Here is a 72,089-nt window from a genome sequence, read left to right on the forward strand (position 1 = left end):
AGGAAACAACATCTCCACTTTGCTGATCCTCAACACTGGGGCCCCACAAGGGTGCGTTCTCAGCCCTCTCCTGTACTCCCTGTTCACCCATGACTGCGTGACCATGCACGCCTGCAACTCAATCAAGTTTGCAAACGACACAACAGTAGTAGGCTTGATCCCCAACAACAACGAGACAGCCTATAGGGAGGAGGTGAGGGCACTTGGAGTGTAGTGTCAGGAAAACAACCTCACACTCAATGTCAACAAAACAAAGGAGATGATTGTGGACTTCAGAGGGCGCACCCCCCTATCCACATCGACAGGACAGCAATAGACAAGGTGGAAAGTTTAAAGTTCCTCGGCGTACAGATCACAGACAAACTGAAATGGTCCACCCACACAGACAGCGTGGTGAAGAAGGCGCAACAGCACCTCTTCAACCTCAGGAGGCTGAAGAAATTTGGCTTGTCACCTAAAATCCTCACGAACTTTTACAGATGCACAATTGAGAACATCCTGTCGGGCTGTATCACCACCTGGTACGGCAACTGCACCACCCACAACTGCAGGGCTCTCCAGAGGGTGGTGCGGTCTGCAAAACGCATCACCGGAGGTAAACTACCTGCCCTCCAGGACACCTACAGCACCCGTTGTCACAGGAAGGCCAAAAAGATCATCAAGGATAACAACCACCCGAGCCACTGCCTGTTCACCCCGCTATCATCCAGAAGGCGAGGTCAGTACAGGTGCATCAAAGCTGGGACCGAGAGACTGAAAAACAGCTTCTATCTCAAGGCCATCAGACTGTTAAACAGCCATCACTAACACAGAGAGGCTGCTGCCTACAGTACATACAGACTTGAAATCCTTGGCCACTTTAATAAATAGATCACTTGTCACTTTAATAATGCCACTTTAATAATGTTTACATATCTTGCATTACTCACCCCATATTTATATACTGTCTTTTATACCATCTATTGCATCGTGCCTATGCCGCTCGGCCATCGCTCTTCCGTATATTTATATGTATATAGTCTTATTCCACCCTTTAGATTTGCGTGTATTAGGTAGTTGTTGTGGAATTGTTAGATTACTTGTTAGATATTACTGCACTATCGGAACTAGAAGCACAAGCATTTCGCTACACTCGCAATAACATCTGCTAACCATGTGTATGTGACCAATACAATTTGGTTTGATTTGAGCTGAGACAAGGCTACAAATGTTGTTTAAAAGCTTCACAGCATGCTATCTTTCTTCTCTCTTTCTCTCTCCCCCCATTGTTCTCTGTTCCTGTCAATATCTTTTCCATTCTCCCTACATCTCTCTGTTTCTCTCTCTCCAGATCTCTTTTACTTCATGTCCTATGACTATGTATTTATCTCCAATATTTTTTTTGCTTTATTAAATGTTTCTGTTAAATTGTTTTGGCTGTGAAATGCAGTGTTACCCTACTAATGTGATACACAGTTATTTGATCATACAAGTTGGATGATTATTTGATCAGTTTGCCTGTCTATTACAGTCCTCTCCTCTTTCTTTCCCTCTCATCTTTGCTTTCTTCATAACATTTCTGTTTAGTCTCTCTCTCCCATGTCCTCTCTCCTATTCTCTCTGACTCTTTCAATATTTTTTCCTTCTTCTTTTCCTCTCCCTCTTCGTTTATCTCCCCTCTCTCTTCATCTACTCTCTATCTTTCTCTCTCTCTCTCTCTCTCTCTCTCTCTCTCTCTCTCTCTCGTGTTAACACTATATCTCTGCCCACTCCCTCTCCCCCTCTTATCCACTCTGCCTCTTATTATCTTTCCCTCCCTCCCTCCCTCCCTCCCTCCCTCCCTCCCTCCCTCCATCTATCAGCGTCTCTTCCTCTCCCTTCCTCCCTCTATCAGTATCTCACCCCAAGGGAGGGAATAGGGCATCAGTAACCAGAGCCCTTTGACTCCGCAGTTGTGCCCATGGGGGTGTGTGTGTGCTGGCACATTGGATTTGTATGTGTGTGAGAGAGAGAAAGGAAGTGAGGGAAAGAGAGGGAGGGAAAATATTACTGTGTCGTATGCCTGCACAGCGGCAGCGTGTGTTACTGTTAGAGAGCGAGAGAGGCACTGTATAATGTTCTCTCTCTCTACAGAGAAGGCTCTTCTGTGACAGAGAGAGAGATAAGAGGGAACTGAAGCAGCTTGCTGAAAGGTAAAACGCGCTCCATGGTTCAGTCATGATATTGAGGAAATAGAGTAGTCTGGAGTTTATAATGGGCACTGAATGGAAAGATTATACTGTTTGAATCTTCCCATCTTGTGTACTGTGTTTGTGTACTGTGTTTGTGTACTGTGTTTGCACTATGATTTGTTGAAACCTTATCTATTATAGTTTTTCAAGTGGCAGACGTGACTAGAAGAGAGTATTGACTATTGAGAGTATTGAGGAGTACTGTGTACAGAGTATTAAGTAGTACTGTGTATAGAGTTTTGAGTAGTACTGTGTACAGAGTATTGAGTACTGTGTATATAGAGTACTGCGGTACAGCAAATCTGAGAAGTATGGTAAGAGCTAGGTAGTTGAAAGCGGTGGAAGCGTACTTCGAACGCGTGTCTGTTGTGTGTGTCTAGACGATTCTGTTTGAGAGGACACAGAAGCAACAGAGTGTTCGGGAAATGGCCAGCTGTCCTAACAATATCTGTGGACCTACCGCTTCTGGTCATCTGAGCTATACAGATTGTCATGATATATGCACTTTGTCAGTTGTTCAGAGAAAGCACTGGTCTGTTGACATGAATTGAGGTAGAGATTAGAGTCATATGTTACACTCATGTATTAGTGTATGGATGGTTTAAAATATAAAAGGGTAACAAGGTCACCTGTTTTTATGGAGTTCATCCCATTTTTTTATACTTTATTAATTTGTGGACTAAGAATTTGTATTGCACTGTGCAATGACCTGCTTACAATACATTTAATGTATAATTTAAGCCAAATAACTACAGATAGTAGCAGGGTGTCTTGATAGGGTGAAATTCTCTCATGTGGAATACCTTGGGCAACATAGCAAAGACACGTAGAGGATTTGATGTTCTAGTAACCAGATAGAAGCAAGACATGCTATCCCTTCATAGCAAGCTCTAGGTATATCAGGAGATTGCTTGCAAGTCAGAAATAGTTCTCTCAGTTTACATAGAGCTCGCTACTGTAGTGCTAGAGCTCATTAGCAAAGGAGGTGAAGTGGATTGTCCGTTAGAAAGGACATGCAGCCTTTGAACTAAATGCAAAAGCAGTGGACTGAGCAAATGTTACGGTGTTGAGCTTATTGGTCATCTCCGTTACCATTCCAGCTGAAACCTCTGCATGTACTGTAATGTACAGTGCATTCGGAAAGTATTCAGACCCCTTCCCTTTTTCCACATTTTGTTACGTTACAGCCTTATTGTAAAATTTAATAAATCGTTTTTTTCCTCATCAATCTACACACAATACACCATAATGACAAAGTGAAAACAGGTTTTTAGAAAATGTTGAAAATGTATAAAAAAGAAAAACAGAAATACCTTATTTACATAAGTATTCATGATTTGGAAAGGCACACACCTGTCCATGTAAGGTCTCAGAGTTGACAGTGCATGTCAGTGCAAAAACCAAGCCATGAGGTCGATGGAATTGTCCATAGAGCTCCGAGACAGGATTGTGTCGAGGAACAGATCTGGGGAAGGGTACCAAAACATTTCTGCAGCATTGAAGGTCCCCAAGAACACAGTGCCCTCCATCATTCTTAAATGGAAAAAGTTTGGAACCACCAAGACTGGCCGCCCAGGCAAACTGAGCAATCGGGGGAGAAGGGCCTTGGTCAGGGACGCTATGGTCACTCTGACAGAGCATTTTTCACATTTTGTTACATTGCAGCCTTGTTCTAAAATGGGTTGAATTGTTTTTTGCTCAGTCTGACAGAGCTCTGACAGAGCTCCAGAGTTCCTCAATGGAAATGGGAGAACCTTCCAGAAGGACAACCATCTCCGCAGCACTCCAGCAAGTAGGCCTTTATGGTAGAATTGCCAAATGGAAGCCACTCCTCAGTAAAAGGCACATGACAGCCCACTTTGAGTTTTTAAAAGGCACCCAAAGGACCCTCAGACAATGAGGAACAAGATTCTCTGGTCTGATGAAACCAAGACAGAACTCTTTGGCCTGAATGCCAAGTGTCACATCTGGAGGAAACCTGACACCATCCCTACTGTGAAGCATGGTGGTAGCAGCATCATGCTGTGGGGATGTTTTTCAGCAGCAGGGACTGGGAGACTAGTCAGGATCGAGGGAAAGATGAACGGAGCAAAGTACAGAGAGATCCTTGATGAAAATCTGCTCCAGAGCGCTCAGGACCTCATACTGGGGTGAAGGTTCACCTTCCAACAGGATAACGACTCTAAGCACACAGTCAAAACAAAGCAGGAGTGGCTTCGGGACAAGTCTCTAAATGTCATTGAGTGGCCCAGCCGGATCCCGGACTTGAGCCCGATGGAACATCTCTGGAGAGACCTGAAAATAGCTGTGCAGCGACACTCCTGACAGAGCTTGAGAGGATCTGCACAGAAGAATGGTAGAAACTCCCCAAATACAGGTGTGCCAACCTTGTAGTGTCATACCCAAGAAGACTCGATACTGTAATCGCTGCCAAAGGTCCTTCAACAAAGTACTGAGTAAAGGGTCTGAATACTTATGTAAATGTGATATTTCCATTTTTTATTTTTAGTACATTTGCAAAACTTTCTAAAAACCAGTTTTTGCTTTGTAATTATGGGGTATTGTGATTAGATTGATGAGGGGAAAACAACTATTTAATCCATTTTAAAGGCTGTAATGTAACAAAATGTGCAAAAAGTCAAGGTGGCTGAATACTTTCCGAATGCACTTTATATGCTATAGTGGATGCATATTGCGTAAATGTCTTAAGCCTTCTCCCCACTTAGTATGGAAGCAATAAAGGGAAAATGTGACCACACACAAACGTGTGTGTTAATATTTACCCAGGGTTTTTCATTTCCTGTGTGGCTGAGCTGGGAGTTACAGACAACAATAGGCCTCATCTAACTGGGATTAGAGGGTTGCTATTTTCCGTGCTGTGGCCATGGCAAGACCTCTGGTACTACTGAGGCTTATAGGGTCTTCTAGTTGTTTTTTTTGTTACGGGCATGACTTTTCGATTCTTAGGGTTTAATCGATTTTTATGAATGAAATATAGTTGCTTTTGCCTAGGAAGTTGGCTAGATGAGTGACACTGAGTATACAAGACATTAGGAACACCTTCCTAATATAGAGTTGCACCCCCCGCCCCCTTTTTTCCTCAGAACAGCCTCAATTCATCAGGTCATGGATTCTACAAGGTGTTGAAAGTGTTCCACAAGGATGCTGGCCCATGTTGACTCCAATGCTTCCCATAGTTGTGTCAAGATGGCTGGATGACCTTTGGGTGGTGGACCATCCTTGATACACACGGGAAACTGTTGAGAGTGAAAAACCTAGAAGTGTTGCTGTTCTTGACACAAACTTGTTCCCCTGGCACCTACTACCATACCCTGTTCAAAGGCCCTTACATTTCTGTGTCTTGCCCATTCACCCTCTGAGTGGCACACATACACAATCCATGTCTCAATTGTCTCAAGGCTTAAAAATCCTTATTAACCTGTCTCCTCCCCTTCATCTACACTGATTGATGTTGATTTAACAGGTGACATCAATAAGGGATCATAGCTTTCACCTGGATTCACCTGGTCAGTCTGTCATGGAGAGAGCAAGTGGAATATCCAGAAGCATAATAGGGTTAGAGAGCGAGAGAGAGAGAGACAGGTTTGTGTGTACAGGTTTCATGCACACTTGAGTATTTGCCTGTGTCAAAAAACATGGTGAAATAGCAGGGTCTGTACACTTTGTAAAGCTGTTACAAGAACAGCAAGTAGAGATCTGAGTTGACGGATGAACAAAGAAACAAATGCCTTGATCAGCGCTCAGAGCAGTGTAGGGTCTAAAGTAAGGAGGTCTACCAAAATCTCTGTCTGGTCTCAATGGTTGAAAGGCATTTTCAAGCATTCTTTCCCCCCAAGCACTCTTTCACTCACTAACTCACATGCTTGCTCGCTCACTCTCTCTCTCTCTCCCCTTCTCACTTTCTATCATTATTTCTCTCTTGTCTACCGCAAGGTCTCCCCTTCTCTTTCACCCAAATGCTCTTGCTCTCCCGCCTTCTCCTCCAAGCTTTTTCTCCCCTCTCAGCTTTGTGTGCCCACTCCCTCTATCCAATGTCTCTCCTCCCCATGCCTCATACCCCCCCCCCCCCCCCCCCACCCATCCTCTCATGCATTATCTTAATCTCTGTGTCTTTTGTCATCTCGTTATAGTCATGTTTATTTGGGGGAAAGGGGGAGGGGAGGTACATGCTTGTGTCCCATGGCGGCATGACTGTGGTTAGTCTAAATTTTACTGGAGCCCCTGTACATAAGGACCTGACAGACAGGCAGGCAGACGGAAACAGAGAGAGGGAGAGAAGAGCATGCTTTCTCACTGGCTACTTACTTATTCACAGCAACATGGCTTCTAAATCTAGCCTGTGCTCTTGGTGGAATGTTGAAAAGTTTGCGCTGTCTGTCTCTGACTCAATTACACAGTGGTTAAGAGGAGAGAAGAAGATGCTTAGAATATATAAGATGTAATATATTATAAGATCCTTGAGAGAGTCAGACAGAGCTGGAGTGGAGATTGTGTGTGTCAGTTGTCTGAACTGCTGTCTTAGAATATTCTCAGCTCAATAATCTCAGGGTTTAATTGGTTACCTCACTATGTTAAAAGTGGATGAGTTACTCACTTCTTCCCCCTCTCTCCTCCCGCTCTTCCTCTCTTCCCTCTCTTTTTGCATTAGCAACTGGAAATTAGGTCAGTTCTGTCTTGGAAGTCGTCCTGATAAAACCTATTATTGGATGACAGACAGAAAGTAACCTCTAACCTCTGACTCAAACAGTCAGAATTAGTCTTTGGTCCCACTGACTCAGAATACCCAGCCACTTTCTTTATTTGCCTTTTGCCTTCCTGCTGCTGAGACCTGGCCCAAAATAGCGCCAGACAAAGTTACAGCCAATGACCAACATTGAATATCCAATAGTAGGCCTACAATAAGCAAAAAAGGGTCAGAAAGTAGTTTGAGTGGAAATTCCGCCCCAATAGCCTAGATCTCTGGATCTTGGCATACAGCACTCCCAAGTCTCAGGAAGGCAGTAGTGATGCACTTATCTATCCGCTTCATCTAGTTAGGCTCGTGCTTGGCACAATTTTGAGCAAGATGTCTGTGTCCTGAAAAAGTATTTTGTGGTTCATTGGAATCCATTTATACTGTGCCATGATGGCATTGGCAACATCTTAAAGTGGTATTTTGCAGTCATATGTGGCATTCCCATTCATTGGAATCCAATCATCTTTCCATCACAGTAGTGTTCTACTAGGTTGTTAAGGTCACAACTGCACTGAGGAAGGTACTTTTCTCTAGTTCTGCTTTCTATGCCCATGACTTGGCCTCTCTGTCTCATGCTGGCTGTAGGGAGGGCCACATGGGCAGCTGTACTTGTGTAATACCAGTCAGTAGTCCCTGAGGGTTGGATGGGGGACGGGCAGGCACCTCTGTAAGTAGTAGCTAGTCTAGCTGATGGACAAGGCAAATGTAACCAGATGGCCCTAGCAGCACACTGGCTAAAGGAACTAATGAAGGTCCTCAGGCTGCTGCTGCCCTGGACACGTGTGTGTGTGTGTGTGTGTGTGTGTGTGTGTGTGTGTGTGTGTGTGTGTGTGTGTGTGTGTGTGTGTGTGTGTGTGTGTGTGTGTGTGTGTGTGTGTGTGTGTGTGTGTGTGTGTGTGTGAGCGTGTGTGTGAACGTGCGTGCCCCATCCATGTTAACATGTGTACGTGCGTATACAATATTAGTGTAAATAGGCTACATACACACAACACAAGCATGTTTGCGGGTGTGGAAGGTTAAGCGACTCTGACGGTGTCCTGCAAATTGCATCCTGTTGACTCATGAGTTGTGTGTCTGTGTGTGTGCTAGGCTACTGTGTTCAACACCAATCTCGAGGGGCTTCAGTCCATGTCTGTCTGCATCCTTTCCTTCCTGTGGCTTACTCCATCACTTTATCCAGTTTACCACCATTATTACAACCAATTAATTAACAGTGGCTTCCTACCCTGTGGGATGAATCTCTATTCAAAAACTAGAGATGTGTACCAAAAGCCCTATGGGCCCTGGTGAAAAGTACTGCATTAGAAAGGGAACAGAGCCCTATGGGACCTGGTGAAAAGTACTGCATTAAAAAGGGAACTGGGCCCTATGGGCCCTGGTGAAAAGTACTGCATTAAAAAGAGAACTGGGCCCTATGGGCCCTGGTGAAAAGTACTGCATTAGAAAGGGAACAGAGCCCTATGGGACCTCTTGAAAAGTACTGCATTAAAAAGGGAACTGGGCCCTATGGGCCCTGGTGAAAAGTACTGCATTAAAAAGGGAACTGGGCCCTATGGGCCCTGGTGAAAAGTACTGCATTAAAAAGGGAACTGGGCCCTATGGACCCTGGTGAAAAGTACTGCATTAAAAAGGGAACTGGGCCCTATGGGCCCTGGTGAAAAGTACTGCATTAAAAAGAGAACTGGGCCCTATGGGCCCTGGTGAAAAGTACTGCATTAGAAAGGGAACAGAGCCCTATGGGACATGGTGAAAAGTACTGCATTAGAAAGGGAACAGAGCCCTATGGGCCCTGGTGAAAAGTATTGCACTATAAAGGGAATAGGGCGCCATTTGGGACGTAGCCTAGAACTATTGTGTTTTCCTGCTCATCTGGGTTACGTTCAATGGGACGCAATGTTAGAGAACATTCACATAGAAATATACCATGTGGACAGACATGCTTCTCTGCCATGTAGGACAGGGAATCGTGTCAGTCTCTATGCAAGTTGTTTCTATCTGCTCCCGAACATGACCCTGGTAAACAGGTCACATGGTCATGATGTCATCACTTCCTGTTACGTAAAACACACACATACATACATACATACATACATACATACAGTGGGGAGAACAAGTATTTGATACACTGCCGATTTTGCAGGTTTTCCTACTTACAAAGCATGTAGAGGTCTGTAATTTTTATCATAGGTACACTTCAACTGTGAGAGACGGAATCTAAAACAAAAATCCAGAAAATCACATTGTATGATTTTTAAGTAATTCATTTGCATTTTATTGCATGACATAAGTATTTCATCACCTACCAACTAGTAAGAATTCGGGCTCTCACAGACCTGTTAGTTTTTCTTTAAGAAGCCTCCTGTTCTCCACTCATTACCTGTATTAACTGCACCTGTTTGAACTCGTTACCTGTATAAAAGACACCTGACCACACACTCAATCAAACAGACTCCAACCTCTCCACAATGGCCAAGACCAGAGAGCTGTGTAAGGACATCAGGGATAAAATTGTAGACCTGCACAAGGCTGGGATGGGCTACAGGACAATAGGCAAGCAGCTTGGTGAGAAGGCAACAACTGTTGGCGCAATTATTAGAAAATGGAAGAAGTTCAAGATGACGGTCAATCACCCTCGGTCTGGGGCTCCATGCAAGATCTCACCTCGTGGGGCATCAATGATCATGAGGAAGGTGAGGGATCAGCCCAGAACTACACGGCAGGACCTGGTCAATGACCTGAAGAGAGCTGGGACCACAGTCTCAAAGAAAACCATTAGTAACACACTACGCCGTCATGGATTAAAATCCTGCAGCGCACGCAAGGTCCCCCTGCTCAAGCCAGCGCATGTCCAGGCCCGTCTGAAGTTTGCCAATGACCATCTGGATGATCCAGAGGAGGAATGGGAGAAGGTCATGTCGTCTGATGAGACAAAAATAGAGCTTTTTGGTCTAAACTCCACTCGCCGTGTTTGGAGGAAGAAGAAGGATGAGTACAACCCCAAGAACACCATCCCAACCGTGAAGCATGGGGGTGGAAACATCATTCTTTGGGGATGCTTTTCTGCAAAGGGGACAGGACGACTGCACCGTATTGAGGGGAGGATGGATGGGGCCATGTATCGCAAGATCTTGGCTAACAACCTCCTTCCCTCAGTAAGAGCATTGAAGATGGGTCGTGGCTGGGTCTTCCAGCATGACAACGACACGAAACACACAGCGAGGGCAACTATAAGGAGTGGCTCCGTAAGAAGCATCTCAAGGTCCTGGAGTGGCCTAGCCAGTCTCCAGACCTGAACCCAATAGAAAATCTTTGGAGGGAGCTGAAAGTCCGTATTGCCCAGCGACAGCCCCGAAACCTGAAGGATTTGGAGAAGGTCTGTATGGAGGAGTGGGCCAAAATCCCTGCTGCAGTGTGTGCAAACCTGGTCAAGAACTACAGGAAACATATGATCTCTGTAATTGCAAACAAAGGTTTCTGTACCAAATATTAAGTTCTGCTTTTCTGATGTATCAAATACTTATGTCATGCAATAAAATGCAAATGAATTACTTAAAAATCATACAATGTGATTTTCTGGATTTTTGTTTTAGATTCCGTCTCTCACAGTTGAAGTGTACCTATGATAAAAATTACAGACCTCTACATGCTTTGTAAGTAGGAAAACCTGCAAAATTGGCAGTGTATCAAATACTTGTTCTCCCCACTGTACATACATACACACACACACACACACACTTCCACTGGAACTCTGCCATCGATTTTATAATGGCATAATGTTACTGTTCTATACCAGGGTTCTATACCACTCTCTCTCTCTCCCTCAATTGAATTGACATTCAATGAGCTTTTTCGGGAAATGGCAAGCCAATGTCTCCCACATTGCGACAGTGAGTAGAACACATCAAAAGTAACAAGGAGAAATTAAAAAAATATATATTTTCTTCATGTTCAAACCTCTCTCAACTCTTCTCTATCTCTTCCTCTCTGATTCTGACTCTCCCTTTCCCTCCCTCCCTTCTTACTCCCTTTCTAGCACACTCTCTCTGTCCGTGTTTCTCTCTCTGTGTTTTTTTCTTGTCATGTTAGGGCAGGCAGCAGAGTGGAGTGGTTGAAGTGAAGATGTAAACTCAGCTGTGATCTAGGGCTGTTCAACTGGCTGATGGTGTTTAAAGAGCTGCCTGCAGAAGCTCCCTCAGCCCAGCAGTAAACAATCTGACTCTTTCTTTCTCTTTCTCTCTTTTCTCTCTTATTTTACTCTCTTTATCTCTCTTTATCTCTTTCTTTTACTCTCTTTCTTTCTCTCTCTCTCTCACTCTTTCTCCTCACCCTGTCCATCCCGCCACCAGAAACACCAGCGAGGGAGAGTTGTATGTGTGAGAGAGGGAGAGAAAGACAACTCTCTCACACAAACAACTTTCACCCCATCGCTCGTGTTTCTGTCCTTCTCTCTTTCCCTCCCTCGCTTCTCTCTGACTCCCTGTTTAGTTTCATATCACACCTCTTCACATTTTGCTATGTCGAGTTTTCAATCCAGTCATCTGCAGTGTGTCAAAAACAAAGATTAGATTTTGTCTAGTTTAACACAAAATGGCAGAGATGGCTTAGTCAGGGTCAATGGGTCACGGTCTGGCTGCTTTGTATATTGATGTGTGTGCATCACATGGTATTAATGACTTAGAACTGGTACACACGGGCGGGAGTGAGTGAATCTTCTATCTTCATGTGTTCATTAGTGTGTGGAATGAAGAGGAGGCCTCTGTGCTTTCAGGAAACGTCTGTGTAACTGCCAACCAGGGAGGGAGATGTAATGTGGTGCCTTACCCCCGTCCTCCCCTTCCCCTCCTGCTTTTCTCTTCTTCTTTTCTCTCCATCTCTCAGATAAAGATAGAAAGGGATGGGGTGACCGTCCAATAAACAGATTGGAAAGTGTAATGATGTTAATAAATTGTATATAAAGCTCTTGAGGTTTTCGTTAATGTGGAAAGTGCTTTACAATAACATTCTTCAAAGCTGCTTCTTGAGGTGATTCTGTCTGGTATTTCATTCGTAACATGTTGACATTCACCTGTCAACAACTAGTAGACCTTAGTCAAAGGTCAAATGCCACTCACGTCCTGTCAGTGCAATGATGTAATGAGGTCAGAGGTAAAATAAAATGACATTTAACTGTTGGGGCGGCATTCTGCTCCCCTATCCTCCTCTCCAATGTCTGCAGTGTGCACTTGCTCGACTCCATATATTATATTGGTGTAAGGTAAGCTTAAGCTAGTGGGGGTTTACCCTATTTCTTACACCAGACCATTTCAGCAATGAGGGGAAGTGCAGACCAGGAAGAGGGGTAGAGAATAGGACCTCAGCTTATGGTTTTGGGAGGACTCGGGTTGTGTCCCAATATCTGAGATGGCATATTTTCCTAATCTCCTTTCCTTCATGACCAAAAAGATCAAACTTGATCAATATAAATTCATGGAACATTGAGGACAACATACATTCTGTATTATCACATTTTGTGCGGATCGCAATTATGAGAAGTATAGAGGACGACACATTTCTGTCTAGGAATACAGAGAACTTTACACAGATTCATCTCTGGGACATGATGCTGCAGAGTGCAAACCGATGTGTGTCTAGTCTGGCATCGCGCCCCTCTAGTCTGTCAAATGGAAGGGGTACTTTGGAGTCACACCCCTCTAGTCTGTCATATGGAAGGGGTACTCTGGAGTCACGCCCCTCTAGTCTGTCATATGGAAGGTGTACTCTGGAGTCACGCCCCTCTAGTCTGTCATATGGAAGGGGTACTCTGGAGTCACGCCCCTCTAGTCTGTCATATGGAAGGGGTACTCTGGAGTCACGCCCCTCTAGTCTGTCATATGGAAGGGGTACTCTGGAGTCATGCCCCTCTAGTCTGTCATATGGAAGGGGTACTCTGGAGTCACGCCCCTCTAGTCTGTCATATGGAAGGGGTACTCTGGAGTCACGCCCCTCTAGTCTGTCATATGGAAGGTGTACTCTGGAGTCACGCCCCTCTAGTCTGTCATATGGAAGGTGTACTCTGGAGACACGCCCCTCTAGTCTGTCATATGGAAGGGGTACTCTGGAGTCACGCCCCTCTAGTCTGTCATATGGAAGGGGTACTCTGGAGTCACGCCCCTCTAGTCTGTCATATGGAAGGGGTACTCTGGAGTCACGCCTCTCTAGTCTGTCATATGGAAGGGGTACTCTGGAGTCACGCCCCTCTAGTCTGTCATATGGAAGGGGTACTCTGGAGTCATGCCCCTCTAGTCTGTCATATGGAAGGGGTACTCTGGAGTCACGCCCCTCTAGTCTGTCATATGGAAGGTGTACTCTGGAGTCACGCCCCTCTACTCTGTCATATGGAAGGGGTACTCTGGAGTCACGCCCCTCTAGTCTGTCATATGGAAGGGGTACTCTGGAGTCACGCCCCTCTAGTCTGTCATATGGAAGGTGTACTCTGGAGTCACGCCCCTCTACTCTGTCATATGGAAGGGGTAAATCTCTGAAGACAGCATGACAGCATCAGTGGTTCCTCTCCAGCCTTTGAGAGTGAGAGAATCCCCTCCATTAGCACACTTCCCTCTCTCATCCCCCTATCCTGTTCATTCCTCCTCCTAGACAGAGCCCAAGAACTATCTATCTGCTGAGCCACATGACTTGGCAAAAACTGTCTGTGTGGTCAGCATGTGTGTATGGAGGAGAATGTTTTTCGTTACCATCATTATGCAACAGGTATCTTCTGTATGACATATGTATGATATTTAAGTCCTTTATACCCCTATGTATTAATAAAGTACAGTACTCTATATTCAAAAAGTGTGTTAGTATTGATAGATTTTGTACTTACCTGTGTTCTGTCTTTCAGGTGACATCCACCTGCATCCCAGCACCAGACCTGGTGAGATTCATTTAACTCTGTCCTCCTGCCTTCATGTCGTTCTTGTTTTGCTTTGTTTTAACTTAGTTTGGCATTAGTAAGGTGTTCTCCACTCTGTCTTTACATTCTGATACTCACTGCGGTACTGTACTACAAAAGCCCCAAACTAAAATAGTTGATCTCTTTCCCTCATTCTCAGCAGGGCTCCACAAAGTCTCCGTCCCAGAAGAAGAGGAACTCCCTTCCCAGGTACCAAACACATTTTTACTAGTGAAGGACTTGTTCTCTTTCTACGCTGAACAAAAATATAAACGCAACGCGCAACAATTTCAAAGATTTTACTGAGTTCCACTTCATATAAGGAAATCAGTTGATTGAAATTAATTAATTACGCCCTAATCACATGATTGGGAATACAGATATGTATCTGTTGGTCACAGATACCTTAAAAAGGTAGGGGCATTGATCAGAAAACCAGTTAGTCCCTGGTGTGACCACTATTTGCCTCATGCAGCGCGACACATCTCCTTAGCAAAGAGTTGATCAGGCTGTTGATTGTGGCCTATGGAATGTTGTCCCACTCCTCTTCAATGGCTGTGCGAAGGTGCTGGATAACGCGGGAACTAGAACACGGTGTCGTACACGTCAACCCAGAGCATCCCAAACATGCTCAATGGGTGACATGTCTGGTGAGTATGCAGGCCATGGAAGAACTGGGACATTTTCAGCTTCCAGGAATTATGTACAGATCCTTGTGACATGGGCCATGCATTATCATGCTAAAACATGAGGTGATGGCGGTGGCTGAATGACACGACAATGTGTCTCAGGATCTCGTCACGTTATCTCTGTGCATTCAAATTGCCATCGATAAAATGCAATTGTGATCGTTGACCATAGATTATTCCTGCCCATGCCACTTCCCCAGCACCACCATGGGGCACTCTGTTCAAACTGCTCGCCCACACAATGCCATCTGCCCGGTACAATTGAAACCGAGCAAACGTCTCCAGCGTGCCAGTGGCCATCGAATGTGAGCATTTGCCACTGAAGTCGGTTATGAGGCCAAACTGCAGTCAGGTCAAGACCCTGGTGAGGATGACGAGCATGTAGATGAGCTTCCCTGAGACGGTTTCTTACAGTTTGTGCATAAATTCTTCGCTTGTGCAAACCCAGTTTCATCAGCTGTCTGGGTGGCTGGTCTCAGACAATCTACAGTTGTGAGGCCGGTTGGACGTACTGCCAAATTCTCTAAACGACGATGGAGGCGGATTATGGTAGAGAAATGAACATTCAATTCTTTGGCAAGAGCTCTGGTGGACATTCCTGCAATCAGCATGCCAATTGCATGTGCCCTCAAAACTTGAGACACCTGTGGCATTGTGTTGTGACAAAACACATTTTAGAGTGGCCTTTTATTGTCTCCAGCACAAGGTGCACCTGTGTAATGATCATGCTGTTTAATCAGTTTCTTGATATGTCACACCTGTCAGGTGGATGGATTATCTTGGCAAAGCAGAAATGCTACTAACAGGGATGTAAACAAATTTGTGCCCCAAATTTGAGAGAAATTAGCTTTTTGTGCGTACAGAACATTTCTGGGATATTTTATTTCAGCTCATGAAACATGGGACCAACACTTTACATGTTGTGTTTATTATTTTTGTTCAGTGAAGGACTTGTTATATTTCTACTTAGTAGTGAAGGACGTGTTCTCTTTCAGTCAGTAGTGAAGGACTTGGGACAAGATTCAATCCGTTGCAGGTAGTGTATGGAGTGTGAGTGTGGAGTGATTTAGATTTATTAGGATCCACATTAACCAACGCCAATGGAGACAGCTAGTCTTACTGGGGTCTGACACATAACGAAAAATACATTACAGACAAAATACTTTACAATTTGCATGAATGTGAAAACATCAACGTGTGTGTGTGGGTGTGTGTGTGTGTGTGTCTGTGTGTTTGTGTGTGTGTGCACATTTAACAGTTACACATACAGTACCAGTTAAAAGTTTGGACACAAACAACAACAACATTCAAGGGTTTTTCTTTATGTTTACTATTTTCTACATTGTAGAATAATAGTGAAGATATCAAAACTGTTAAATAAATATGGAATCATGTAGTAACCAAAAAAGTGTTAAACAAATCAAAATATGTTTTATATTTGAGATTCTTCAAAGTAACCACCCTTTGCCTTGATGACAGCTTTGCACACTCTTGGCATTCTTTCAACCAGCTTCATGAATGCTTGTCCAACAGTCTTGAAGGAGTTCCCACATATGCTGAGCACTTGTTGGCTGCTTTTCTTTCACTCTGCGGTCCAACAAATCCCAAACCATCTCAATTGGGTTGAGGTTGGGTGATTGTGGAGGCCAGGTCATCTGATGCAGCACTCCACCACTCTCCTTCTTGGTGAAATAGACCTTACACAGCCTGGAGGTGTGTTTTGGGTCATTGTCCTGTTGAAAAACAAATGATAGTCCCAAGCGCAAACCAGATGGGATGGTGTTTCGCTGCAGAATGCTGTGGTAGACATACTGGTTAAATGTGCCTTGAATTCTAAATAAATCACTGACAGTGTCACCAGCAAAGCACCCCCACACCATCACACCTCTTCCTCCATGTTTCATGGTGGGATACACACATGCGAAGATCATCCGTTCACCTACTCTGCATCTCATAAAGACACAGCGGTTGTAACCACAAATCTCACATTTCGACTCATCAGACTAAAGGACAGATTTCCACCGGTCTAATGTCCATTGCTCATGTTTCTAGGCCCAAGAAAGTCTCTTCTTATTATTGGTGTCCTTTAGTAGGGGTTTCTTTGCAGCAGTTAGACCATGAAGGCCTGATTCACCCAGTCTACTTTGAACAGTTGATGTTGAGATGTGTCTGTTACTTGAACTCTGTGAAACATTTATTTGGGGCTGCAATCTGAGGTGCAGTTAGTTGCTGATTTCTGAGGCTGGTAACTCTAATGAACATCCTCTGCAGCAGAGGTAACTGTGGGTCTTCCATTATTTTGGCGGTCCTCATGAGAGCCAGTTTCAACATAGCGCTTGATGGTTTTTGTGACTGCATTTGAAGAAACATTCAAAGTTCTTGACATTTTCTAGATTGACTGACCTTCACGACTTAAAGTAATGATGGACTGTCGTTTTTCTTTGCTTATTTGAGCTGTTCTTGCCATAATATGGACTTGGTCTTTTACCAAATAGGGCTATCTTCTGTATACCAATGCTACCTTGTCACAGCACAACTGATTGGCTCAAACACAATAAGAAGGAAAGAAATACCACAAATTAACTTTTAACAAGGCACACCTGTTAATTAAAATGCATTCCAGGTGACTACCTCATGAATCTGGTTGAGAGAATTTCAAGAGTGTGCAAAGCTGTCATCAAGGCAAAGGGTGGCTACTTTGAAGAATCTCAAATATAAAATATATTTTGATTTGTTTAACACTTTTTTGCTTACTACATGATTCCATATGTGTTATTTAATAGTTTTGATGCCTTCACTATTATTCTACAATGTTTGCTAAGAGCTAGCAGCAAACTGATAGGTCTGCTTTTAGAACCAGTAAAGGTTGCTTTTCCACTCTTGGGTAGCAGAATTACTTTGGCTTCCCACCAGGCCTGAGGACAAAGACTTTCCTCTAGGCTCAGATTAAATATAAGAGTGGCTAGAGAGTCAGTTACCATCCTCAGTAGCTTTCCATCTAAGTTGTCAATGCCAGGTTTGACGTTATTGATCAAAAATAATAATAATTGTTCCACCTCTCCCACACTAGCTTTACATTGCTTTTCTTTCATTATTTGTTTTTTTATGCATGAGTATGATGGATCACTTTTAGTTGTTGGCATTTCCTGCCTAATTTTGCCCACTTTGCCAATGAAGTAATGAAGACCTGGCCAGATGAAAAACACAAAGTGATTGTTTTTGTTTTTATGGTTTCACAGTAAGAAATGTGAATCTTTGAGTGGGTGGTGAAGGAGAAATGAAGAGAGACAGCAGATGATGGAGAGAGTGATAGAGTAATTGACCCTCTTTCTCCCTTTTCCTCCTTCCCCCCTCTCCTCTCCTCCAGGAGTGTGAATCGTGTGATGGAGAGAGTGATGGCGAGGCACTATGACTTTGACCTCACCTACATCACTGAGCGGATCATCTCTGTCTTCTTTCTGCCTCTCCTGGAAGAACAACGTTACCGTGGCAACCTACAGGAAGTGGCTGCTATGCTCAAGTCCAAACATCAAGATAAGTTCCTGGTGAGTTGGGGGGGAAAGGACTACTGTATTTGGAAAAAAGCAATTCACACATCCAAAATGTGAACTGGGTTGGCAACTAAGCAGACTGAAACGGGGAGGGAGGACTACCCTCGTTTAAATGTTCTTGCAAATCTTTTTCAAACTTTTGCGTGCGCTAATGAACATGACCCCGGTGCTGGGAACATCAGTCGATACATATGTATAAAAAGAAGCCCACATACCGTATTGCCACTCCGCAAAGTTAATTTATTGTCTAATCACACCACCGTGAGAGGACTGGTGTGGGTGCAGGCTTTTTCTCCTGCCAAGCAGCAACACTCCTAATTCAATTTATCAACTAATCATTGTCCTAATTTAAGGCTTTGATTTTTGGAATGGGGCGTTTTACTTCTCGGGTGAAGCAAATACCTGCATCCACAACGGCCCTTACAAGGTAAGGTTTCCCACTTCTGTCCATATGGAGATAAAATGGACATTTAAATGGAATACATTTATTGAATGATCCATTTTATTAAACATTATACTCACAAATTGCAATGAAATGGAAATCACATTTCATTTGAAACAGATTTTAATTTCTCCCTTACACTTTTATAATACCAAAAACAAAGGTGTGTGTGTGTGTATGTGTGTTTGTTTGTTTGTTTACTTGTTCTGGCAGAAATGTAATGATCCGTGAACAACAGTGTTTTGTATCGTAACCTGCAAACCATTGAGCTAATGCCATCTTCTTCCATTAGTCTTTTATATAGCTACTAAATGACCATTAGTCAAGCTTACATTCCGTTTGGTATTAACTACGTTACTGTGTGGTGTTATGAAGAAGCAATGCAAACAGTATATTGTTCTTTGTAAATAAACGCTCATTGTTTTGTTTCCTCTAATCACATTTTTGCCACACAACTTGCAGTCAACGTTGAGACAATGTTGTGTGGTGGTTGTGTGCTTGCTGGGTATGACATTGTTGATTTCCTCGTCTTTTTGTCTCAACATCTACCTCTCCCAGCTCTTAAACCTTTCTGAGAAGCGTCATGACATCACACGACTCAACCCCAAGGTAGGTTGACTGCATACACACTAGGGCTGACCCCATTTAGTTAACTGGTCGTTTGTTTGGTCGATAGGCTGTTGGTCGACCAAGATTTTTTTAGTCAAACAGTCGCAAATATATAAATCAGACAGGTGTCACGATGTCTGATTCATGCCTGTGTGAGTGGACTAATCCATTGTGGAGGCTGCGGGGATGGCACACCAGTATCACCAGTAGTACATTTACCGTTAATTGCCATAATCTCTAATCTACAATGTTTGTTTGGTTACGGTAATTTCTGTTAATGCATTCAATATATTATTATTAGTCTTTTACCGTTCTCATTGTCAGAGTGGACACGTTGTTTTCAGACCGCACCACCTAGGCATTTCATTCCATTTACGAGTTGTCAATTTATGAATTGTCTTTTATTTGTAGCGCTCCTGTCAGTGTTGAGTAAGGGCGCGCACCTGATTATGCATAGAAGTAGGCCTAGGCCTGCGCGCAAATATAGGCCTATAAAATGTGCCCATCTGGGGATCTGTTAGCATTTTTATATATATGTACTATATATTTTATTTGAAAGGATTTTCTTTTGCAATTTTGTACAAACAAAAGCACACAAGAAAAAAAAAGGAAAGAAAAACACAGCTGCCAGACATATTAAATGAAGTATTGCTTAGGCAAGACCTGGGACAACAAGAGAAAAACAATGACAGTTACAACAGCAGTAAGGGTTCCTAGTCAGTTTTCAAAGTCAGTCTCTGTCCAGACGGTCCAGAAACAGAACCCAAACCTTGAGAAATCTGTTGGAGGAGTTTCTCCTAAAAAAACAAATATTTTCCAAGTTAATTGTGTTAATCATTTCTGCTGGCCATTTACTGAAGCAAGGGGGGTGGGTGACTTCCATTCTGTGAGGATTTATTTTTTGCAACCATCATTCCAAACATCAGAGCCTGTTGTTCCTCAAACGACGATCTTAGAACAGACTCTGAGCAGCCAAAGAGAGCGAGTTCTGCGTCTGGGTCAATGGCCCTCTCATATACAGTTGAAGTCGGAAGTTTACATTAGGTTAGAGTCATTAAAACTTGTTTTCCAACCACTCCACAAATTTCTTGTTAACAAACTATAGTTTTGGCAAGTCGGTTAGGACATCGACTGTGTGCATGACACAAGTAATTTTTTCAACACTTGTTTACAGACAGAATATTTCACTTATAATTCACTGTATCACAATTCCAGTGGGTCAGAAGTTTACATTCACTAAATTGACTGTGCCTTTAAACAGCTTGGAAAATTCCAGAAATGATGTCATGGCTTTAGAAGCTTCTGATAGATTAATTGACATAATTTGAGTCAATTGGAGGTGTACCTGTGGATGTATTTCAAGGCCTACCTTCAAACTCAGTGCCTCTTTGCTTGACATCATGGGAAAATCAAAAGAAATCAGCCAAGACCTCAGAAAAAGAATTGTAGACCTCCACAGGTCTGGTTCATCCTTGGGAGCAATATCCAAATGCCTGAAAGTACCACGTTCATCTGTTCAAACAATAGTACGCAAGTATAAACACCATGCGACCACGCTGCCATCATACCGCTCAGGGCGGAGACGCGTTTTGTCTCCTAGAGATGAACGTACTTTGGTGCGAAAAGTGCAAATCAATCCCAGAACAGCAGCAAAGGACCTTGTGAAGATGCTAGAGGAAACAGGTACAAAAGTATCTATATCCACAGTAAAACGAGTCCTAAATCGACATAAACTGAAAGACTTGTGTTCCATATTTAGCCACTGCCCAGTTGCCAGTACGTTAATGCTCTGGCATTTGCAGGTCAGTAATAATGCTTGACGATGGTTAGGCCTAAGCCGCCACTTTCCTTGGGCTTTTGCAAGTGGGCTATACGAATACGGTGGTTTTTGTAACCCCAGACAAATTACAAGATTATAGAGTCTAAAGTCTTAAAAAATGATTAGGTAATACAAATTGGGAGATTCTGGCAAAGATAAAGGAACCTGGGGAGAAAAAAACATTTTTATGGCATTAATACGCCACATCATAGAAAGAGACAGTATTCTCCAGCTCTCCATGTTTTGTTTTAGCTTTGCAACCAGTTCACTGAGGTTTAGCTTGAAGATGAGCTTTGGATTTCTAGGTATTTTTAGTCCCAGTTAAGTTAAGTGGTCATGCACCACTTTAAATGGTGTCCTCTCTAGCTCCCTTGTTGTAAAATTATCTGCGATACACATGAGATCACTTTTTCCCCAATTTATTGAATAGCCAGATAGTTTGCCAAATGAATTGATTAAGTCTAGAGGTTTAGGGACAGAGGCTACCGGGTCCAAGAGGTATAAAAGTACATTGTCTGCATATAACGAAATACGACTTTCTATGTTTCCTACTTTAAGACCTTGGATATTAGGATGAGCCCTTATTTTTGTCGCCAGGGGTTCAAGGGTGACAGCGAAGAGCAAAGGACTGAGTGGGCAACCCTTAGACAGATCTATGTAGTTCAAAGGGACTGGATTTGTCGCTGTTGGTCAGAATAGAGGATGTTGGGCAGGCGTAGAGCATTTTGACCCAGGTGATAAATGAGTTGCCAAATCCAAATCTAGTGAGTGCTTCAAACATATATGACCATTCTATTTGGTAAAATGCTTTTTGAGAATCTAGTGATATAACAGCTGCCCTGGAGCCCCTCCCCTGATTTGCATAAAGAATGTTCAGTAGCCTGCGCACATTAGAAAAAGAGAACCTGCCGGGGATAAATCCTGTCTGATCCGGGTGAATAATGGTTGTTACATGTTTGATCAACCTATCAGCAAGCACTTTGGTGATAATGTTTTTATGAAAATGAAGCAATGCTATTGGTCTATAATTTGCAGGATCTGTTGCCTCTGCCTTTTCTCAACAGAACGCAAATAGTGGCTTCATACAATGATTTTGGCAAAATATCATTTTCTGTTGAATCAGTGAACATCCTGAGTAAGAAGGGTGAGAGCTTCACTGAAGGTTTTATAAAATTCACAGCCAAAATCATCTGGGCCTGCAGCCTTTCCAGGTGGGAGAGCTTTTATTGCCTCCATTATTTCCACTGTTGTGAAATTTGAGTTAAATAATTTTTTGGCTCTATCATCAAGTTTTGGCAGGCTGACGGAATCAAAGAAGGCTGATACATCAGTTCCAGAAGCATCGGATCTGGAAGAATATAACTCTGAGTAAAATTCTTTGAAGCAGTTGTTTATCTTTTCAGGGTCTGTCAGCAAAGTACGCGCCTTAGACCAGATTTCATGGATTGCTGTATTCGCCTGTGCGCCCTTTAGTTGTCTGGGGACAAACCTTCCCGGTTTGTCCCCTAGTTCAAATAGTTTTTGTCTCAGCTTTAGTAGGAGGTTACTGACCTGTGAACCTGTGAACCAAGAATAGAATTGTATTCAAATTTTAATTTCAAAATATTGTTGTAGTCAACCTGAGAGAATGAAGTTCTGTATGTCTCCTCCAAAACGGGGAGTTTTTTTTATCTATCTCCTCTAACCACTTGCGTTTCCCTTTTTTCTATGGCAGACTGAAATAATATGACCTCTCATAACCACTTTAAAAGTTTCCCATAGTGTAGAATCAGATACCACTCCTGTGTCATTAGTCTTGAGGAACTCATTCAACTTGGCTGTCTGGTCTGTGAGCAAGGAGGGGTTAAAACGGCAACTGTAATTCTGTTTTAGTAAAGAAAGATTGAGGGACAACATAATTGGACTGTGGTCGCTTATTAAGATGATATGGTGTTTAGAATTAAGCACATCAGTTTGGAATCTATTAGGAAGTAGTCGATTCTAGAATAAGACTTGACAGTAGAATGAGTAGTCTTTGTCTGTGTGATATTGCGGTCTCCAGATGTCCACTAGATTCCTGGATTTGATTAGATTATTTAGAACCTGGTCAGAGGTGATATTTGAAGGAGTACGTGTAGACAGTCAGTCAAGATACGAAACAAGGTAACAAGTAAAATCACCTCTAATTATTAGATTAGTGGTACTAAGATCTGGGAGCAAATCAAAAACATCACGAAAGAAATGTGGGTTGTCAATGTTAGGGCCATAGATGTTCAATAGGGTGACAGGATAAGAATTAATGTTCCCTGATACATGTGGGTCTGTAGACATGGAGGAGAGTTGAAAAGGGATGTTTTTACGAAAGAGAGTAGCGACACCTCTAGCTTTGGAGGAGAAGGGTGATTGGTAAACTTGAGAAATTCAGTTGGATCTCAGATGCCGCTGCACCGTGGCTAAAGTGCGTTTCTTGCAGGACAATTATGTCAGCACCAAGGGATTTCAAGTGCTTAAATATCATGCCCCTTTTGCACACGTGCCCGAGACCGTTCACGTTCCTGGAGATTAATGTAACAGCATTAACATCTGACTGATTCCTGAGATCGGTGTGCACGGTCAATGATGAGGGGCTTTGGAAGTTGTCATAGCCCAGCAGCTTGGGAATGAGCTTGGACACAAACTATGTGGGTTTACCTTGTTCTTTATCCTCCAAAATCCCCACAAGTTTGATGTTCAGCCTGCGACTTCGGCCTTCTAAGTCGAGAACCTTGGTTTCCAGGCCTCCGATCCGGATGTCATGGTCAGACAGGGCCTCATCGGCTGTGTCCATGCAGCTCTTCAGTTCGGCCTGTGCTGAAACTTTGTTTCGAGCCTGTCAAAGCGATTGTTGATAGTTTTTATTACAGCCTCTTTCATTTGTTGACACATTGCCGTTGCATAATCTTGTTGCTGGGTGTCTGAAGAGTTGTCATCTTCAGTACTCAATGGCGCTAGCTGCTGCTTGTTGGGCCTGGGCCTTTGTAGACTGCGTTAGCTGTTCTGTTGGTTTTCGTCGCCATATTTCACTTTTTCGCTGATAGGTTAGTGCCTGGGTTATGTACTAAACAATGTGTATATATGTTAGCAAATTTGGAACTAAAACGGTAACAGTTAAAGATTTCAAAATAAGCGGAGAGGAGATCTGAAGGAACGCTTGTACTCCATACGCATGCGCACTAGCGCCCCGATCTGACAGTATTTCTGATTGTCTTAACTCACCACCACTGTGGAGCTTCTGAAATATGTTTTTCTTCACCTCATATAGCAAGTAAACAAAGTCTGTTTTTACATCAATTGAGAATGACAATAGTTCCTCAATGTAGCCTATTTGAAAAATCTTTCCAGCATTTTTTTCCAGGAAAAAAATGTTGTGCTCGGTCATAAGATAGGCCTACCTGATTACGTCTTATCCCTTGCGCAAATAGCCTACAACTTTGTCTGTCCGGAGCTCACTGGCTCAGGAAACTCTGAGTGCCCAAAATATTTTATACAATGTTGCAATTTGCTAGCATGAGCTTCAGGCTGGACCCAACATGTTTCAAGTTCCTTGCAGACAGGCCATACGTAACCACTGTGATTTTATAGGATATTTATTTTTATCAGGATATTTTTTACATGCAGGGTGCAATGTTATATCGGTTGGCTTTATGTAGGTTATTTTTACATAATTGGTAATTACAATAGAAGTTACTTTTAGAATTTTTATTAACCACATGATAATGATTTTGAGATACGAAGACTTTATTCTAATTTAAATTAAACTGTTCCACGAAAATGTGCATATGGAAATCCTAAAAGGCATGCAGATCGGTAGAAATAAATTGGCACTCCAAATGGAAAAGGGTGACAACCGCTGGTGTAGCCTATCATCTACCAGCAACTTCAGGAGCTTAATAGCAGAATCTGATTAGGCTATCTTAATCTCTGGCTCCCTATTGAGTAATTTGTGTGTCTTAATTATTTAATCACAGTGTGCTTAAAGCATCAGACAAGCTCAGTAGCCTACATATAGTTGGTTTTATTAAAACACATAGGGTGTGTCTATATAGGGAAAAATACACATTTAAAAATTTAGACCAATCGATTTGTCGGAAGAACAGACCACTCCAGGTTGACCAAGATTTTTTTTAGTTGGGGACAGACTTAATAAACACACACTTCAGAGTGCTACTAGTCCAGTATTAATGTGTGAATAAGTCGATAAATAATAGCCTGGTCCACATCTGTTTGTGCTGTCTTGCCAACTACTATGGTCATATTGTCATTCCAAACATGACAATATACTGGCAAGAAAGTACAAACAAGTCTGGGAGCAGGCTAACTAAATAGCCCTCAGAACCTAAAATGTTCTCATCTTCAGGTTGAAGACTTTGGTTGGCCTGACCTGCACGCCCCTCCGCTAGACAAGATCTGTGCCATGTGTAAGGTCATGGAGACCTGGCTGACCTCTGACCCCAGCAACGTGGTCGTCCTTCACTGCAAGGTCAGGGAGGGTTTAGTGATGTGTTGTATTGTGTTATGTTTTCTGTTCAAATATCTCCAGATATCTTACATCTCTCTTGTATTTATTTTTTCTCTCTCTCTCAGGGAAACATAGGGAAGATGGGGGTCATTGTGGGTGCCTACATGCACTACAGCAAGATCTCTGCAGGGTATGTGATGAGTGTGTGTGTGTGTGTGGGGGGGGGGGGGGGTAGCCTGTTTATTGATAGCCTGTTTGTGTGTGTAGGGCGGACCAGGCTCTGACCACTCTGGCCATGAGGAAGTTCTGTGAGGATAAAGTCTCCTCCTCGCTACAGCCCTCCCAGAACAGGTAAGAACATCGCCCCTCTCTCTCTTTCTCTTATGCCATGCAACTTTCCTGCATATTCCTCCCATTTCTCCTCCTTCCTGTGTGTTTTACTCCTAATTTTATACCCCCGTCTCTCTCTTGCGCTCTCTCCTCTCCTCCCCAGGTATATGTACTACTTTGGGGGTCTGCTGTCGGGGGAGATCAAGATGAACAGCAGTCCTCTGTACCTTCACCATGTTCTGATCCCCAGCCTGCCCAACTTCCAGGCAGCAGGCGGAGGTCAGTGTCCTACTGGAGAATGTGATGTAGTACACTACAATGTCAAATCTGTGTTGTTTCAACTTGAAAATATAAATTAGCACAATGCCTAATGGTTATAATTTAAGTAAACTCAGAAGATCAAGTTTAGTCAAATGAAAGTTCAAATGTGTGTAGTAACTCTTCTTTTCAAGTTGAAACAACAGAAAATGTTGAGATGGAACTTATTAGTTTAGTACTGGTAGGAGTATCAACATTAGTATTTTTAGAATGATCAACTAGTATTTTTTGTTTAGTACTGTTAGGAGTATCAATATTAGTATTTTTTGTTTAGTACTGTTAGGTGTATAAACATTTGTATTTTTAGAATGATCAACTAGTATTTTTAGTTTAGTCATTTTTGAATTATCAACTAGTATTTTTATTTAACTTCAAAACTTTGAGGGGATAGATTTCAACTCCTTCTTTAATGACATCACATCAACACCCTCTTTCTCCCCGTTGTCTCCTTCTTTCTCACACTTCTCTCTGCGCAGGTTACTATCCTTTCCTGAAGATCTACCAGTCTCTACAGCTGGTCTACACCTCGGGCATCTAGTGAGCTAATTAATGTTGTTAACAGTGATTGTGGTGAATAATAGCATATGGTCTCTAGTGTGTTTTTCACTGTGTTCCCTTTCCACCGTCACACACAGTTGGTACTTGTGTACCTTTGTTGGGACTTGTTTATACTGTTTATACGTGCTACTGTCTGTGTTTACATGTGTGCTGGTTTGAGTTTACTCCAACTGAACATGGTTTACCTGTGTTTTTCTATGTTGAGTTGTGTTTTGACAATGTTAGCATGTGTTTTGACAATGTTAGGTGTGTTTTACTATGTTGAGGTGTGTTTTACTATGTTGAGGTGTGTTTTGACAATGTTGAGGTGTGTTTTACTATGTTGAGGTGTGTTTTGACAATGTTGAGGTGTGTTTTGACAATGTTGAGGTGTGTTTTGACAATGTTGAGGTGTGTTTTGACTATGTTGAGGTGTGTTTTGACTATGTTGAGGTGTGTTTTGACAATGTTGAGGTGTGTTTTGACTATGTTGAGGTGTGTTTTGACTATGTTGAGGTGTGTTTTGACTATGTTGAGGTGTGTTTTGACTATGCTGAGGCGTGTGTTTTGACTATGCTGAGGCGTGTATTCTGACTGTTGAGGTGTGTTTTACTATGTTGAGGTGTATTTTTACTATGTTGAGGTGTATTTTGACTATGTTGAGGTGTGTTTTGACTATGTTGAGGTGTGTTTTGACTATGTTAGCATGTGTTTTGACTATGTTTACGTCTGTCTGTATGCGTAGCGACCCCCAGGGCTCCAGGGCGAGGAAGCTGTATGTGACACTCGAGCCGGCGCTTCTGTTGAAGGGGGACATAATGGTGAGAGAGCACTGTTAGACACAAAATGGATGCCCAGTGGCGAGCTTTCACTCCTGTCAATCATACTCTACTATCTCCTATTTCACCTGTTCTCCTATTGGATTATAGCTACAGAAGTAAACAAACTATCCTCCATATTGCATTTGAATAAGAATGCAATTGATTAGAGCTTTTGTTGCCAATGTGGCGCAAAAATAAGCATTTACACTCCAAATTGTATTCTCTCCCTCTCTCCCTTCCCACTCTCTATCCCGACCCTCTGTCTCTTCCTCTCCCTCTCTCTCTCTCTCTCTCTCCAGGTGAAGTGCTACCACCGGCGGCTGCGTGGCTCAGAGAGGGAGGTGGTGTTCAGGCTGCAGTTCCACACCTGTACGGTCCACAGAGCTCAGCTGTGGTTCAGCAAGGGAGAACTGGACCTGGCCTGTACAGGTACCTTTAACGGGGGTGGAAGAGAGGGGATGTTAGGGAGTTTAGGAAGGAGGGAGGGGAGCAGGGAGAAGGGAATGGTTGTGTTTCAGGATGATATGCAGTTGCTTATTATTGGAGGCAGTCAGATAGATAGACATGCAAGCACGCAGTCTCACTCCTTTGCAAACACACACTTGCTCGCTCACTAACACACACACACACACACACACACACACGTACAGAAATCTGACTTGTAGGCAAGACGCAACACAATCTGACAAGAACCAACAGTTTTTTATGATACAATTATTTATTTATTTTAAATAGAATATTGATATACAAATAAATAATGTATTAGCAAACCTATACCTACCAATATTCTAACTGATAGCTCAGAGGCAGAGAGTAAGCCCATCTCCACAGACCCGGGTTCGATCCCAGGCGAACATTTGGCCCAGCGTCGTCTGGGTTAGGGGAGGGTTTGGTAGGTCGGGATTATCTTGTCCCATTGCGCTCTAGCAACTCTTTGTGGTGGGCCAGTACAACACTTGAAGACTGGGGATGGCCTCCTACACTGGAGCAGAATAGAGCAAGGGAGAAGTAGATAGACGGGTATTTACTGAGCTGGAGAAGTCAGGCTGAGCTGGTGAAGTACTTACTAAGCTGGTGAATTCAGGCTGAGCTGGTGAAGTACTTACTAAGCTGGTGAATTCAGGCTGAGCTGGTGAAGTCAGGCCGGGGTGGTGAAGTACTTACTAAGCTGGTGAATTCAGGCTGAGCTGGTGAAGTCAGGCTGGGGTAGTGAAGTACTTACTAAGCTGGTGAATTCAAGCTGAGCTGGTGAAGTCAGGCTGCGGTAGTGAAGTCACTTACTGAGCTGGTGAATTCAGGCTGAGCTGGTGAAGTCAGGTTGAGGTGGTGAAGTCACTTACTAAGCTGGTGAATACAGGCTGAGCTGGTGAAGTCACTTACTGAGCTGGTGAAGTCACTTACTGAGCTGGTGAATTCAGGCTGAGCTGGTGAAGTCAGGCTGAGGTGGTGAAGTCACTTACTGAGCTGGTGAAGTCAGACTGCGGTAGTGAAGTCACTTACTGAGCTGGTGAAGTCAGGCTGGGGTAGTGAAGTCACTTACTGAGCTGGTGAAGTCAGGCTGGGGTAGTGAAGCCACTTACTAAGCTAGTGAATTCAGGCTGAGCTGGTGAAGTTAGGCTGAGGTGGTGAAGTACTTACTAAGCTGGTGAATTCAGGCTGAGCTGGTGAAGTCAGGCTGACCTGGTGAAGTCAGGCTGGGGTAGTGAAGTCACTTACTGAGCTGGTGAAGTCAGGCTGCGGTAGTGAAGTCACTTACTGAGCTGGTGAATTCAGGCTGAGCTGGTGAAGTCAGGCTGAGGTGGTGAAGTCACTTACTAAGCTGGTGAATTCAGGCTGCGGTAGTGAAGTCACTTACTGAGCTGGTGAATTCAGGCTGAGCTGGTGAAGTCAGGCTGCGGTAGTGAAGTCACTTACTGGGGTAGTGAAGTCACTTACTGAGCTGGTGAATTCAGGCTGAGCTGGTGAAGTCAGGCTGAGGTGGTGAAGTCACTTACTGAGCTGGTGAATTCAGGCTGCGGTAGTGAAGTCACTTACTGAGCTGGTGAATTCAGGCTGAGCTGGTGAAGTCAGGCTGCGGTAGTGAAGTCACTTACTGGGGTAGTGAAGTCACTTACTGAGCTGGTGAAGTCAGGCTGGGGTAGTGAAGTCACTTACTGAGCTGGTGAAGTCAGGCTGAGGTGGTGAAGTAACTTACTGAGCTGGTGAATTCAGGCTGCGGTAGTAAAGTCACTTACTGAGCTGGTGAATTCAGGCTGAGCTGGTGAAGTCAGGCTGCGGTAGTGAAGTCACTTACTGAGCTGGTGAAGTCAGGCTGGGGTAGTGAAGGCACTTACTGAGCTGGTGAAGTCAGGCTGGGGTAGTGAAGTCACTTACTGAGCTGGTGAAGTCAGGCTGCGGTAGTGAAGTCACTTACTGAGCTGGTGAATTCAGGCTGAGCTGGTGAAGTCAGGCTGCTGTAGTGAAGTCACTTACTGAGCTGGTGAAGTCAGGCTGGGGTAGTGAAGTCACTTACTGAGCTGGTGAAGTCAGGCTGGGGTAGTGAAGTCACTTACTGAGCTGGTGAAGTCAGGCTGCGGTAGTGAAGTCACTTACTGAGCTGGTGAAGTCAGGCTGGGGTAGTGAAGTCACTTACTGAGCTGGTGAAGTCAGGCTGGGGTAGTGAAGCCACTTACTAAGCTGGTGAATTCAGAATGAGCTGGTGAAGTCAGGCTGAGGTGGTGAAGTACTTACTAAGCTGGTGAATTCAGGCTGAGCTGGTGAAGTCAGACTGAGCTGGTGAAGTCAGGCTGGGGTAGTGAAGTACTTACTAAGCTGGTGAATTCAGGCTGAGCTGGTGAAGTCAGGCTGGGGTAGTGAAGTACTTACTAAGCTGGTGAATTCAGGCTGAGCTGGTGAAGTCAGGCTGAGGTGGTGAAGTCAGGCTGGGGTAGTGAAGTCACTTACTGAGCTGGTGAAGTCAGGCTGGGGTAGTGAAGTCACTTACTGAGCTGGTGAATTAAGGCTGAGCTGGTGAAGTCAGGCTGAGGTGGTGAAGTCAGGCTGGGGTAGTGAAGTCACTTACTGAGCTGGTGAATTCAGGCTGGGGTAGTGAAGTCACTTACTGAGCTGGTGAAGTCAGGCTGGGGTAGTGAAGTCACTTACTGAGCTGGTGAAGTCAGGCTGGGGTAGTGAAGCCACTTACTAAGCTGGTGAATTCAGGCTGAGCTGGTGAAGTCAGGCTGAGGTGGTGAAGTACTTACTAAGCTGGTGAATTCAGGCTGAGCTGGTGAAGTCAGACTGAGCTGGTGAAGTCAGGCTGGGGTAGTGAAGTACTTACTAAGCTGGTGAATTCAGGCTGAGCTGGTGAAGTCAGGCTGAGGTGGTGAAGTCAGGCTGGGGTAGTGAAGTCACTTACTGAGCTGGTGAAGTCAGGCTGGGGTAGTGAAGTCACTTACTGAGCTGGTGAATTCAGACTGAGCTGGTGAAGTCAGGCAGAGGTGGTGAAGTCACTTACTGAGCTGGTGAATTCAGGCTGAGCTGGTGAAGTCACTTACTAAGCTGGTGAATTCAGGCTGAGGTAGTGAAGTCAGGCTGAGGTGGTGAAGTCACTTACTAAGCTGGTGAAGTCAGGCTGAGGTGGTGAAGTCACTTACTAAGCTGGTGAAGTCAGGCTGAGGTAGTGAAGTCAGGCTGAGGTGGTGAAGTCACTTACTGAGCTGGTGAAGTCAGGCTAAGGTAGTGAAGTCACTTACTGAGATGGTGAAGTCAGGCTTTTCCCTCAGAACAGCCTCAACTCCTCGGAGCATGGACTCTAGAAGGCCCATGTTGACTCCAATGCTTCCAACAGTTTTGTCAAGTTGGCCGGATGTCCTTTGGGTAGTGGACCATTCTCGATACGCACGGGAAACAGTTGAGCGTGAAAAACCCAGCAACGTTGCAGTTCCTGACACAAACCTGTGCGCCTGTCACCTACTACCATACCCCGTTCAAAGGCACTTCAATCTTTTGTCTTGCCCATTCATCCTCTGAATGGCAAACATACACAATCCATGTCTCAATTGTCTCAAGGCTTAAAAATCCTTCTTTGACCTTTCTTCTCCCCTTCATCTAAACTGATGGAAGTGGATTTAACAAGTGACATCAATAAGGGATCATAGCTTTCACCTGGATTCACCTGGTCAGTCTATATCATGGAAAGAGTTCATAATGTTTTGTCCACTCAGTGTATTTATAACATACTTCAATTAAAATGAAATATACTGTGTATAAGATACACACACATGACATATTTCATGTGTGTATATTATACAGCATATGTAATGTATATTTTATGTATGATTTATATGAGAGAGAGAGAGACATTTATATAAAACAGCTTGTTTGGATGCTGATTGGTTGATATGTGGGACAATTCCCGCAAAATACCATGACGTGTTAATGTCAAAGTTCCACTGTCCTGCAGCCAGAATACAAAAACAAAGTTACTTGTTAAAATAAGATTTGTAATGCAAAAATATCGTTAATATTTTTTTTTAATATGTTGGCAACCTTGGCTTCCCCTCGGCCACAGAACAGCCCTTGGCTTTCCCTCGGGCCACAGAACAGCCCTTGGCTTCCCCTCGGGTCTCAGAACAGCCCTTGGCTTCCCCTCGGGCCTCAGAACAGCCCTTGGCTTCCCCTCGGGCCTCAGAACAGCCCTTGTTGGGAGTTGTCACACAATAATTCTCGGGTTCTCAGGCATTATTGCTTAAATATATATAGTTTGGGTTTGGGCTGGGCTGTTTGTCTCTCCGTAGATGACCGCTTCCCTCCAGATGCTACGGTGGAGTTTATATTCTCCTACGGCCCAGAGAAAATGAAAGGTACAGAGAGATAGAGAGAGAGAGAGAGAGAGAGAGAGAGAGAGAGAGAGAGAGCAAAACTGTGTGTGATTGTACAAAGCTGTGTGTGAGCGTACAAAGCTGTGTGTGAGCGTACAAAGCTGTGTGTGAGCGGTACAAAGCTGTGTGTGATTGTACAAAGCTGTGTGTGAGCGTACAAAGCTGTGTGTGAGCGTACAAAGCTGTGTGTGAGCGTACAAAGCTGTGTGTGAGCGTACAAAGCTGTGTGTGATTGTACAAAGCTGTGTGTGAGCGTACAAAGCTGTGTGTGAGCGTACAAAGCTGTGTGTGAGCGTACAAAGCTGTGTGTGAGCGTACAAAGCTGTGTGTGAGCGTACAAAGCTGTGTGTGCACATGTGTGTGCACATCCTTGTTAGTGTGTTATGTGTGTGTCTGTGCATTCCAGGTGTGTGTGATATCTAATAGCAATCTCTTTCATCACAGGGCAAGAGTACCGTAAGAATGACCCATCTGTTACAGTGGACTGCAACACCTCGGACCCAGTGATGCGCTGGGACTCCTATGAGAACTTCAATCTGCACCACCAGGATAGCACTGAGGGTAAGGGTTAAACACACACACTCATACACATAGGGAGAGTGGGGTAAGTTGAGCCAAGGGGGTAAGTTGAGTCACCCTTGTTTCTAGGAAACCATACTCAAAATGAATCATGGAGTCTGTGAAGGAAGAAACCACATGGAAAAAGTGGTAAGCAAGTTACGTCCAAAAAACAGATTTTCAAATGTATTTATTGTGTTAAAGGTTTCATGATGGTTGTATCTAAACCTAAGTAGACAATTTTAAGATTGTTCTATACATAAGTTGGGGTCTCTATAAGCTTCAATATGAGGTCCTAAACCTAGCATGAAAGTGCATCCTTGTAGCTGTGTGGTCTTATATTGTTAAAATGTTTGCCTTGGGGTAAGTTGAGCCAATGGCCATGTGGTAAGTTGAGCCAATGGCAAGTTGAGCAAATTGAAACGTTTTCTTCACTGGCATAATGCAAGGCATTATCACTGGGTTATGAGGTAACAATGGCCTATGTTATGAGTGTTTAAAAAAGTACAAAATGTTTGTTATCTGTTAAGCCTGTGTTAAAATATGTGCCAAGATTTTTTGGATAAGCTATGTTTAAAAAACATTTAATGTTTACATGAATTCTGATTATTTCTAGAGATACATTACATAACATCCTGAAATATATGTAGATATCTTTGTTAGAAAGAATAATAGATTTCCCTTGAAGGAGTGATGCTGAATGTAAAAAATGGCTCAACTTACCTCACTCTGCCCTATAGACACACATAGTTTATCATGCACGCAACTATACCCACACCCACACATCTCTGGTGTATATACTCACGCCACCAAGACAACATTCCTGGACTCATACACGTACACACAAGCTAACTCTGAATCCCTCTCTGGTTGTCAGACATCTCCCACACGCGTGGTCCTCTGGATGGCAGCCTGTACGCCCAGGTGAAGAAGCATCGAGGCCGGGGCTCTGTCAATGTCGCTGATGCCTCTCCCAATGCATGCCCCACAGGCAACCCCACAGCCAAGCCCCCTCCACCGGCCCAGCCTCAATCTCAACCTCCGCCCCTGTCCCTCAGTTCTGACTCGGGACACTCCTCCACCCCCTCCGAACACATGGAGGACCCCCCTCCTTGCCCCCTGTCCCGCCTGGAGAAAGAGAAGAAGGTGGTGGACTGTCTACTGCAGAGGGGGGAGGGTGGCGAGAGAGACAGGGAAATGCAGAGGGAGAGGGACCGGGAGATGGCAATTTTGGATGATGGAGACTCTGTTCCAGATATAGGGTTGAGGCGGGAGCAGTGGTCATGTTGCGTTCGAGCGGGCCACGGTCGAAGATGTCAGAGGTGTGGGGAGGCATCGGGTTGGGAGAGGGAGCTGTGCTTTGCTAACGGACATTGTATGGCCCGCTGTAACAGCAGCACCAAGGGGCACCCAAAGAGCCGAGCATTACCCGCCTTACCCTCCCAGCAGCCGGTGTCTCCTCGCCCCCTGGAGCCCCATCTGGACATGTGCCATCGCCATAGCGCCCACACCCTGTCCAAGTTGCCGTGGGAATGTCCCCCGCCCCCTTTACCCTGTCTCCATCGGCCATGCTACCCCTACCCCGCCCCTGAACACGCCCACCCAAACGCCCACACCATCCCGGCCTCCAATAGGCTCTTCTGTGGTGGAGAGGAGTGTCGGGTCTTTCATTACCCCGCCCCCCGCCCTGACCCACCTCGCCTCTCCCACCAATCTCTGCCTTCCAGCCCGTATAGGGAGATGTTTTTCAGCCCGGCGGCTCGTCCTCGCTCTGATGGCTGCCCATGCCGAGACTGCACCTGCAGGCAAGAGCACCAATTGGCTTCGGCCAGAGCCTTCCACCCGCTGTGCCCGGACCAACCAGAGAGCCTGCACTGGCCCCAAGGGCAGGACTCTGAGCTGTGGAACAGGGATGCCTGGCTGGGGCGGGGGAGGGAGGGGCCTTCTCAGCTCTGGGAGCCGGAGAATCCGTGGGAGGCGGAGAGAGAAGCAGAGTTTTGTCAACGGAGGTCAGTGGGAGGGATGTCACCCTATAGAGGTCCCGGGTACCCCAGCCCCCAACCACTCCTGGACAGCCCCGGTGGCAGCAGTGGGTACAACACACCCCAACCCCCTCGCCACTCCTGCCCTTGCTCTCTCTACCAGCAGGCCTCCCCCTCGGAGAGCCACGGGAGCCCGAGGTATGCCTCGGGGTACCAGTCTGGGTCCACCTTACCCCTGCCCCCTGGTAGCCCAAACCCTGGTGACTCCCAATCGAAACCACCCACCGACCGGCAGCAACAGACTGATGGACACACTTGTAAGTGATGCAACCTCACACAGTGGCGAACCGTGACTATAGGACCTAGGCCTTCAGAGGGACCAAAAATCTTCCAATATGTTGTATCAAACAAAAAAAATACAGAAAATAACAGAAAACATAGCATCACTTAATGCACCCGACAATACATCTAGTTGTAGTGAAGGAGGAGCAATACTTTTTGATGACATTAGGAATGAATTAAACAGGCCTGGCTTCGCTTCGGGCTGCCACACACACAGAGAGAAAGAACCGGCATGGACACAACATGACACACAGCATAAAATAATGCATTGTTTAAACAATTTATGGTAGCCAACACCAGAGTTGGGACCAAGTCATTGTTTTACAAGTCACAAGTAAGTCTCAAGTCATAGCACTCAAGTCCCAAGTCAAGTCTCAAGTCAAGACCGCCAAGTATCAAGTCAAGTCTCAAGTCCTTAACTTTGAGTTTCGAGTCCTAAACAAGTCATAATGTGCTCTTCACCAAATGTAATACCATTTCATATTTTTAACAAGAGTAATAGTATATTACATTTACGCAAATCATGAATGCTTTTCAAAATATCTATATAATTATTACTTTCCAAATAAACGTCATATTTCCATGGAAATACATGGGTAGCCATGAGAAAGACACCCCACCCCAATAGTGATCGACTATCGAGGATCGCTATGGGGCGCAATTGGGCGATGTAGGCTTGTACACAATCGCCCAACCTTAACACACACACAGACACACACTCCCTCTCTCTCTAAGTGTGGTTACAGTAGGCTAACGTATATCAATGGTTTTAGGAACAGCAGTAACATCAGTAACTGCCTAGCCAGTTGTAGCTCAATCTTGACTCGAGTCCACACCTCTGGCCAACACCACTATCACACGATCACCAATAGCAACAAGAACAGTGTCACATCAAAGGTGACAGGCTCATGGTGCTGAAAGCACAACAACTGTAATACTTGTCCACTCCATGGTGCTGAAAGTACAGCGACTGTAATACTTGTCCACTCCATGGTGCTGAAAGTACAGCGACTGTAATACTTGTCCAGTCCATGGTGCTGAAAGTACAGCGACTGTAATACTTGTCCACTCCATGGTGCTGAAAGTACAGCGACTGTAATACTTGTCCACTCCATGGTGCTGAAAGTACAGTGACTGTAATACTTGTCCACGCCATGGTGCTGAAAGTACAGCGACTGTAATACTTGTCCACTCCATGGTGCTGAAAGTACAGCGACTGTAATACTTGTCCACTCTATGGTGCTGAAAGTACAGCGACTGTAATACTTGTCCACTCCATGGTGCTGAAAGTTACTTGTCCACTCCATGGTGCTGAAAGTACAGCGACTGTAATACTTGTCCACTCCATGGTGCTGAAAGTACAGCGACTGTAATACTTGTCCACTCCATGGTGCTGAAAGTACAGCGACTGTAATACTTGTCCACTCCATGGTGCTGAAAGTACAGCGACTGTAATACTTGTCCACTCCATGGTGCTGAAAGTACAGCGACTGTAATACTTGTCCACTCCATGGTGCTGAAAGTACAGCGACTGTAATACTTGTCCACTCTATGGTGCTGAAAGTACAGCGACTGTAATACTTGTCCACTCCATGGTGCTGAAAGTTACTTGTCCACTCCATGGTGCTGAAAGTACAGCGACTGTAATACTTGTCCACTCCATGGTGCTGAAAGTACAGCGACTGTAATACTTGTCCACTCCATGGTGCTGAAAGTACAGCGACTGTAATACTTGTCCACTCCATGGTGCTGAAAGTACAGCGACTGTAATACTTGTCCACTCCATGGTGCTGAAAGTACAGCGACTGTAATACTTGTCCACTCCATGGTGCTGAAAGTACAGCGACTGTAATACTTGTCCACTCCATGGTGCTGAAAGTACAGCGACTGTAATAGATGTCCACTCCATGGTGCTGAAAGTACAGCGACTGTAATATGTGTCCACTCCATGGTGCTGAAAGTACAGCGACTGTAATACTTGTTCACTCCATGGTGCTGAAAGTACAGCGACTGTAATACTTGTCCACTCCATGGTGCTGAAAGTACAGCGACTGTAATACTTGTCCACTCCATGGTGCTGAAGGAGAGCCAGTTTTGGTCTAACACATAGACAGGGCTGATAGACAGGCGACAGCAGTCACACACAGCATCAAATAATGTTAAAGGATAAGCAGCCCATTCACTCCAGTAGGCCCCATGAAATCATACCACTACAAAATCGCAAGCATTTCACGCCAACATTTTTATTAACAAACCAGCTATTTCTTCCCATTGCAAATATATTTTATCATGTTCATCACACTAACCAGTGATCTAAAGTTTAAATGCAACAATGTTTCACAGTCATGATTTTCAAAGAGATAGCTAACAGCAAGCGAACTGCAACAACAAACGGTTTCACTCACCAGATAATGATAAATTGTAAATTAAGTTTGAAAGTTAATCTTGAAAAGGGTGATGCTAACAAATTAACAACAACAGCTGCTGCAGCCGCCGTCACCATTGTCACACTACTACAATGGAAGCTACCTAGCCTAACTAGCATTAGCATGTGAAAACTAGTGCTTGCGACAGATTTTTTTTGTCTTGCGCTCTCTTCTTCTTCTTTAAGGTTTTATGGCAGACTACAACCTAATAATGTATTTCCGCCACCTACTGTATTGGCTACTGTCAGCCTACTATTCTGTATTATGAATTCATGACCTCTTGCGCTCTCAGTAGTGACCTGTTGAGGCCTTGTCCCACCCATTGCAAGTCAAAATATGATTGGTTAATTCCACTGTCACTCCAAAATTCTGCTCTAATACAGCTGAATGGCAGAGGCCTTCTGTCCAGTTTCTGAAGGCCAGCCAATGGCTGGCTGTGCTAGCTAGTTTTATCTACCCAGAGACCACCAAAGAAAATCCTGATTGGATTATTTGTTCTATTCAGTATTAACCCTTCTCTTTCCAACACAAACTGAAGAGATGAAATCAGGAAATTATTACAATTATTGTAAAGATGAAAAAGAAATTAAAACAACATTTAATTTATAAAATTATATATTTTTATAAATCCTTAGACCTTCTCTGAAGGCCTAGAAGGCCCTGACGGTTCCACACTGATCTCACAGGTACTGTATTATGCACATGTTTACACTAGATGGATAAAATGCAACTGGACTTTCTTTCTTGAACTCTCCTCTCTCATTTACTCCCCCCTCTCTCCTTCGGTCACTCTGTCTCTCTCGCTCTCTTTCTCTTAATTTCTCTCTTGGTGCATCAGATGTGGTGCAAAACAGTGTGGGTATGGAGGACTCTTCTTCCCAGGGGTCATTGGGGCAAAGGTTAGTATTGGGAGAGTGGGAGCTGATCCTAGATCTGTATCTTGGGGACACTTCACCCGTATCATGGATCTATTTTCTTCTTGTGGTGTTTTCTTTAGGTTTGTGTTTTCAGTGTGAATTGTGTGACACATAGTGGTGAAGAAAACTCTGGAGCAGGAGATGTAATCTTTTTCAGCATCAGACCTCCCTAATTCTCACTTTAAACATTGTTTTTGTGTTTAATAAGCTAAATTACACATTCTGTTAACATATGACCCCAAAGTGAACTGTTGCAATTTGAAGTCTATGACATTTCAGATTTACATATAATTTTTTTTACAAAGTAGTTTGGATGTAGTGAACTACTTTTTCAAACTTTAGTTCAGTAAACTATATTTTTCTTAAGGGTAGCTTTAGTGTAGCCTAACTTCTTCCAGTGTGAAGTAGTTGGTAGCGTGGTAAACTATATTTTCAGAGTAGCTTCCCCAACACTTTATACAGTGATGTAATAAACCAGTGATGTATTCTGCCAATGGAGCTCGTCAGCTTGTAGTCCTAAAAAACAAAATTAGTAACTTCTGGTTTGTTCAGCCATTCCCATGGGGAAAATGAATGTGGAAAGAATAGGGTTTTGGGGTAAACGCCGAAAATAAGGTCTGAGGTGAACACAGGGTTAGGAGATCTTTTGTTCTATAAGATAATATCAGTCAGTTAACATGACCTTTATGAATTAGGAAGCTTTTGTGTGCTTTTTTTTATTTTTGATTTCATTCAAAATTCACCAAAAGTGACGTTAGCTGATGAAGATTATCTCATAGAACAAAAAATATAAGATCTCCTAAGCCTGTGTTTACCTCAGACCTTATTTTCTGAGTTTATCTAAAAACCTGACAAATTCAGCTAGGTCCCTCCCCATTTTGGCCCGCTTGCCTCCGTTGGGTTCTTAGTGAATACTGGAAAATCATTATGTACCTTTTCTACTTCAGCACTTTTGAAATGTGTAAATGAGCATAAACAAATCTCTCTCTCTCTCTCTCTCTCTCTCTCTCTCTCTCTCTCTCTCTCTCTCTCTCTCTCTCTCTCTTTCTCTTTCTCTCTCTCTCTCTCTCTCTCTCTCTCTCTCTCCTCCAGTGAGAAGAAGCCAGATGAACAGACATTTGACGACACTGTAGAAGGTTCCCCCCCGAGTCCTCCAGACGGTCCCCAGGAGCCAAGTCAAGGGCCCCAGCAGGTAGAGCCTCTCAGTGGGACCCCCGTTTCTGCAGAGCCAGCCTCCACCTCCACCATCCTGGAGCCTAACACCAATAGTAACAGTAGCACGCCGGAGACCGAAAGGACACCGCACCAAGCCGTAAAATCCACACCGACAGCATCGACAAATTCACAAAACCAAGGCAGTGACAGCTGTTCTAAAGAGTCCATACAGATGCTGAGTGAATGTGTGAACCCTAGTGACACACAACAAGTGCACATGGAAGTGCACACTGTAAGTACAAGTGTTCATCCACCTCCCACTACAGCTGAGGATGGAGAATTGAAGGTCGTGGAGAGAGTACGAGAGATGTCCACTCAGACCGCTGCCGTCCCGAGCGCAAGGCATTCAATCATCCCTGTCCAAGTGAAACTCAATGGCAGCGGCTCACCCCAATCAGAAAGAGGCTGCACTGCATCACCGAGCCCTTGCTCTACCCGCAGCTCTGCCCCTCCCTCACCACACCTTTACATTGGCTCCCCAGAGCGACGCCCCTCCCCTCAGCCCTCTCCATTGGCAATGGACCCAGCTGGGCGGAGACTTACCCCTGTGAGTGACAGTGACCCCAAAATCCCATCCCCTGTCTCTGACGGGTACAACACCCCCACCTTCCCCCTAGCGTCCTACTACTATCCCCTTCTCAACATCCCCCACGTCCCCTACTCGGGGTACACCGCTGTCACTATCCCCGCCGCCCAGCCCCCACTCCCCGAAAAGAGGCGCCTGTCTTCCATGCCAGGGTACCGCAACGGGCACGGCTCCCAGTCCATCCTGAGTTCCTCCCTGGGTGCCATAGGACCCATGGGTACCTCTCCCCAATCTAGCCCCCTCCACGTCATCATCTCCCCCTTGGTGGGGGTGGGGGGGCTCCCCCCGCCAGTCAGACGAGGACTGGCGCCCCCTAGTGTCAGAGAGGAAAGCAGCAAAGTCAATGCCAAGTTTGTCCAGGACAGCTCCAAGTTCTGGTACAAGCCTGGCATCTCCAGAGACCAAGGTAAGGGCACAGGCCTGGGTTAAAGTTTTGAAGGATTCCCCTTTATTTAGATAACCCCCCACAGATATAGAGAAGCTCACTCTCAACAACTAGTGTCAATTGCAACTGTGTTGACAAGCAAACATCTTGTACGATCATCTTGATTTGAGAAATACTGTTGTAGTGTATACTTGAATTAACTAAGGTAACTAATTTCTACCATAGTAATACTTACTCTAGTGTTCCTCCTCCCCCTCGTAGCCATCGCTTTGTTGAAGGACAAAGAGCCTGGCTCCTTCCTGATCAGGAACAGTAACTCCTTTCAAGGGGCCTACGGTCTGGCCCTCAAGGTGGCCAGCCATCCTTTAAACAATGTCAACAACAACAAAGGTAACGGGGAATTCATTATTTATTTGACAAAGCATTAAAAAAAAAATCCATTGCCTATTCTATTTTGTTAGAAGTAATATCATATATATATATATATATATATATATATATATATATATATATATATATACATACATACATACATACATACATACATACATACATACATACATACATACATACATACAGTTGAAGTCGGAAGTTTACATACACCTTAGCCAAATACATTTAAACTCAGCTTTTCACGATTCCTGACATTTAATCCGACAAAAAATTCCCTGTCTTAGGTCAGTTAGGATCACCACTTTATTTTAAGAATGTTTAATATCAGAATAATAGAAGAGAGAATTATTTATTTCAGCTTTTATTTCTTTCATCATATTCCCAGTGGGTCAGAAGTTTACATGCACTCAATTAGTATTTGGTAGCATTGCCTTTAAATTGTTTAACTTGGGTCAAATGTTTCGGGTATCCTTCCACAAGCTTCCCACAATAAGTTGGGTGAATTTTGGCCCATTCCACCTGACAGAGCTGGTGTAACTGAGTCAGGTTTGTAGGCCTCCTTGCTCGCACATGCTTTTTCAGTTCTGCCCACACATTTTCTCTAGGATTGAGGCCAGGGCTTTGTGATGGCCACTCCAATACCTTGACTTTGTTGTCCTTAAGCCATTTTGCCAACACTATGGAAGTATGCTTGGGGTCATTGTCCATTTGGAAGACCCATTTGCGGCCAAGCTTTAACTTCCTGACTGATGTCTTGAGATGTTGCTTCAATATATCCACATACTTTTCCTGCCTCATGATGCCATCTATTTTGTGAAATGCACCAGTCCCTCCTGCAGCAAAGCACCCCCACAACATGATGCTGCTACCCCCGTGCTTCACGGTTGGGATGGTGTTCTTCGGCTTGCAAGCCTCCCTCTTTTTCCTCCAAACATAAAGATGGTCATTATGGCCAAACAGTTCTATTTTGTTTCAACAGACCAGAGGACATTTCTCCAAAAAGTATGATCTTTGTCCCCATGTGCAGTTGCCAACCTTAGTCTGGCTGTTTTATGGCCGTTTTGGAGCAGTGGCTTCTTCCTTGCTGAGCGGCCTTTCAGGTTATGTCGATATAGGACTCGTTTTGTGGATATAGATACTTTTGTGCCTGTTTCCTCCAGCATCTCCACAAGGTCCTTTGCTGTTGTTCTGTGATTGATTTGCACTTTTCGCACCAAAGTATGTTCAACTCTAGGAGACAGAACGCATCTCCTTCCTGAGCAGTATGACGGCTGCGTGGTCCCATGGTGTTCATACTTGCGTACTATTGTTTGTACAGATGAACATGGTACCTTCAGGCATTTGGAAATTGCTCCCAAGGATGAACCCGACTTGTGGAGGTCTACAATTTTCTTTCTGAGGTCTTGGCTGATTTCTTTTGATTTTCCTATGATGTCAAGCAAAGAGGCACTGAGTTTGAAGGTAGGCCTTGAAATACATCCACAGGTACACCTCCAATTGACTCAAATGATGTCAATTAGCCTATCAGAAGCTTCTAAAGCCATGACATAATTTTCTGGAATTTTCCAAGCTGTTTAAAGGCACAGTCAACTTAGTGTATGTAAACTTCTGACCCAATGGAATTGTGATACAGTGAGTTATAAGTAAAATAATCTGTCTGTAAACAATTGTTGGAAAAATTACTTGTGTCATGCACTAAGTAGATGTCCTAACTGACTTGCCAAAACTATAGTTTATCAACAAGAAATTTGTGGAGAGGTTGAAAAATAAGTTTTAATGACTCCAACCTAAGTGTATGTACCGTAATTTCCGGACTATAAGCCGCTACTTTTTTCCCACGCTTTGAACCTCGCGGCTTAAACAATGACGCGGCTAATACATGGATTTTTCCTGCTTTCAAATAAATAATTTTTTTAAAAAAAAACACATTCTGTGACGTGCTCAGTTTTTTGGCGGCATGAAGCTTTCATTAGACCAATGAAATTGCCGAACGGGTTAAGATCAAGCAACTTTTTTGTTTACTGTTTAGATTAAATCAAGCGAGCTCAAACTTCCCATCATTCTGATTACGGTAGTCATTTTGTCACCCTCATCATGGCAAAGACACGGAGAAATGCATATGATGCAGCTTTCAAGTTGAAGGCGATTGATCTGGCTGTTGGAAAAGGAAATAGAGCTGCTGCACGGGAGCTTGGTCTGGAGCAATGACTTTCTTGGTAGGCTACTGTTTACTGCAAATTTTTTCTTTTTTGTTACAAGCGGTGTTTCGTTAAAGCCTATTTATTTTTGTTACAAGCCGTGTTTCGTTAAAGCCTGTGTAAAGTTAATTTGTTTCAATGTACCGGTAGGCACCTGCGGCTTATAGACATGTACGGCTTATTTCTGTTCAAAATAATACTTTTTTTTAAATTCAGTGGGTGCGGATTATATTCAGGTGCGCTCAATAGTCCGGAAATTACGGTAATTTCCAACTTCAACTGTGTATATATATAGTGTGTGTGCAAAGCTGTCATCAAGGCAAAGGGTGGCTATTTGAAGAATCTCAAATATTAAATATATTTTGATTTGTTTAAAACTTTTTTGGTTACTACATGATTCCATATGTGTTATTTCATAGTTTTGATGTATTCCCTATTATTCTACAATGTAGAAAATAGCAAAAATAAAGAAAAACCCTTGAATGAGTAGGTGTTCGAAAACTTTTGACCGGTAGTGTATGTATATATATCTTTCTCATCCTCTCTCGCTCTCTGTCCCCCTCCCTCACTATCCCTCCCGCTCTCTGCCTATCCCCCTGTCTCTCTCTCTGTGTCTCTCTCGCCCTGTCTCTCCCTATCCCTCGCTCCTCTCTCTCTTCCTCCCTCCTTTTTCTCTCTGTCTCAGTGTTTGATCAGGAGCATCTGGTCAGACACTTCCTCATTGAGACAGGCTCTCGGGGGGTCAAGATAAAGGGCTGTCAGAATGAGTCCTATTTCGGTGAGTCTTATTTCTGTCCTGCAGAAGTCACTGTGGGCCTCACAATTAAGTCTATCATTGCTTTGATACCCTTTTTTACACTATCATGGAATTCAGTGCTGGCTCAGATATTTCATTTCACATTATCCTTCACAGTACATTTCCAGTAACTATTGTGTATGCGTAACCAGGTCAGCGCAGTACAGCTCTGCCCGGCTCAGTAGTGTGAAAATGGTTAGAAAGTGACTTTCCTTCCTCGCCTCCGCTCCTTCACCTGTGATGATCTGATATGCGTATGTGTTTTAGGAAGTTTATCTGCCTTGGTGTACCAGCGCTCACTCACCCCTATCTCCTTGCCATGCGCCCTATTCATCCCTGAGAAAGGTAAATCCCTGTGTTTCAACGGAATCACTTTGTATCAAACAGTATGGGGGCCGATACTATATGTATACTATACCTGTATCAATATGGCATGGCCTATGTGTGTGTGCACGACACAATATACAATAGACGCTGAGTGTACAAAACATTAACTCAATATTAGGAAGGTGTTCTTAATGTTTTGTACACTCAATGTATATTTACATTAAAAAGAGTGTATGGGGTGCACGTGTATATGAGAAATGTGTATTGGGAGTGTGTAAGGATGTGTGTTGTGCATGTACGTACACAGAGCGTTAGCATGGTTTGGTGGTGTCATGGGGAAATGTCCTAACGTTGTTGTGGTGTTCCAGATCTGGTCGGAGAGCTGCAGAGTGCCAGTAACACCAGTACGGCAGCTGACCTCCTCAAACAGGGCGCAGGTGAGAGAATGTTCAAGGGTCAAATACAGCTGCAATGAAGGCTTTGGCCAGTAGTGGCTGCTCAAGGTCCCTGTAGAGAGATGGGTAAACAGAGTGGAATGCTAGCATGACTTAGTAAAATATACCCCATTTACATCAACGAACACTCATATTCTATCAATGCATTGAGCTCGGCAAGTTATCTCAAGTTCGGTGGGGCCTTGTGTAGGTGTGACATGACCCAACTACATCTCGAAATACTGTTCATCCATCATTCCTAATCTCTGTCACTCTCTCTATCTACCTCCTTCCCACCATCGTCTCCCATCCTCCCTCTCTCTGTCTCCCTCCCTCCAGCCTGTAACGTGCTCTACCTAAACTCTGTGGAGACAGAGTCACTAACGGGGCCTCAGGCTGTCTCCAAGGCGACCAGGTGCACTCTGACCCAGAGCCCTCAGCCCATGGCCACCATGGTCCACTTCAAAGTGTCCACTCAGGGCATCACGCTGACCGACAGTCAAAGGAGGTGTGTTTTAAAACATTTTGCAACAGAACACTAAAATTAGCATTTCTTTTTGGACCATGTTGTAAGTATAGACAGTCTCTCCTTGTTTGGCAGTCCGTCCTTGTTTGATTCTGTTTTCTTCCGTTTGGTGCCTATTGAATACAACCACTATACAGACTCTTCTTCAGGAGACACTACCCCATCAACAGTGTGACCTTCAGCAGCGTGGATCCTCAGGACAAGAGGTGGGCCCAACGTCAGGCTAACGTTAGAGTAGCCTTAAGACAACGCATGGAACAATGGGGTCTGATGCTCTGGCTTTAGGCCTATATGCAATCACTGCGACATAGACCACATGTGAATACCACCGAATGAAAGTTGAAATGTGACGTGTCGTGAGCAATGACTTATACGTGCTGCGTAGAGACGTTGACCTTGTATTTTGACATGGCTGAACACTGCTTTGTTGTGGTTCAGGGTTGGGTCAATTAATCTCTAAATTGTTTAATGTTAAAACAGCAATCAGCAGTAGTAACAATAACAAAGCGTATTCCCCGCCCCTGTTTCAGTAAAAAGCTGAGGGATGGGGCTGGAGGAATGTAATCACTCTCAAATTCCTAGCCAGAGCTATGGATGCAAGGACTGACCATCCATAATATCAAAATGATAGTTCTAACCATGTTTGTTGGTTTACATTTACTTGGTTTACAAACATTGGAGTAAAACAAGCTTATATTTTGGGCTCTGATGGGGTACGACAGTTGAACTAATCTCATGAGGCATTTCTAAGTTATTTTCTTCAAGCGTCATTGGGTACATATCATGAATTTATAAGTCCAAAATGGATGTAGCAACTGCTGATTGCACCTTTAACTTAAAATGTATTTCAAATCTAATGGGTCCCAACTCTGTTGTGGCTAAATGTTGCTATAGCCTACCGCAAATTAACCCTGGATTGCACCATTATGGCTGAATTCTGCAACATCTAGAAGGGCCTTCTATGGGTGTTTCTACTGTACATACTGGTATGGTATAAACCTTTTTGTGTATTGTGCAACTACAGTATAGTATGCCTTTTCTGGTTAAGAACAACAACCATGACAGTATGACTGCTCTTCTTGCTCAATGCATCTAAGACATGTTGTCTTTATGTCCCTGTCTGTCTGTCTGCTTCAGGTGGACTAATTCTGATAAAAAGTCAAGCAAGTAAGTGCTTGTTTCTCTGCTTCTGACTGTGTTTGGATATAATTGTGTGTGCATCATGGCAATTTATCATAGTGTTCTCCTTTTATAAAAAGATGACTCTTATCAAATATATCCCTACATTGAATGAACCTGAAGAGAACGACAGTGAATATAAGTAATGTGATGCTCCAGAGATTCTTGTAATATCTGTGCTTCTCATGAGAAGAGCGCATTGAAAAAACTGTTTTCTACCATCATAGATTAAAAAAACACATCCTATTCTCTTTCACCTCCTCTCATCCCTCTCTCTCTCTTCATCCCTCACTCCTGCAGGGTGTTCGGTTTCGTGGCCAGGCGGACTGGCAGCACATCGGAGAATGTGTGTCACCTGTTTGCCGAGATGGACACAGAGCAGCCGGCTGTGGCCATCGTCAACTTCATCAACAAGGTCATGCTGGGGCAGCAGCAACGCAGCTGAGTTAGGACTCCCAGGGGCCACAGAGCAAGGGCATAACTGGGTGTAAATCGGTGTGTGGGAGGATATTGGTGGTTTGGGTATGTGTGTCTGCAAATTGGTCAGTGTGTTTGTGTGTGTTTTTGCATGTTTGAAGACAGCTGTCCACTGGTGAAGAACCGGATTGGGCACAATCTTCTCCATCAGGACGGTATATTACAAAGGTACAGAATAACTTTTGAGGTGATAGCTTTAAGCTTTTCCTCTACAATTGGTGGATTAACACCACCTCTGCCAGGGGAGATTTCGCATTTCATTATTTTGTAACATCCATTCAGTTACTGTTTGCCATCACCTTTCATTTAATCATGTTGTTCATGACTATGAAGTATTTGTAATTTTAAATAGGCAAGCCTTGTAAAAAGTCTGTACGATGTCAATGACTACCCAGTTTGCACAATGCAGATATGGAAAATTACTTGTTTTGTTGGTCCGTATTATGTTACCCAATGTCTGTATAGTCAACCTCTTTGAAGAGAAAACAGTAAATACAGTAAATACACTGAGTGTAGCAAACATTAAGAACACCTGCTCTTTCCATGACATAGATTGACCAGGTGAATCCAGGTGAAAGATACGACCCCTCATTGATGTCAGTTGTTAAATCCACTTCAATCAGTGTAGATGAAGTGGAGGAGACAGGTTAAAGAAGGATTTTTAAGCATGGAGACAATTGATACATGGGTAGTGTGTGTGCCATTCAGAGGGTGAATGGGCAAGACAAAAAATGTAAGTGCCTTTGAACAGGGTAGGGTAGTAGGTGCCAGGCGCACAGGTTTGTGTCAAGAAATGCAACGCTGCTGGGTTTTTTCACGCTCAACAGTTTCCCGTGTGTATCAAGAATGGTCCACCACCCAAAGGACATCAAGCCAACTTGACACAACTGTGGGAAGCATTGGAGTCTACATGGGCCAGCATCCCTGTGGAACGCTTTCGACACCTTGTAGAGTCCATGTCCAGACGTATTGAGGCTGTTCTGAGGGCAAAAGGAGGGTGCAACTCTTTATTTGGAAGGTGTTCTTAATGTTTTATACACTGTGTGTGTGTGTGGAATGGAATGTCAGAAATAGGAATCGGATTGGGAGTCATTTTACTGCATTTATAGTTGGATTAGAATGTCAGCATTTCCTGGGTCGGGTTCATTATGTACCAAACGAACTGAAACAGGGAGGGACTACCTGAACTTGTTGTTGGAAAACCTTTAGAAAAAGTTTTTCCTTGCGTGTCCTGATGAACATGACCACCATAATCTTTGTTATGGTTTCTGACATGCCAAAGAGAGGAAAAGCAAGTGATCCTATGGAGGAAGATGAAGAAAGCGATTTCAAAAGTTGATAAAAAGCCATATGAACTGTGCACTTTTTACACCAATGTTTTAATTCACACACAGTATCCCAAATAATATTTTCCAAACCTTAAAATAGCTTTTCTACGTTATGTTTATGCATTATTAATGATTGTGCATTATGCAGTTTAGTGTAGCAATTATTAAATGTGAGCGTAGCTCACAATGTAAGTGACATTGGTCTCGCATTGAGAATCAGGAAAGAATCCTTCCCCCAATAAACCTGTGTTTGATATATCATACTATATTTCATATGCAAATGAAATCAACCTGCTAATGAACCGTGTAGTCAACTGTAGCTTAAAAATAGTCCTAGCTCAACATGCTTCACAGAATGGGATACAGCAAGAAAAGAAGAACCATAACTGAATAGTTGTATGATGATCTTATTTTTACTGTGTTATCTTGGAGAAAGAAGTAGCTTACTGGTTTCTGAGGACAACTATAATATCACAATAGAAAAGCCTTCCATCAACACTAAAGGGGTACAAATTCGTATTGTCTAATTGCCTAGGTTTTAAGTTTCACTGAAGCCAAAGATAATAACCAAGCACTCATATTTTGTATAGGTATACTGTATTATTGAGACTTGGTTATTTTATACTATTTTTGCTGTTTTGTTGTTATCGAGTGTTTTTATATGAAAAAAAGTATTTTGAATAATTACGTTTGTATTTTTCTTATGGCGTTTATATGACAGAAATAATATATTTTAAGTGTCTGAAAAAGTTTATAGGCCTAACAAATGGTGTAAGAAACATTTCTTTTTTTTTACTGAAAATTTAGTAAATAAAAGGGTTGAAAATGAATTATGTCTGCCTTCATTGCAATTCCCTCTGAAAAAATTGATATTTCATTGGGATTTTATTAGATCCATCAAAATAGGCTTGTAGACTATTTATGGGGATATCAGAGAATGGATATGAGACAACAAATTCACATTCATCCATGATTTAAATCTGAGATATAACCACCATTAACTGTAATGTTAATAAGTTGGGCAATTTATAAATTGTGTAACTAAGGATATTTTAAATCAAAAGGACGAGGTCCTACCGAGATTTGAACTCGGATCGCTGGATTCAAAGTCCAGAGTGCTAACCATTACACCATAGGACCACTCTCGTTTTATACTTCTACAATTAGTGTTGTTATGCAGTCGTAACAATTCTACCTCGTCAAATATGTTACTAGCTACTCGTGTTTTAGTAACGCAATTCAAGTTTATAGTTGCAACTTTGAAAGCAGCCATTTACAACGTGGAATTGCAAAAGCATGCAAGCCTAAATGAGGGCAAAAAAAAATACATGGTTAGCTAGCAAACTAGCTAATTATCTAGCTGACCAGCTACTGAATAGAGCAGAAACAGCTAGCTAGCTTTCCCCTCGTAGTTCTGTTAGTTATCTACCTACGTACAGCTAGAAAATAACACCGATCTTATGAATTAATTCGTCCTCGATTCTATTTTCACTGCTAGCTGAGGGTTTCTCCTCCTAGCACCATCCAGCTAACGTAAGCATAGTTAGGCTATCTGCTAGCTAGCTAGCTAGCTACATTGAACCAATAAAGGCATGACGGTTCGTAAATGTAGAAGACGAATACTGGTTTCTGCTGGACATAATACGGCATACAAATAGGAAAATTAAATTAGCCTAGCTAGCTGCGCTGCAAGTGTGTATGCTGCATGTTCATGATGGCATTACTTCCGGCCCTGGTTATGTTGCAGCTGACATATACAGCCCTTTTGAGTGGGATAGATGCCGCGTTCACGTTAAGGTCGTAACTATTTTTTATTATTATTATATATATTTTTTTAATATTATTAACAACAAATCAATACAGGATGTATAAATAATATACAAAGGACAATTGGGCAAGGGGGTACAATATCACATTACACAAGGACCTTAAATTGCTCTGGATTACTGTTTGGGGTTTTAGGCTGGGTTTCTGCACAGCACTTTGAGATATCAGCTGATGTAAGAAGGGCTATATAAATACATTTGATAAGAGCGTCTGCTAAATGACTAAAATGTAAATGTAATCTCCCGCACAGTAGGCGGCGGCATGCACAAACAAAATGTGTAAGCGCCATAATGTCAAAGAAGAAGAATTAGTTCCGCCCCTGCAGGGAACAGGAAATGGGGGGGGTGACTGGTTTTTGGTTGACGTGTCATATTCTACAACTTGTATCAGCTAAAGTTTGTACATACGATACGATGTAACTAACGTTCTACAACTACAAGATAGCAACTCTGAACAGAAACTGCATCAATACTGAGATTTGAAAGCACGTCTGACTAAACAAACTGAAGTATACTGCTTCCTTCAGAGGCCATTACAGAATATCGTGACAGGGTGGGATTTCTTAAAGAAAAAGGCTTCCAAACATTCTCTCCAATAAGATGATTTATCCTGTGTCATCTTCAGGGATTCCATAGTCTTGTAGAGTAGCCACATCCTCTGTATAGACTGTCTGAAGGAATTATGGAGATAAAAGGGCATCTCGGGAATGTCCCGTTTGTAGTAGAAGATCCTCAAAGGTAGAACCTCCTTTTAACCTGTTTTTAAAGAAGCTGTGTGTGGGCTTCTCAGATGAGAGGAGTCAGAGCTTCAGCAGGGTCTGAGGTGCTCTACAGTCTGCATGGCGAGAAACGCAAACCTCTCTGTCTGTATGATAAACAGCCAGCGTGTTTGGTGTGTCATACTTTAAAAAAAAACATGCAAACCTACAAGTTCTGTCCCATCGATGAAGCTGCACAGAATTATAAAGTAGGGGAAGCTACTCTGAAAATATACTGTAGTTTACCAAAGCTAAAAATGACGTCACACTGGAAAAAGTTAAGCTACATCGAAGCTAAATGAAGTAATGTTTGAAAAAGTATTTCACTACTTCGTGAAATATGTAAATGTCATAGACTATAAATTGCAACAACAGATCACTGGAGTCAGATATTAGTTCGCCTAATGTCAGTTTGTGACAAAACAAGCAAGTGTAGAAAATCATTGTACCATCATTCTAAGCCGCTGTGAAATATATTTTCAATAAGTAAGGGTTAATCAACAAGAGGTTACGCGTTCTATGCAAAATAATGATGCGCCAATGGAGTGTAATTAACCTTCCACGGAGTTGCATTATTTTCCAGAGAACGCAGAGCCACGAATTTATTATGCCTTTTATACCATGGCTATAATTTAACACATTCAACATCCACTGAAGTAGCTGAAAGTTTACGACATACACAGTAGTTGCCTTGCTAACCAAACCATCATTCAACAATGCCAATGATGTTTTCAATTTGACGTTTGCTTTCAAAAGCAGCTCAAACATATAACATGTAAGAATGAACTATAGACATAGAATTATACCGTGCAAATATGCACGCTCTGGAATGCCCTTCAAGCCAATCAGAAACGAGTGTTCAACAATGCCATGGTATAACCAAAAATATAGTATTTTCAGTGTTTGAAGCTGGTGTACAAAACCGAAAGTAAAAGACGCAAAAACGAAACTTAAGGCCAGCCAATGCACCTGAGGGTATTTTCCCCCCATAATCATATCACAATCAAGTTTTACCAGTTGAATGTAGACACAAATTTGATAGTTTTTGTATTAAAATTTCTCTGAAATATTGTCAATCAAAATCAAATAAAAGTGTATTAGTCACATGTACCGAATACAACAGGTGTAGGCCTTACAGTGAAATGCTTACTTACAGCCCCAAACCAACAATGCAGTTTTTAAAAATACGGATAAGAATAAGAAATAAAAGTAACAAGTAATTAAAGAGCATACTGTAGGTGCAAATACTGTGCACCTACAGTATTTGCATTTTGCGCAAATCTCTTTTTCTTGACACTGGCTGAAGTGAGACAAAATAATATTGTTTCATTTTTTTAAGACACTTCAGGACTGGACTTGTCCAGAGCAGATTGTGGATGAATAATTTTTTCAGCTTTCTATCTGTAAAATACTAAAGACATATGTCATTTTCTTTAAAATAAATTCTGATCTAAAATGAATTGGGCAAGTCTGGAGAATATATCTGAGGATAAGCACACAAAATTTGACATTTGTATGTTTACTATTTGAACATACTAATAATAATGGACCAAAATACCAACAAATCTCAGAATTGATAGGTAGATGCAAAAATGTCATTTCAGCCTTAAGAACGAGAAGGATAGAAATAGCACACATAGAACAGAGCTACTGCTACTTAGACTTGCTTTCAATGAGAATGACAGATGTATAACTCACATTTCTATGTGAGTTTGCACAAAAAGTGAGAGTTAGGCACAGTGTTTCAAGTGAGAGAATAAGACAGGTCTGATGTCGAAAAAGAAAGGAAATTCTTGCCTACTTCACCTATATTACATTTTAGCAACAAAAAAAAGGAGTGTGTCGTTATTGTAGTAGTTAGATACACCACTAAGTAATGAACTACTGAACTACTGAAAACACTACCAAGATTTGAATTTAGTTCAACTACCACCAAGCTACTGCAAAACGTAATTCGATTTACTAGTTGAATTACATGTAGTTCACTACTCACAAACACTATAAGGCAATACATTTATGACTACAACCTCATTCTGCTGAGGTTTGGACATTTTATACCAGCATATTTATATATAGTAATAAAACCCAAATAGACTTTCTTCAAAGTAGTGTCCATTTTTCATTCCAGGCGGAACTCACAACTACATTGAAGCCTTTACAGATGAAGTTGAAGTTAAAGAAGTAAAACTAACCTGTGATGAAACGGCAAAGTAATTTAAGGTGAGTTTGCTGAATAATGCTGTTCAATACAACTGCGCAGAAGTGAGTTTGTGTACTGAATGTAAGAATGGTAGTTATATTCAAGTATATTTGACATATTTCTCTCACGGCCTCCAGCTACAGGGCCAGGACACAGAGAGGCAGATTGAGAAGGAGTTTGAGAAGCTTCACCAGTTACTTTGAGAGGACAAGGCAGCTAGAATAGCTACTCTGAAGAAGGAAGAGAAGAAGAATAGTGAGATGATTGAGGAGATGAGCGGAGGGATATCGTCACTTTCAGACACACAGAGCCGTAGAGAAGGAGCTGAAAGCAGAAGACATCTCATTCCTGCATGCAAGAACCAATAACTTGTTGATATTATCTGAGATACATTTATTGATGAACTGATTTGATATCATGTATTGCACTGTTTACATTTATTATTAATTTGGTATTTTGTTCTTCTGCAGAACTATAAGGCCACAGTGAAAAGGTAAGGGATCTGCCTCTTGTCGCTCTTCTCTGTGGTTCTTAACAAAGTTATGCCAACCCCACAGTACAACTGATTCCTGAATATTCTTCCAGAGTCCAGTGCACACTGACGAATCCAGAGAAGGTTTCAGAACCACTGATCCATGTGGCCAAGCACCTTGGCAACCTACATAGATCATGTGTGAAGATACAGGAAATTGTTAGAGGTTTTTCAATATAGTGAGTATGATTATGGTACAATGAACACATTTATTTACTAACTGAAGTGAATACATAATGGCCCTTTTTTTAAAGTATGCAATTGTGAAACGCTGCTTGGTCCTGGACTAAGACGAAAAATGTGTTGTGTGAAAGCCCCCTCTAGAATCTAGGCCTGAATCAATTACATATAATGCAGTGTTTCAATTACTGGAAAATACATGTTTAAAAAAGTATTTAGATCACAGGAGGTTGGTGGCACTTTAATTGGGGAGGACAGGCTCATGGTAATGGTTGGAGCGGAATGAGGGGGATGGTATCAAAAACATCAAACACATGGTTTCCTTGTGTTTGATGGAATTTCATTCGCTTCGTTCCAGCCATTATTGTGAGCCATCCTTCTCTCAGCAGCATCCACTGATCTAGATATAGTGATTTGAGAATATTGGAATGTATTTGGAAATAGGAAAGTATTTGACAACACTTTCAAAAACCTTTTGGTAGAGTTTTACAAGTACACATTCCAATACTTCAAATAGAGGTAGTTGTTTTGGGCTATGTTTTTGAAAAAACTCAAATACATAAATCATGTATTTGAACCCAGGTCTGACAGTCTACTTTCTGTCTAGCTGCTGTGACTCTGAACCCCAAGACTGCTCACCCAAGTGTCATCCTATCTGAGGATTTGGCCAGTGTGAGATTCGGTGTGGCTCAAAAGCTTCCTGACATCACAGAGAGGTTTGATTGTGCATTTGTCCTGGATTTTGAGGGCTTTAACTCAGGGACACACTTCTGGGATGTTGAGGTTGGGGAAAACGCATCATGGGCTCTGGGTGTGATCACAGAATCTGTACAGAGGAAGGGGCGTATATGCAGTGGATTATAATTCTGAAGGTGAATACTCAGCAGAATCCCCACCAAAGCCAACCATTTCCCTCACAGTGAGACAGACACCCCAGAGGATCAGAGTGAAGCTGGACTGGGACAGAGGAGAGCTGTCATTCTCTGACCCTATTAATAAAAGACACCTACACACAATCACACAAACTTTTAATGAGACAGTCTTTCCTTGCTTTTGTAACTTCTCTAAACGGAAGCCTCTAAAGATTGTGCCATGACAGTGGAAAAATAGTTAGAGCTGATAATGTTTCTTACCATACAATGTTGAATCAACCACCTAGCTACTGCTTGAAAACAAGTTAAAATATTATAGTGACTTGATCGATTTGAACTTAATATTAAAAAACGGACACCTAGTACTCTGCCCTGCGCCTTAAAGACATAGTCATTGAACACTAGTCACTAATTATGCTTACCTACTGTTTTACCCACTTCATATGTATATACTGTATTCTAGTTAAGGCTCATCCTATATAACTACTGCTGTACACACCTTTTCTATTCATATACTGACTATACACACCATTATTTTTTATATATATGTATTGCGGACTCTGACATTGCTCATTCTGATATTGCTTAAGTTTTTGGGGGGGTGGGATTTGTGTTTATTGTAAGGTATTAATGCATTGTTGGAGCTAGAAACATAAGCATTTTCCTGCACCTGCGATAACATCTGCAAAATATGTGTACGCCACCTATAACATTTGATTTGATTTAGTCTAAGCTTAGTGGAGGATAACCATGTTATTTATTTGTCTTAGATATGTTTGATTTGTTAATCATTAGCTCTTATTCTCTTAAGAATACAGTTATGTACATGACTGCTGATCAATTACATATACATACAAAGCCATAATGTAACTGTCATTCCTTATTCTATGATTAAAACAAATACATGCTATTTTTTGGGTTTCTGTCTGTAAGCGTGGAACAGCTTACATGTAGCACAGTAAAAGCTGATCATGTCTTACCATAATGTTACACCAAACTACTATCCTAACCCACTGACAATCCCATGATTTAATCTTCTCACACTAGTATAGCATGCTTTTTGACATCTGGAGCAAGCACAGAAAGTTTCTTCAGAAATGCAAGCTTTTCCATTTTATGTAGTTATAGCCTGTAGAGGGGGTTAGAGTCACAGGCCAGGGTCAGGCAATGGTCACCAATAACGCTCAACCAGAGAGGGATATTCAGGAAATAAAGCATCTTTGGCTGAACCTAACTGCATTGAATTCAAGGATTTTCCACTGGAGGATTTTCTATTTCCAAACCTGGTGTGTGTTCATGTTTGTTTGTGTATGTTGGTAGTGATAGGTCATCAAAATACTTTACATGTGACTTACTTTTTATGACAGTGAATTCATGCCAGCTGTCCTGGGTAAAGTCCCTCACACTGTAGCATTCAGCTTGCATCAGTTATAGGTGTAGTTTACCAGGGCCCGGTTTCCAAAAATCATCATTCAGATTGCATCAGTTATAGGTGTAGTTTACCAGGGCCCGGTTTCCAAAAATCATCATTCAGCTTGCATCAGTTATAGGTGTAGTTTACCAGGGCCCGGTTTCCCAAAATCATCATTCAGCTTGCATCAGTTATAGGTGTAGTTTACCAGGGCCCGGTTTCCAAAAATCATCATTCAGCTTGCATCAGTTATAGGTGTAGTTTACCAGGGCCCGGTTTCCCAAAATCATCATTCAGCTTGCATCAGTTATAGGTGTAGTTTACCAGGGCCCGGTTTCCCAAAATCATCATTCAGCTTGCATCAGTTATAGGTGTAGTTTACCAGGGCCCGGTTTCCCAAAATCATCATTCAGCTTGCATCAGTTATAGGTGTAGTTTACCAGGGCCCGGTTTCCCAAAATCATCATTCAGCTTGCATCAGTTATAGGTGTAGTTTACCAGGGCCCGGTTTCCCAAAATCATCTTACGGTGATTGAGATGATTTTAGGATCCTGTGGTTGTAACGATGAACTTAGCCTTTAAGATGACTTTGGGAAACCGGGTCCTGACATTGGATACGATATAGGACTCAAAGTTAATCTAACTTTTTCTACCATTACAAGATAGCAACTCTGAAGAACAGGAGAAAACTGCATCAATACTGAGACTTGAAAGCACATCTGACTAAACAAGACTGAAGTATACTGCTCCTTTCAGACAATCAGCATTATAGAGGAGGAGCTGAAACCAGAATATATCTCATTATTACATCATAGAGGAGGAGCTGAAACCAGAATATATCTCATTATTACATCATAGAGGAGGAGCTGAAACCAGAATATATCTCATTATTACATCATAGAGGAGGAGCTGAAACCAGAATATATCTCATTATTACATCATAGAGGAGGAGCTGAAACCAGAATATATCTCATTATTACATCCTAGAGGAGGAGCTGAAACCAGAATATATCTCATTACTACAGGTAAGAAGCAATAGCTCTGTGACAACGAGATATTATTTGAGATACATTTACTGATGAACTGATTTCACCTCATGATTTATTATTGGTCTTCAGTGAAATTTGTAAGTCGCTCTGGATAAGAGCGTCTGCTAAATGACTTAAATGTAAATGTAAAAGGCCACAGTGAAAAGGTAAGCTTCTTGTATCCCTCTCTTCTTGCTGGTTCTTAACCTAGGGTGCTAAGATTATTCTTAACCCAACCCCACAGTAGAACTGATTCCTGAATATTCTTCCAGTGCACACTGTCGGATCCAGAGGGTTTCAGGAGCACTGAGCCATGTGGCCAAGCACCTTGACAACCTGCATATATTTTGTGGGAAGATGCAGGAAATTGGTTAAGTGTTTGCTGATTAAGCAAGCAGCATACCACCCTTCATCCCACTGCTGGCTTGCTTCTGAAGCTAAAGCAGGGTTGGTCCAGGTTGGTTCCTAGATGGGAGACCAGATGCTGCTGGAAGTGGTGTTGGAGGGCCAGAAGGAGGCACTCTTTCCTCAGGTCTAAAGAATATCCCAATACCCCAGGGAGGACACTGGAAGAAGCCACTGCTGTCCAAAAAAACATTGCTGCATGTCTGAAGTTTGTAAAGGTGCGCCTGGATGTGCTACTGGTAAAATATTCTGTGGACAGATGGAACTACAGTTGAGTTGTTTGGAAGGAACACACAACACTATGTGTGGAGAAAAAAAAGGCACACCAACCTCATCCCAACTGTAAAGTATGATGGATGGAGCATCATGGTTTGGGGCTGCCTCAGGGCCTGGACAGCTTGCTCTCATTGATGTAAAAATGAATTCCCAAGTTTATCAAGACATTTTGCAGAAGAATGTTAGGCTATCTTTCCGCCAATTGAAGCTCAACAGAAGTTAGGTGATGCAACAGGACAATGACCCAAAACACTGAAGTAAATCAACAATAGAATGGCTTCAACAAAAATATTATGCCTTCTGGAGTGGCCCAGTCAGAGTCCTGATCTCAACCCGATTTGAGATGCTGTGGCATGACCTCAAGACAGCATTAAAAATGAAAAGCTGAAATGAGTCAATAAGTATTCAACCCCTTTGTTATGTCAAGCCTAAATAAGTTCAGGAGTAAAAATGTGTTTAACAAGTCACATAATAATTTGTATGGACTCACTCTGTGTGCAATAATAGTGTTTAATATGATTTTTGAATGACTACCTCATCTCTGTACCCCACACATACAATTATCTTTAAGGTCCCTCAGTCGACCAGGGGGACACAGATTCAATCACAAAGAACAGTGAGGTTTTCCAATGCAGGAAGGTCACTTATTCGTAGAAATGTAAAAATAGAAAAGCAGACATTGAATACCCATTTCAGCATGGTGAAGTTATGAATTGCACTTTGGATGGTGTATCAATACAAAGATACAGGTGTCTTTCCTAACTCGGTTGCCGGAGAGGAAGGAAATTGCTCAGGGATTTCACAATGAGGCCAATGGTGACTTTAAAACAGTTACAGAGTTTAATGGCTGTGATAGGAGAAAAGTGAGGATGGATCAACAACATTGTACTTACTTCACAATACTAATCTAATTGACAGAGTGGTGAAGACAGGGTTAAGGTGGCGAAGACAGGGTTCATCGAGCCATCCAACAGCCCTTAGTAGTCATTGTCAAGAAGAAGGACGGCTCATGGCGCTTCTTGGCGGACTACAGACAGCTGACCTATGTGGGGCAAGGTGGTTCAGTTCCCTCGACCTCCGCAGCAGTTATTGGCAATTGGAGCTTGCCCCTGATGGACTGTGGCAGTTCACCATGATGCCTTTTGGGGTCTGCAACGCTCTGCCAACCTTAGAGCGTCTTATGGAGCAACGTTGGCAACTGTTCGGTGCTGGTTGGAGACCGGCCAGCAACCTGCCTGGAACAGAGTCTCACCCCTGTGCCCCAAAGCCAAGGCCTACTACTCCCAGTGGAACAACCTTGCCATTCACAATGGGGTGCTGTTTCGAAGATGGAGGGAACCAACACACAACCCAGTGGCAGCGGCTGGCGCCTCGTTCCATGTGTGCCCATGGAACGAGCTGTCCATGGGTCGGTGGGGGCAGACCACCAGGGTACCACAGCCAATGCCATCAAGCTGGTGGAAGAACTCCAGAGCGATCAGGGGAGAAATGTTGATGCTAAGGTGTTCAACAAAGTCTGTGAGAAGCTGGGTGTGTGCAATAAAGGGACCACCCCCCTGCATCCCCCAAAGCAATGGGCTCATCAAACGGTTTAGTCAGACTTTGACGATACATCTGGCCACTCTCACCTCCAACCACCAGAAGGACTGGGACTGACATCTGCCATTGGGCTTGTGGGCCTATTGGTCAGCAGTGCAGGAGTTCACAGTCTGCACCCCAGCAGCGCTGATATTTGGCCGAGAACTATGAACTCCAGTGGACTTGTCCTTTGGAAGACCTCCGGAGCCCGAGGTTCCAGGAGCCGCAGGCTTGGAGTACCTCCACCACTTTCAGCAACACCTGGACACAGCCCACGACTTTGCACGGCATCGCTTGATGGAAGCAGGGGTAAAGAAGAGGGCACATTACACCCGCTGTCAAGGTCAGCCTTTCCAGCCTGGCCAAGAAGTGTGGATGTACAGAGCCCGGTGCAAGCATGGTCTGAGGCCGAAACTAACGAGTCACTGGGAAAGCCCATGAATGGTTATTGAACGACTTTCAGACGAGTTTTGGTCCTCCATCAAGATCAGCTGGCGCCTTACCAACCTCATATATCTTGTTACTCCTCCTCACAGCCCTGGACCATCGGACAATGCCACCAGGGCACCACTGACGCAGGCTCACATCTCGAGGTCAGGATTGCACCCTTTCACAGCAATCACGCCGCCGATTACCCCCGTCCAGGTTTCAGGGCTTTGTGTTGGATTTAGGGGTTGTCGGTGACAACTGACCCCTCAGGTGGGGGCTATGTAGCGGCAGCAGCCTATTAGAGGATCTGGAGGTGTGGCTTGTTGGAGGCGTGGCCTTAGGTTAGCTCTGTTGTGAAAACCGTGGGTGAAAGTGTCAGTTTAGTTAATCTATTATGTTGTAAATGTCAAGCTTGTACACTTCCAGTTCTGCATTCTTAATGAGACTGAAATAATTGCATGTGATACCAAAGTGCCTATGAGTGTTCCATTGTTAAGACAGTCACCATTTTGTTACAATATGATTATTGTATAGTAGTCAGAATAATATGACTTTGATTTAAACGTCTACATGCTTTGCAATTACAATGATTTTCCTGACATCTGAAATCCGGTTACCTGATGGGATTTTGATAATGCACAAAATTGCCAATCAAAATAAACATTCTACCACACAGGCCATGTTATTTTGGGGTAGACTATTTGATTTTGAGTTCAGACATATAAAGTGTGTATGTGTAAACTTTGCATACTTTCAGTTTTTTCGAACTCACTTCACTCGTGCATAAGTATAAAGAGAGGCCTGCGCTGCGGGCACATGCGCAGATCATTTACATTACATTTACATTTAAGTCATTTAGCAGACGCTCTTATCCAGAGCGACTTACAAAATGGTGCATTCACCTTATGATATCCAGTGGAGGTAGGGGGGCCAGCAGGCCAGTGGTGGATGAACGCAGTGCCCTTGTTTGGCTGTAGGGCCTGATCAGAGCCTGAAGGTATGGAGGTGCCGTTCCCTTCACAGCTCCGTAGGCAATCACCATGGTCTTGTAGCGGATGCGAGCTTCAACTGGAAGCCAGTGGAGAGAGCGGAGGAGCGGGGTGACGTGAGAGAACTTGGGAAGGTTGAACACCAGACGGGCTGCGGCGTTCTGGATGAGTTGTAGGGGTTTAATGGCACAGGCAGGGAGCCCAGCCAACAGCGAGTTGCAGTAATCCAGACGGGAGATGACAAGTGCCTGGATTAGGACCTGCGCCGCTTCCTGTGTGAGGCAGGGTCGTACTCTGCGAATGTTGTAGAGCATGAACCTACAGGATCGGGTCACCGCCTTGATGTTAGTGGAGAACGACAGGGTGTTGTCCAGGGTCACGACAAGGTTCTTAGCACTCTGGGAGGAGGACACAATGGAGTTGTCAACCGTGATGGCGAGATCATGGAACGGGCAGTCCTTCCCCGGGAGGAAGAGCAGCTCCGTCTTGCCGAGGTTCAGCTTGAGCTGGTGATCCGTCATCCACACTGATATGTCTGACAGACATGCAGAGATGCGATTCACCGCCTGGTTATCAGAAGGGGGAAAGGAGAAGATTAATTGTGTGTCGTCTGCATAGCAATGATAGGAGAGACCACATACACTGCCTGTAGTTGACGTAGCTTCTCAACTCAATCGCAGAATGTGACGATAGAACTGAAGCAAATCGTACAATCTGTCCAGGTTGACATCAAGATTTTAATTTGGTAACATCGCACAGTATGACGTATCATCGTAAAAGACTGAATCGATATTGCTTGTCCATCTGCTGCTAAATCTAGCAGGTTTGCAACTGCGCGTGCATGTCGCATGTGGCTAGTCGAAGGCCGAACTCTTCATTGAGGCAATGTTGAAACATCAATCCATTGGCAAGTCAGTGTCACATTTTCATTTTTGCCAAAATCAACATGAAATAAAAGTTATCTTGCAAATTCAGCAGACTATGACGTGAATTAGGCTTGTTGAAGTGCCGTACATTACGCCCTATCGTTAAGGCCGTCTTTGATGTGCTTTGGTGGGCTTATCAATATACACAGCACTTTTTCCACACTCCTATGATAATGTCTTACAAATTTTTACTGTGCATGAGCTTTCAAATGCATCATGTTATTACTAAATGTATGTGATAGGTATTTTAAAATGACTGTTTTTATTACACAAAAAAAACATTTGATTAATAAAATATTTAATCGGTCATCTTCCTCAAATGAAGGGGATGATAATGCAATCTTTGCTAGAGGGAGGGAATCTGTTTGAATTGGTCCTCAACTCATGGCTCAGACTCTTCATTCAGGATAAATGGAGTTAGCAATGAGTTAGCGTGCCCCGGAGCAGGTTCCCACTGGGCAAAAACTAACGTTGAGTCAACGTAGGCAAAAAGTAATCAACGTATTAAAGGGCTTTTTGTCTTTTTTTTATTCAACTTTTAACCTTAATACAATGATTTCACATTGAATTCAAGTTGGTTGACAACTCAACAAAATGTAAATCGAAATTAGATGTTGAACTGACGTCTGTGCCCAGTGGATTAGTTCTTAAGCATCCGTTGACATTTTTACATACAAGGATTTACCATGACATTACAAATGATTCATTTAATAAAACAACAAACTTTTCTATGTAGTTTTTATGACTTGCGTCCCATAAAAAGCTGGTAGCTGACCGGTAGCCTTCATGTGTGTAGCTTGTTGTTTATGTTGGCCAATCAAAGCGGCAAACAGGCTCAATGTCTAGCAAGTGGAGTGAGAGTTCACTAATGCAATGCAAAATGGAACAAAGTTACAGAATTAAAAGTTAGCGAAATGAGAAGGAGTAGGCTACAACAAGCAACCAACAGGTAGGCTGATGTTTTATCTAAATGGGGTTGGGGACAAAGCGCAGCATGTTGCCTCAATTAGCCTAGCTAGCTTCTCGAGGCTACTCCAGTCAAGACAGGCACTGTTATATGGGATTATAAATAACATTGTGGCTGTTACAAGTTAGCTAGTCTTGGCTCTAGCCAAGTTTCTCTCTCTCTACCTCCGATCGCTCCTATCTGATCACACACCGTGTCACGCCCTGACCTTAGAGAGACGTTTATTTTCTTCTAGTTTAGTTAGGTCAGTGTGTGATGTGGGGTGGGCAATCTAGTTTGTCTATTTCTTTGTGTTGAGCCGAGTATGGTTCCTAATCAGAGGCAGCTGTCTATCGTTGTCTCTGATTAGGAATCATACTTAGGCAGCCCTTTTTCCCACCTTTAGTTGTGGGATCTTGTTTTTGTGTAGCTGCCTTTGAGCAGCCCCAGAACGTCACGTTTGCCTCCTGTTTGTTGTTTTGGTGAGTTTCATTTTCATTAGAAAGATGTGGAATTCCATGCGCGCTGCGCCTTGGTTTATTTATAATTGGGAGTTCGAAGATAGCGAGCGTGACAGAAGATCCCACCACAAGAAAGCCAAGCAGCGTGCGCTTACTGGGAAGACAAGCTGGACCGGGGAGAACCAACATCAACGGAAGCACAAGAGGCAGCCCCCCCAAAAAATTGGTGGGGGGGGGCACACGGAGAGATTGGCAGAGTCAGGGTGGAGACCTGAGCCAACTCCCCGTGCTTACCGTGGGGAGCGAGTGACTGAGCAAGCACCATGTTATGCGGGGATGTGCACTGTGTCGCCAGTGCACAGCTACAGCCCGGTGCGCTCAGTGCAAGCTTCCCACAGTTGCCATGCTAGAGTTGGCATTCAGCCAGGAAGAATTGTGCCGGCTCAGCGTTCCTGGTCTCCAGTGCGTCTCTTCGGCCCAGGTTATCCTGCGCCAGCTCTACGAACGGTACCCCCCGTTCACCAGCACAAACCAGTGCGGCCTGTTCCAACTCCCTGCGCTTGCCGGGCTAAGGGCGGGATCCAGCCAGGACGGGTTGTGCCAGCCATACGCCCCAGACCTCCAGTGTGCCTCCACGGCCCAGTATATCCTGTGCCAGTTCTACGCACTGTGTCGCCAGTGCACCTGCACAGCCCAGTTCGTCCTGTGCCAGTGCTCCGCCCTTGCCGGGCTAAAGTAAGCATCCAGCCAGGACGGGTTGTGCCAGCCCTAAGCTCCAGACCTCCAGTGCGCCTCCACGGCCCAGTATACCCTGTGCCAGCTCTGCGCACCCGGTCTCCAGTGTGTCTCCCCAGTCCGGTGAGACGTTTCCAGCTCCACGTAAGAAGCCACCAGTGATGATCCATGGTCTGACGCCTCCAGTGATGATCCATAGCACGAAGCCTGTAGAGATGATCCATGGCACGAAGCCTCCAGTGATAATCCATGGCCCGGAGCCTCCAGTGATGATCCATGGCGCGGAGCCTGCAGTGATAATCCATGGCATGGAGCCTGCAGCGACGGTCCCCAGTCCGGAACCTCCTGAGACGGCCTACGGTCCGGAACCTCCTGAGACGGCCTACGGTCCGGAGCCTCCTGAGACGGCCTACGGTCCGGAGCCTCCTGAGACGGCCTACGGTCCGGAGCCTCCTGAGACGGCCTACGGTCCGGAGCCTCCTGAGACGGCCTACGGTCCGGAGCCTCCTGAGACGGCCTACGGTCCGGAGCCTCCTGAGACGGCCTACGGTCCGGAGCCTCCTGAGACGTTCCCAAGTCCGGAGCCTCCAGCGACGGTCTGCAGTGCAGAGCCTCCAGCGGCGGCCTGCAGTCCAGAGTCTTCAGCGGCGGTCGGCAGTTCAGAGCCTCCGGCGATGATCCACGGTCTGGTTCCTCCGGCAACACAGAAGTGGGGGGATCAGTGGGCAGTGTGGGGGCTACGCCCCAAACCAGAGCCGCCGCCAAGAGTAGATGCCCACCTGGACCCTCCCCTATAGGTTCAGGTTTGCGGCCGGGAGTCCGCACCTTTTGGGGGGTTTGGTTAGGTCAGTGTGTGATGTGGGGTGGGCAATCTAGTTAGTCTATTTCTTTGTGCTGAGCCGAGTATGGTTCCTAATCAGAGGCAGCTGTCTATCGTTGTCTCTGATTAGGAATCATACTTAGGCAGCCCTTTTTTCCACCTTTAGTTGTGGGATCTTGTTTTTGTGTAGCTGCCTGTGAGCAGCCCCAGAACGTCACGTTTTCGTTTTTCTCCTGTTTGTTGTTTTGGTGAGTTTCATTTTCATTAAAAAGATGTGGAATTCCATGCACGCTGCGCCTTGGTTTATTTATGATCGGGACTTTGAAGATAGCGATCGTGACACACCGGCCCCTCCACAGCTGCAGCAATAGAGCACCAGTCTCTCTCCCGTGTGCAGCAGTCCTCAGGTTAAAACGTACGTTTAAAAAAATATATATCCAGATATCCAACAAAAATGTTTGATACTATTTGAATAGTGAAGTTATTTAAAATTTCCATCCCTAATCAATGTGTAGTTCATACATGCAGAATTACTGTTTTACCCCAATTAGCCACAAAATCCCTAGTTTGAAAGCGACTGTTTTTCTAGAAGTGGTGCTGTGCCATTTTCCTTGCATTTTCCCCCACTTGGGCCAGCCCCCTAACAATTCGAGTTATATCCAATGAGCTATCTGAGTGATAGCTAGCAAGATGCACACACAGCAGAACGAGAGAGAGCAATGATGTGGTGCACATATCTGCACATATGTGACGTAGTACCACTTTTGGCTTGTGAGCCGCTATTTTCTGAACTACTGGCTAAAATGTATACAAGAGTACAGGAGAATCTCTTTAAGGATGTTTTCCCTGAAAAGACAGATATATCCATATATAGATACCTAAGTAAATGTGTCATGTGGCCATGTTTTCGCAGACCAATGCATGTCTACATATTGGTGCTTATAGGGGTATACAGATCTTTAATTCATACAGTTCATTAATGTAATATCATTCCCCTCTCCTGAGGTTTTGATGATGTCCAATGCAAGACAGAGATTGTACTGTAGCATCCCAATTTTGTATGATTGATAAACCTAGAGTTAAGACTCAACATACAGAGCTATATATTTTCATACTCATTTATTTGAATAGGGACAGATACAATTAAAACGCTGACACACATAAACATAAGATGCATAACACCATAATGCTTTTGTAGTAATTCCCAGAGCCAGACCCTACATGAAAATGACTTTGAAAATAAATTGATGGTACCCTAGATGGGATTTAAAATATTTTTATTTAACCTTTATTTAAACAGGGAGTCACATTGAGATGAAAATCTTTTTTTCAAGAGAGCACTGACCACATGACAATAAAAACATAATATTAAAACATACACATGTGTATAAAACAATAAAATTGAGCACCACAAAACAATGTTTTTAATAAAAGCAATCACATTCAACTACATACACAATCAATAATTTAAACTGCCTAAGTGGCACCAGCACATCTAATTGCAGTGAATTTTGCAGATTGTTCCACAGATTTGGGGCAGAAGAAGAAAACAAAACAGCATGATATCAAATGGTTCACAGGGGCACATATGCTTGCCATTCTTTAAAACCAGTTTTTTTTCCCACTTTCTGTGAAAAATGTATCTAACTCTCGTAGAAGTTTGAAGTGATCTGGAAGTGATTTCCAGAAACAGACTCGATTTATATTTCCTTTCACACGTGTCCCAGCATTAGCCCCACCCACTCAACTCTGGCCAGCTAGAGCTTATTTCGTCACTCCATGCCACGTTTGGTTACTCCCTACCAACCAGCTTAACGGCCAACCTGGCTACTGGGTATTTGAGGACACAAAATGGCTGTGCCAGAAAATATGTCTGACTGAGGTGTCATGGAGCTAAATAAATCCCCATTAACAGAAAAGCTTGATCCTGAGCTGGTGCCAGTTTGAAGGCGACCCAAGCCTCAGGACAAGGATCAACTCTCCACTACACACTTTCCAAGGCTTCTAAGATAAATGTATTAACACACTCACTCAATGCCAGATCCAGTATTTCTAAAGTTTAGGATGAGATTAAAAATAATGAATTAATAGATAAGTCTAAACATGTTGCCTACATGTAGGCCTAGCAGGTTGGCGTTGCACGTCGCATACGGTCAATTATATCTATGGATGAAGTGATTCCATTTTATGATTTGAATTGACGTGATGCCCCTTCACTTTAAACCACACAGATGTCGGGCTGAGATTGTGGAATCGAATTGAATTTGTTATGTTGCAGAAAATGGCCCAGGTTCCAGATGCAAGTGGAACCTTCGGTCAGTGGTGCCGAAGCAGCAGGGGGGACATAGAGCCCCCAGCATTGTGCTGATGATCAATGCTATCTGGGGTCCTTGGGACGTGCCTGCCCTTAAACCCTTACCCTAACCTTAACCAAAACCCATACCTAACCCTAACCTTAACCCTTACCTTAATCATTTTACATTTCAACTTCAATGGATTAGTAATGTCCCTAGGATAGCACGGACCTTGTGCTGATGGTTGGATCGATCCTGAGATAAGTGGGAAGGTGATGAGGCTGCAATATATCTGATGGGTGTTGGAGAAACACAATATGGCACAAGTAGATTTGAAAGAAGATATCACTGCATTTGGTCCTCTTTGGAGTACATGGTGTATATTGCATTAATAAACACACAATATGAAGACACTATCTTATTTGATTAGGTGAATAGGTCATCAAAATAGACCCCAGAATAAAAATATTAACCAGTTTGATTAGGCCATGGAAGCTTCAATGTATTACTGTATTGTTACATTGACCAGACATTTAAATGTAATCACATTTCATTGAAAGTCACAATTCCCAACATTTCTTAAATATGTAGCCCACTATTCCTTAACAAATCATACCTTCTAGTAGCACCTATTCCGTGCCCTGCCTTTAATTCCGTTGACTTTGTAGGGACTAGGGAGTTCAGATTCGAAGGGTATGTATGGGCCGATGGGGCCCCTCTCTCCTTTCTTTATGTCGCATTTGCTGTGTTTACACAGTCGACACACCCCAGACCTTCAACCGAACCCGCTTCCCACAATCCTGTCACACACAACGTGTATGTCACTGACACAATAAATCAATAAACTCTACAATCAATCATGACGATGCAGGTGAACCGAACTGAAACCACCTAAAAATATAAATTGCAGGATTTTAGTCCTTACCCTCCTTCCGTGGGTATCCTGGTTTGTCCGAAAGGAGAGGGAGAGAATATCAAGGTAAACTATAGTTTGAAGCATTTACATAACAATCTTGGCATCAAAGCATGTTTCTGCTACTTTAGGCAGCTGACACGATATCCGCAGCACACTGCAGACACACCCCTCTCTTGCTCTCATGCGCACACGCTTCTGCATACGCACAATGCTGAGTAAGATTAAAATAATAATACAATCACAGAGACAATGAAATGATCGGTGTCATGTATCCCTACACTACTATGTTCAATTCCTAGCCTGTAACGCAATACTTTATTACGATGCTGCCACCTCAAAAAACCTCTGGCCACGTAACAAAGGATAGTGCATAGCACATATTTGTGGCAGATAATCATATCGTTTCCTTTTCAGTGCATATATTATCATATTGTTGCAATGTTATAGTAGCATAATAGCGGATCAGTGCTTGCGGTGAAACAATGTCGCTTTAAAGCTCACGCGGTCAAAGTTGTTTACCTCTTCGTTACCTCTGACGTCATGACACACCCCTGTGTTTGGGGGAAGGGGACTAGCTCGCACACGTTACGAACATTTGGCTCGACCAAGCATAGCAGGGCTGGTGTAAAATGCCACCAACCAAAACACGGGATTAACGCAGATTGTACCTTTGATTGGCTATTGGAGAGGTTTATGGAACATATTATATACTGTGGACGTCCAGGGGCGGGGCATAACAAAAAGTAATGGCCATTTATGTAGGGTCTGGCAAGACAGTGGATTTCAGTTATTCTATAGAATTCGCCTTTTGTAGAGCATGACAAAAAAGGTAAATACCGTAACCTTTATTACTAGGCGTTTTCGTTCATAGCAGTCGCGTTCGGTCTGAATACAATTGATACATCGCCTGAACTCGATTGCGCGATTAGGGTTAACCAGCCAGCTACACGGTAACGATCAGTATCAGCTCTCCGAGCCAGCGTTCAGAGCCTTCGTTTGGGCGTGATAGTTCTGACATTTCGAGTCGATCACATACGGGTCTTTGTAATACGCAGTTATTACACAGTATCGAACATATTTACTACAGGTCAACATGGAGAGGATTTTTTTTCTCTAGATATTGACGACGAAAAACGGATTAAGGGCAACTTGGTCTCGGGAAAAGTTGGACACAGGTATGAAACTCGCATGCAGAGAAAGAATGTGAAAGCTAAAACTATTCTGCTGCTCGAGCTCCAAATTAACGCAGTGTTACAAGGATGTCAGTGTACCAAAATAATCTTTACAATCCAACCACGCATGTTGCTCAAATAATTGTCTTACATTTTCTTTACAGAGATACAAATTGTATTATTCAAGCAACCAAACTGTCTGAAACAAAGTCATTTTCTACTTTTTCAGGATTAGAGATATATTAATGGTTAAGAGAGTTGTCAAGTCTTTATCCGCCATCTACAAACAAGGGCATGCCAAAATCTCAGGTAAGGTACTTTGATCTGATTTAAATCCATGCATTCATATACATTCATGCAATACATCAATCCATTCATGCAATACATCTATCCATTCATGCAATACATCTATCCATTCATGCAATTAAGCTCAGCTCGACATTCCGGAAATATTTATTATCTGTCAAAGCTTTAAAAGAAATGAGCTAGATAAGCTCTTTAAAAGCTTGAGTGTATTGCAGACACCCTTGCCCCAAATTGCCAGACTACTACTATATGACATAACGTGAGTTACATTTTAGGCTTCTGTTACTAGACCTTCAAAATGGGCCTCTCGTGTCTCACACTGGCAACTTTTTTCTCTGATTTAACGTCTACCATGTTCTTAATGGGTTCAATATGTAGGTTAAATCAAGTCCACTGGGGTCCAGAATTATTGAATCCCTAGATAGAGATGATCAAATACTGTATAAAATAAATAATACAAATACTGAGCTATATTGTGTGCTCCAAAAGAGAAAACAATGATATTATTTTATACTAATACAATTGTGCTGAAAAATAGGTGTTGTTTAACAATTAATACAAAAAAACCCTCAGAAGGTAGGGGTCAAAATTATTGGATCCCCTGTTTCCACGGTCCGCTTGCGAGGATAACAACATTGAGCCTTTTTCTAAAATGTTTTATGAGATTGGAGAACACTTTGGGAGGGATCTTAGACCATTCCTCCATACAGAATCTTTCCAGATCCTTGATATCATTTGTCTGCGCTTATGGACGGCCCTCTTCAATTCAAACCACAGGTTTTCAATGGGGTTCAAGTCCAGAGACTGAGATGACAATTGCAAAATGGAACGAAACAGGGATAAACCTACCTGAATTTGTCCAATAGAAACTCTCATTTGCAACTGTTTGGACATCCTACATCAGCTAGATGCAGGCAAGAGTGTTCAAGGCAATATTGAATGTGTCACTATCTGTCACCTTGATTAATCCAATTTGTCTCTCGATTTGTTTCTACCTTAAAAACCTTCATTCGTAGGCTAGGTTGTAGCAACCTCATGATGGGTATAGGGAAACATTGAGTATCATGTAGTAGCCTAAACCTATTGATGTTACATTGAACTGGGTGAATGGAATATGAATGACAGTCATTCAATATGCTTTAATAGAAATAAGGCCATGCTGATTAAAAAAAAAACTTTTCCTCCCAGATTAGAATATGCACATTCTGACTGAGAGACAGCAAACTTGGCTGCCTGCTGCAAGTTGAAAGCACACAGACCCACCCCTCTGCACGCTGCTCCAAATCTGCAGGTTTTTTTGCAGTGAGAATGTGCAGTGAGTTATTTTGCCAACATCTAGTTAGGCATATTAAAACACTTATGTGTCATCCGATTATCAACTGTCAACTTGCGGATACGAGTATGGCCATGTCGGCAGACCCAGAGGTTGAATCCTAAGCGCCTGCCTACACATAGTCTGAAGTACAATACCAACATAGCTACTGTAGTAAGTCATCGCTGTGTGCTGGAAAACCTTGGTACAGCATGGGTGGAATAGTTATTGTGGTGCTCGTGAATTTCCTTTTTCGACCAATGCCTGCTTCTCACTTTAAATATATATTTTTGTTTTTAATAGTGTTTATGTTTTATACAGCAGTACTGTGTGTCCAAGACAATTTCTCCCTCGGGGACAATAACGTTTTATCCTATCCTATGTAACCCATTTTGGAGGTGGAAATTGCCATAATGTAATGGTTCTTCTGCCAGTGCCATCGGCTGCCATCACTATCACCTCATAATGCACTCGAGAGCATTTCTAAGTGCATGATAACGCACTGACAAGAAGCACCGTACACTGCGGCACGCCCCTAATTAAGTCGGTGGCACACAGCAACACTTGGAACCGCCACTGTTGTTGTAGAACGTGCAGTTCCTGGTTGCTCTGTACAATTTGTCAAATATGCCAAATTTCTCCCCAACACACTCCCTCTCACTCCCTCGCTCAGTCACATTTCCCCTGCCAAAGAGGTGATGATGAGGGAAGTAGAGAAGTCAAGTCGCCTAGCGGACATGTTTGTAGGCCTGTAGAATCAATGTATGGTACATGCAGCTCCAGTCTAGAGAATGGGAGATCTTGGATAAACATGATATGATCGAAAGAAAGCAGGATGAACAAAACAACTCCTTGGCCTATTCCCTTCCCCTAGCCCCCACGTCTTCAGTTTTTTCAGATCTGACTGAGTGGATAGGTGTAAAGGCATCCGGTTGCTTTCCAGTCAAAACAGTTCGGAAGAGTTTGCATATATAATGTAGACATTTTGTGATGTTTTTGTTCGTTATGGACTTTAGTAAGGATTTTTTTGGCTCTTCAGGCACACAACATTTTTTCTTGAGGCAAGCCTAAGTCGCTAGCCAAAGTCTATGGCCCTTCGTTGGTGATTGGTCAATAGATGGATTTTTCAATAAAGACTTGTTGTCATTCAATGAGAAACAAGTAATTTCCATGCACATTTTTTCATTGAGAAATACTACACCAAACTAAGATCTTCTCTGCAAAAACTTCAAAATTAATGACAGATTTCTTGAGTTATCTTATATTAAATATGACTGTTTTGAGGAAGTGGCTATGGCG

The 72,089-nt window shown here is 43.3% G+C and overlaps 2 protein-coding genes, 1 long non-coding RNA gene and 1 other non-coding gene across 7 annotated transcripts in view; 3 read left to right on the forward strand and 1 right to left on the reverse strand.

Moving 5' to 3' along the window:
* The first annotated feature begins 1,884 nt into the window (after positions 1-1,884).
* Positions 1,885-49,242, forward strand: LOC106583608 (tensin-2). 2 transcript variants are annotated; one of them, XM_014167989.3, is made up of 25 exons: positions 1,885-2,171; positions 13,847-13,879; positions 14,058-14,107; positions 17,954-18,131; positions 19,138-19,188; positions 25,383-25,505; positions 25,610-25,674; positions 25,752-25,835; positions 25,978-26,093; positions 26,609-26,669; positions 27,415-27,490; positions 27,790-27,919; positions 32,266-32,331; positions 32,794-32,910; positions 33,785-35,206; positions 38,496-38,556; positions 39,667-40,781; positions 41,022-41,150; positions 44,037-44,129; positions 44,415-44,492; positions 44,843-44,911; positions 45,248-45,416; positions 45,572-45,640; positions 46,572-46,601; positions 46,914-49,242. In XM_014167989.3, exons 4-25 carry the CDS (start codon positions 17,970-17,972, stop codon positions 47,056-47,058), a joined length of 4,431 nt encoding a protein of 1,476 aa, XP_014023464.2. In that variant the 5' UTR covers positions 1,885-2,171; positions 13,847-13,879; positions 14,058-14,107; positions 17,954-17,969; the 3' UTR covers positions 47,059-49,242. The 2 variants fall into 2 exon arrangements, with proteins under 2 accessions (XP_014023464.2, XP_045561379.1); XM_045705423.2 differs by lacking the exon at positions 32,266-32,331.
* Positions 49,243-49,486: 244 nt separating this feature from the next.
* On the reverse strand, positions 49,487-49,558 carry trnaq-uug (transfer RNA glutamine (anticodon UUG)). Its single transcript has one exon. It is a non-coding gene; the product is annotated as a tRNA-Gln (tRNA).
* Positions 49,559-50,566: 1,008 nt separating this feature from the next.
* Positions 50,567-55,696, forward strand: LOC106583612 (uncharacterized). Of its 2 annotated transcripts, none has more exons than XR_014382203.1 (6): positions 50,567-50,982; positions 53,131-53,222; positions 53,340-53,556; positions 53,673-53,695; positions 53,788-53,913; positions 54,497-55,696. It is a non-coding gene; the product is annotated as an uncharacterized LOC106583612 (long non-coding RNA). The 2 variants fall into 2 exon arrangements; XR_014382202.1 differs by having other exon boundaries at positions 50,568-50,982; positions 54,522-55,696.
* A 13,243-nt stretch (positions 55,697-68,939) lies between these two features.
* LOC100136371 (vitamin D3 receptor B) overlaps positions 68,940-72,089 on the forward strand; it is an 88,603-nt gene continuing 85,453 nt past the window's right edge. For both annotated transcript variants that reach the window (XM_014167996.3, XM_045705805.2), the window contains exons 1-2: positions 68,940-69,175; positions 69,402-69,481. In XM_014167996.3, the coding sequence (XP_014023471.1) occupies positions 69,418-69,481 (64 nt within the window). In that variant the 5' untranslated portion in view covers positions 68,940-69,175; positions 69,402-69,417. The remainder of the gene's footprint in view (positions 69,176-69,401; positions 69,482-72,089) is intronic.

This window comes from Salmo salar, chromosome 22 (genome assembly GCF_965601325.2).
Source record: "Salmo salar chromosome 22, fSalSal1, whole genome shotgun sequence".
Classification (NCBI taxonomy): domain Eukaryota; kingdom Metazoa; phylum Chordata; class Actinopteri; order Salmoniformes; family Salmonidae; genus Salmo; species Salmo salar.

Bases quoted from the DNA above. Each gene is read 5' to 3' on its own strand.
- LOC106583608 (XM_014167989.3), top strand. From the start codon at position 17,970: ATGGAGAGAGTGATGGCGAGGCACTATGACTTTGACCTCACCTACATC. The intron at 27,920-32,265 runs GTACCTTTAACG...GTCTCTCCGTAG, and splicing joins ACTGGACCTGGCCTGTACAG to ATGACCGCTTCCCTCCAGAT. The intron at 41,151-44,036 runs GTAACGGGGAAT...TCTCTGTCTCAG, and splicing joins CAATGTCAACAACAACAAAG to TGTTTGATCAGGAGCATCTG.